Source organism: Bufo gargarizans, chromosome 4 (genome assembly GCF_014858855.1).
Source record: "Bufo gargarizans isolate SCDJY-AF-19 chromosome 4, ASM1485885v1, whole genome shotgun sequence".
Taxonomy (NCBI): domain Eukaryota; kingdom Metazoa; phylum Chordata; class Amphibia; order Anura; family Bufonidae; genus Bufo; species Bufo gargarizans.
Window position 1 is genome coordinate 520,569,409 of NC_058083.1, and position 72,089 is coordinate 520,641,497.

General features: G+C 47.0%; 1 protein-coding gene across 1 annotated transcript; it reads right to left on the reverse strand.

Annotated features, from left to right (window-relative positions):
• Window positions 1-25,203: 25,203 nt before the first annotated feature.
• DEGS1 (delta 4-desaturase, sphingolipid 1) lies at window positions 25,204-48,624 on the reverse strand. Its single transcript, XM_044289940.1, has 3 exons — window positions 48,435-48,624; window positions 31,311-32,053; window positions 25,204-26,605 (listed from the first exon to the last, which is right to left on the reverse strand). Exons 1-3 carry the CDS (start codon window positions 48,514-48,516, stop codon window positions 26,459-26,461), a joined length of 972 nt encoding a protein of 323 aa, XP_044145875.1. The 5' UTR covers window positions 48,517-48,624; the 3' UTR covers window positions 25,204-26,458.
• Window positions 48,625-72,089: the final 23,465 nt, after the last annotated feature.

Here is a 72,089-nt window from a genome sequence, read left to right on the forward strand (position 1 = left end):
TCAAGCCACACCCACACACAGACCCACCCATATATCGCGCCCATACTTCTTACATCCAGTGACATCTCCTTTGATGTAGATGTTCTCTTTCTTCATCTTCTCCATTCAGACCAGACCACCATGATGATTTCTTTCAGCCATCTCTCATCTCTGCACAGTTTGACAGACAGACATCTTAGTTTCCTACTTTTCCTCCCACCTTCTCAACATCCCATTAGGCACCCCCAATACTGAGATGCTGTGCCCCCCCCCCAAAACTATACTGTAGAAACAGATAAACCCCCTGAAAATACTAGTTACCCACAGATAGCGCCCCCTTCAATAATTATTGAAACACAATGCCCTAAAAAATAACTGCACCCAGCAAATATTGTCCATGACACTAACCATAATGTGTAACCATAATGTCCCCCAAAAATAACTGTGCTAAGATGATACTGTGCCAGGGTGCCCCCACAGTAATAGTGCTCCCCCAAATCCCAGTAATAGTAATAATTCTGTGCCAGAGTGAACTTAGTAGTAATAGTGCTCCTACAGTGCCCCAACAGTAATTGTGTCCCAGAAGTAATAATGCTCCCATAGTCCCCCAGTTGTGATAAAGCCCCCTTATATTGTGTGCCAGTACAAAAAATGCTCTGTTGTGTGGCAGTAAAAAACAAACAAACAAAAAACTCCTCTTAGTGCCCCCAGTCAATGTCCCCAGAGTGTCCTCATGTGATCCAATGATCCGTACTGTGTGCCCCTACAAAAAACACATAGTGCCCCCAGTTAAGCTAAGGTGCCCATAGAGCCCCTATAATTTGTGCCAGTATAAAATACTCCTATATAGTGCCCCCAGAAGATGCCCCCATAGTGCTCCTCCCCATCCTGTATAGTGCCCCCAGAAGATGCCCCCATAGTGCTCCTCCCCATCCTGTATAGTGCCCCCATAGTGCTCCTCCCCGTTCTATATAGTGCCCCCAGAAGATGCCCCCATAGTGCTCCTCCCCGTTCTATATAGTGCCCCCAGAAGATGCCCCCATAGTGCTCCTCCCCATCCTATATAGTGCCCCCATAGTGCTCCTCCCCGTTCTATATAGTGCCCCCATAGTGCCCTTTATAATGTGGCAGTAAAAAATGCCCCTATAGACTGCCCCACATAGATGCCCCATAATGCTTCTCTCCCCCCTTCCCCATAGTGGCACCAAAATGGGTGCTAGGATTAAATGCCCCTATATAATGCCCCCATAGTGCTTCTTCCCCCCCCCCCTCCATAGTGCTCCCCCCATAATGTGCCAAGTATATAGGGGTCCCACCCCCCTTCTTGCTATATTGTACTAAAAATAATTTAAACAATAAACACTTATACTTACCTCCATGACACTGCGATGCAATGCAGGCCTCTTCCGGCCTGTGTCCCGCTCTGTACGGCTCAGGCGGCGCGATGACGACCAGCAGTAGCTTTTGCAACTGGAGTCTTAAGATCAGCTCAACACTAGACAGTCCGAGTGCAAATACAATAAGGTGTGTGTGCATCAGGTTGCAGTCTGTCAGTGACCATCAATTGCAATGACGGCCAGTATCACAAGGTAAGGAGATGGCCGATTCTATGAATGTTGGTGGGGAGGACGCAGTTCAGATGAGGAGGCCCAGAGGAGGTGGAAGGCAACTTAATTCAAGGCGAGGGGGAGCACAGCCAAAGCTCCCCAAGGAGCCAGTTGCCGGTGGTGAGGCCCGCGGTGGGCCGCACCCCACCTGCCCATCCTCCCAGCCAGGCAGGCTCGGCTGCTCTCCTACAGGCTCTGCCCATCAGGCTTCCTACGAAATCCTCATGGCAGCTGCAGAGCGTCATGAGCAGGCAGAGGCTGCATAGCATCGAGAGAAAGCAGAGGCTGCAGAGCGTCGTGAGCAAGCAGAGGCTGCAGAGTGTCACGAGCAAGCAGAGGCTGCAGAGTGTCGCGAGCAAGCAGAGGCTGCAGAGCGTCGCAAGCAAGCAGAGGCTGAAGAGCGTCGCGAGCAGGCCGAGCGTGAGCATCAGCTGCAAGTGCTCCAGCTCCAATTCCAGCAGCCCTCCACAGCCCGATGTAAGTCTCCAAAGATCCGGATTCCAAAACTGCGGGTGGAGGACTTACCCCTGCTGGACAAAGATGGGGACTTGGACACTTTCTTGTTGCCGTTTGAGAAGGCCTGCCATCAGTACCAGCTGCCGGAGGACAAGTGGGTCCGATTCCTAACGCCATCTTTGGGTACCTGCCCAGCGAGACCATCCTGAGCTATGAGGACATCAATCTGGTCCGGCAGTACAACTTAAGCTCTGAAGTTTGCAGTGGGGTCCTACCCAGAGCTGGGCCGATCACATGCGGGCCCTGCTGAGATCGGTCGACCAATGGACCACGGGATTGGAGCTCACCACCGTCCAGCAGCTGAAGGAGCTCATCTCCACAGAGCAGTTCTTGTGGAATTGCCCAGAGGATCTCCAGCAGTACCTCCGTGACCGGAAGCCAAAGGGGGCCTCCGCAACAGCAGCTCTAATCGATGAATACACCAACAACAGGACTTCAGAGGCTGGAGAGGGGGTAAGACACATTCTGCCCTTGCCCCTAGGCCCAAGTGGGCACCGGCCACGGCTTAACTTTCCACGTTGGTGGGGAAACACAGACTTTGCCACCTCTTTAAACAGCCAAGACACTTCAAGGCCATGTGTCCCCAGCGCCCGAGGGACCCGTCCCAGGCATCGACCCAGAAACCGTCCACTGTGTTGTGTGTGGGAGGTCTCTTGACAATTTGGACTAGGGCACCAGTCGAGGAGTAAGGGAGGTGGGGGTATCCTCAAATATCCCTGCCAGTGTTTTGCTGGGGACGGACCTGGGTCGGCTTGTGTCTAAGTACATGGCAGCTGACACCCTGAGGTCCGATCCCCCAGAATGTGATGTCATGTCCACCCCTGTTGATTAGGGTTGCCACCTTTTCTTCAAGCCAAACCCGAACACTTTAGGACCTCGCGGCAATTTTTTGGTATGTATATTTTTTTGTAAGTATACACTATGCACATATTTTGTAATAAAATAATATTGTAGGTAATCACAAGGTATCACAATACATATGGAGTTAATTACAACTTTCCAAATTTTGTACTTAAAAAATACAATATTTGTGCTTTGACGGACTCTTTAAATAGGAAATGTTATTACCTATACAAAAAGGAAATATATTGTATGTAATGAGTAAAAAGTAAACTTTTTCTCCTTATAAGGCAAGAATTTGGTTACATACAACTGTATCTTTTAGAGTTTTATCAAATAGAAACAGAAGGCAATCAAACAAATTAGTAACAGATTTGTTTTATTTCTGAACCTTGAAATGTAACAATAAATTATACATTTTAAATAACCCAGGTTACATACTAAAATAAAATAGTTTAAAAGTTTTAAATAGTTTTAAAACTTTTTTAATTTTAAGAAACAAACTGTACCTGGTATATAACAATCCTCATTACAAAAATACTACATCCAGTAGTAATAAATTCCAAATAAAGTGCTTTTTAAATACGGTATTAAAATAACAAATGACAACCCATCCCGGGTTGATAAATAAAACCTTGGTTTTCAAAATCTTAACCAAATAAAACATTGCCTTAAAAAAATATATATTTTTTTAGTTTAAGTAAAAAATAAAGTGCCCATTAAACAATTCAAACAATAGAAATGTAACAGATTAATGCAGCAAGAGAAGTCCTGGTGGTCCTCAGTTTTAGTGTTTCCACTCCTGGATCCCTAAGTAAATTGAAAAGAAATATAAATAAATGTCTTATTATCCCCCAAAAAAAGGATATGACGAAATTATACATATGCTCTAGTAAAATAAAACGCTACACATCAAAATATAATTAAAATAAAAAACGTACACTTTATTTCTTCTTCCATAATGTCATGGCGGACTGGATCTCAGATACACAGACAACCAAATAAACAAGTATCTAGGCGAAATGCTGGGGAAAGGTCACCTCCTAGCAAATCCCTGACTTCTCTCCCTACGCTGCTAAGCCCACATTCAGACCTTGAAGGTAGGAATAATGTGTCCTCGTGCCTGGACTGCAAATACCCTAGAATCCCTGAGATGGTGAAAGGGGAGAAGGGGCAGAAGACACACAAACAGCCTAGACCGCAAATAACAAAAACCAAACTTATCTGAGCTGGAACAGAAAATCCTTCCTTCCTTGAATCCAAGGCCAAACTGAATTCTATAACCCGAACGGCCCTCTGGGAGTGAAAGCAATTTAAGCCAATGACCCCACCCAGAGCACCTAAAGGAAGGCGGATCCAGCACGATTTCAAAACAAAGCAAATGATTAGACACGTGCTGCCAATCTGACAGACCTGCGCAGACCGTCCGAACAGGGCATGACACATATGTACTTTGAATTGGACTTTGCAGCTTTCAGAAGTTGTTTGTTATTCACAACAAAGTCATACATTTCCATGCAAGACATGTCAAAGTTGAATTTTATGCAGATTTCCGCTTTGACCAAATCAGAGGACATCCGGTTTTGTTCATCACTCCAAAGGTTTTGCATAACACTCAAGACACGCTCCACAAATGCATTGCTTACCGGAATCGCCAAAACGCATTCCACTATTTTTGAAGATTGGGTGCAGAGTATTTCTCAAAGAATTTTACCCATCTTTGGTCAACAGAATGTTCTTCATCAGGATCCAATAAGTGCAGAATTTTTTGAAGAATAGTGAACTCACTGAAGAGTTCATCACCATCAACATCTATGTTAAACATCTTCTGAATTTCCCATACACTGTTGAATGTAAAAGTCTCTTTAGGTTTTAGACTAATAATGGTGATTTTTTTAAAATAGGAATCTGATCCAAAATGAAATCGCTTCTCCAGATATACTTGAGTTGTAAACTTCAAAAGCATTATTTTTGAATGCCTCCTGTGAACTTGGTGGAAGATTCTTCAGTGCCTGGTTTACTCTGAAGCCAAAAACATTCTCTGCTATCCGCGACTTGAGATTGTTAAGAACTTCATCAAGAATATGAAAGATTTCAGTCGACTGCATAGTATCACTCTCCAGTTTTAAAATGGCAGGTTGAAAAACATTCATAAAATTGTGAACAAAAAAAAGGAAACATTCATGGATTGTGAGTTCCGATTCTGGATTAAGACCACGTTCCTGAGACTTGATAAAATCCCAAATGAGACGTGGACAGTTCTCTTCTCCCTTTTTAATACAGTACATCTTCACAGCTGGCCAATTCTTCAACATCCGATCCAAAGCCGTAAATAACGATAGCCATCGTGATGGTACATGGCGTAAAAGTTTTTGATACCCCATATCAAGAAATTCAAAGCATGACTTTAGTTCTTTGACATGCTTAGCCCTGTAGGAGAACTCATTGTAAACCTTAATTATCAAGGCTTCCACGTCTAGCGTCAACCTTTTGCATCCGTGTTTTGTAGTATTATGCAACAGGTGGCAGTTGCATCCTGCAACCAAAAGGTAAGAATTTTCTGACCTTAGGTTGGTATACACGGAGTGATGGATACCATAGTTCACAGATGCATTGTCTGCACCATAAGAAATAACTTGTTCGAGATCAAGCTGAAATGAGCTCAGAACCTGACGTATATGAGCAGACATTGCATCAGATGTTTCATCGGCATCCTCATAAAAATCCAGCACTCTTCTCTGAACTCCCTTATCCACTGTGAAATAGGTCACGGAAAGTGGAAAATATTTGGAGTTGCCTTTGTTTGAAGCATCAAGCGAAATTGAAAAAGGTTTTCCACCTTGAATCTGCTTTACCACGGATTCAACTGAAGAAGAGGCTAAAACATTTTGGACAATTGCTTTGCATTTTGTTCTTCCACAATGCATTTTCCTGGCAATCTGAGAGTCTGGAAAAACTTTCGAATAAAGTTTATTCCCACAGTCCTAAAAAACAAGTAAAACAAAATATAGTAATAAAAAGGCAAGTACAGTGATACCTCGGTTCACGAACGCTTCTGTTCACGAACAACTCGGTTCACGAACAGAAAAGTTCATAAAAATATGCTCCGGTTCACGAACTCCGCCTCGGTTCACGAACAGGAGCCGCGGCCATTTTAATGCTATTTCCAGGCTGTCACATGGTCGTGACTTCCTGTAGGAAGACCGTGGAGAGAAGAAGAGACACAGAAAGAAGTACTGTGAGTACTCTGCAAACATTTTAAGTGATTTTTTGATTTTTGGTGTGCTTTTTACCACATACTGTACTGTACTGTACTACAGTACTGTACTTACTGTATTGTACAGTTCACTGGACACCCAATATGGCTCCCAAGAAGCATAGTGGAAAGAAGAAAGTGCGGAGCAGCAATGAAGGTGACAAGAACAGCAATGCAGGTGACAATGTGCAAAGTGGAAATGCAAGTGACAATGTGTATTGTAATTTGTTTCATATTTTTGTGCTTCAAAAACCCCCCAAAAAAGGTCAGCACGGATTAACCGGATTTACATTGAACCCTATGGGAAAATGTGCCTCGGTTCGCGACCAATTCGGTTTGCGACCAGAGTCAGTTCACGAATTAAGTTCGTGAACCGAGGTATCACTGTACATGCTATAGTGTAATCTAAAAATTATGTATGGATTTTAATATCTCTATATTCTGAGTGAACACCTCATAATGTATTGCTAATATTTTACTATTACAAGGGGACTAAAATGGTTTTTCTTTTCTTTTTATCAAATACCATAAATAATCAGTAAAAACACATTAGCTATACTGTTATAATAATGCAAATTATGTGAAGTAAACTAAATTACTACTACTAGGAAAAGGTTGAATTATAGCAATCATAAAATAACTCAACCAAGACAAATAGCTGTGATGATGTGTGACCCGGTGATAGATTAGGCTGATTTCAGCAGCAAGGACTTTGTCTTCTTCCTCTGTGTTGACTTTGACAAAAAACTTTTGCAGAGTATCTGATGTTTTCTGAGCATGGATAGCTTGCTTGTGACGGTCTGAATTTTGGTGAGCTTTAACAGCTTTAAAGGGCTTCTGTCACCCCACTAAACTGATATTTTATTTTTTTTTGTGTGTATTTATAATCCCTATCCTGCGATATTGCTATACCTTATGTTATTAATAATTTTCGTTTAGTAGATTTTGCAAAAAACTTACTTTTATGATATGCTAATTACCTTTCTACCAGCAAGTAGGGCGTCTACTTGCTGGTAGCAGCCGCAGAAAGCCGCCCCCTCCTCTTGTTGATTGACAGGGCCAGCCGCGATCTCCTCCTCCGGCCAGGGCCCGTCAGCATTTCAAAAATCGCGCGCCTGTGTTGATTTGGCGCAGGCGCTCTGAGATAAGGAGGCTCGCCTCCTCAGCACTCCCTCAATGCGCCTGCGCCGAGGACGTCTTCTCTTTCGGTGACGTCATCGGCGGAGTGCTGAGGAGGCGAGCCTCCTTATCTCAGAGCGCCTGCGCCAAATCAACACAGGCGCGCGATTTTTGAAATGCTGACGGGCCCGGCCGGAGGAGGAGATCGCGGCTGGCCCTGTCAATCAACAAGAGGAGGGGGCGGCTTTCTGCGGCTGCTACCAGCAAGTAGACGCCCTACTTGCTGGTAGAAAGGTCACTCATTAGCATATCATAAAAGTACGTTTTTAGCAAAATCTACTGAACGAAAATTATTAATCACATAAGGTATAGCAATATCGCAGGATAGGGATTATAAGTACACACAAAAAAAACAAAACAGTTTAGTGGGGTGACAGAAGCCCTTAAAGTCCATCATATGTCACCTTGAATGTAATGCGACACACACGGCATCTTCCCAATGTATTATCACCTTGTTCTTTTACAAGCCATGTTTTAAAGTCAGTATGTTCAAGCCACTCATCCCGAAACTTGCAAAGCCGCCTAGCTTTTTTACTAGTACAGGGCTGTTGCTCATCCTCTGAAGACATGATATAATTACTGGCGATAAAATACATGACTTTTTAAATGTTGTATTATAACTTGGAGTGTATGTCTGAACCATTTACAATCTGCCAGATTTGTAGAATCCACTTGAGCCAGCGTCTCCAAGTGGGATGCGGGTTTATTATTATTAGAATATATACAGGTCCTTCAAAAAAAATTAGCATATTGTGATAAAGTTCATTATTTTCTGTAATGTACTGATAAACATTAGACTTTCATATATTTTAGATTCATTACACACAACTGAAGTAGTTCAAGCCTTTTATTGTTTTAATATTGATGATTTTGGCCACAGCTCATGAAAACCCCAAATTCCTATCTCAAAAAATTAGCATATTTCATCCGACCAATAAAAGAAAAGTGTTTTTAATACAAAAAAAGTCAACCTTCAAATAATTATGTTCAGTTCTGCCCTCAATACTTGGTCGAGAATCCTTTTGCAGAAATGACTGCTTCAATGCGGCGTGGCATGGAGGCAATCAGCCTGTGGCACTGCTGAGGTGTTATGGAGGCCCAGGATGCTTCAATGCGGCGTGGCATGGAGGCAATCAGCCTGTGACACTGCTGAGGTGTTATGGAGGCCCAGGAGGCTTCAATGCGGCGTGGCATGGAGGCAATCAGCCTGTGGCACTGCTGAGGTGTTATGGAGGCCCAGGATGCTTCAATGCGGCGTGGCATGGAGGCAATCAGCCTGTGGCACTGCTGAGGTGTTATGGAGGCCCAGGATGCTTCAATGCGGCGTGGCATGGAGGCAATCAGCCTGTGGCACTGCTGAGGTGTTATGGAGGCCCAGGATGCTTCAATGCGGCGTGGCATGGAGGCAATCAGCCTGTGCACTGCTGAGGTGTTATGGAGGCCCAGGATGCTTCAATGCGGCGTGGCATGGAGGCAATCAGCCTGTGGCACTGCTGAGGTGTTATGGAGGCCCGGGATGCTTCAATGCGGCGTGGCATGGAGGCAATCAGCCTGTGGCACTGCTGAGGTGTTATGGAGGCCCAGGATGCTTCCATAGCGGCCTTAAGCTCATCCAGAGTGTTGGGTCTTGCGTCTCTCAACTTTCTCTTCCCAATATCCCACAGATTCTCTATGGGGTTCAGGTCAGGACAGTTGGCAGGCCAATTGAGCCCAGTAATACCATGGTCAGTAAACCATTTACCAGTGGTGTTGGCGCTGTGAGCAGGTGCCAAGTCGTGCTGAAAAATGACATCTTCATCTCCATAAAGCTTTTCAGCAGATGGAAGCATGAAGTGCTCCAAAATCTCCTGATAGCGGCTGCATTGACCCTGCCCTTGATAAAACACAGTGGACCAACACCAGCAGCTGACATGGCACCCCAGACCATCACTGACTGTGGGGACTTGACACTGGACTTCAGGCATTTTGGCATTTCCCTCTCCCCAGTCTTCCTCCAGACTCTGGAACCTTGATTTCCGAATGACATGCAACAGTCCAGTGCTGCTTCTCTGTAGCCCAGGTCGGGCGCTTCTGCCGCTGTTTCTGGGGAATGCGGCACCTGTAGCCCATTTCCTGCACACGCCTGTACACGGGGGCTCTGGATGTTTCTACTCCAGACTCAGTCCACTGCTTCCGCAGGTCCCCCAAGGTCTGGAATCGGTCCTTCTCCACAATCTTCCTCAGGGTCCGGTCACCTCTTCTCGTTGTGCAGCGTTTTCTGCCGCACCTTTTCCTTCCCACAGACTTCCCACTGAGGTGCCTTGATACAGCACTCTGGGAACAGCCTATTCCTTCAGACATGTCTTTCTGTGTCTTACCCTCTTGCTTGAGGGTGTCAATGATGGCCTTCTGGACAGCAGTCAGGTCGGCAGTCTTACCCATGATTGCCGTTTGGAGTAATGAACCAGGCTGGGAGTTTTTAAAAGCCTCAGGAATCTTTTGCAGGTGTTTAGAGTTAATTAGTTGATTCAGATGATTAGGTTAATAGCTCGTTTAGAGAACCTTTTCATGATATGCTAATTTTTTTAGATAGGAATTTGGGGTTTTCATGAGCTGTGGCCAAAATCATCAATATTAAAACAATAAAAGGCTTGAACTACTTCAGTTGTGTGTAATGAATCTAAACTATATGAAAGTCTAATGTTTATCAGTACATTACAGAAAATAATGAACTTTATCACAATATGCAAATTTTTTTTGAAGGACCTGTATATATACACATACACTATATTACCAAAAGTATTGGGACGCCGGACTTTACATGCACGTGAACTTTAATGACATCCCAGTCTTACGCCGGTTCAGTATTGGGTTGGCTCTACCCTTTGCCGTTATAACAGCTTCAAATGACGGTACCACGATTGTGGGATTGGAACACCAGAGGCCGCTGTCAGTTACGACTCACGCAGCTGGGCGTTTCCAGACATAATTGTCGGGATCCGCTGCGGTGTCTCAGTAAACCGTAGGCTGTAGCTCGTGGTATAATGAGACTAGGGTGACGGGAGGACGCTAGTTTGTGTCCTCCCGTTACCCTAAGGAGAACCAAAAATACCTTAACCCCATAGTTCTCCTTTAGCTGTCGGCATTAAGCAAAAAAAATTCCCATTATTGGCCGATATGTTTTGGCTGACGATATATCTGTGCATTGTAGCCGATACCATTTTTTTGGTATAGAATACGAGTACCGGTATTTTTTTTGCTGATACCGAGTACCGATACTGGTGCTTTTGTACCATAACTATCAGGAAGGCGGGTGGCGGATCAAAACCCATCGCCTGGCTTCCTGATTCCCCGTGAAGACGGCGTTCAAGTGAAAGAACACCGGCTTCAGAGGCAACCTAGCTTCCTGACCAAGCAAGAAGAGGGGCGGCGAGTCATGATTGTGGTGGGCTAGGAAGCCGGATTCACTTTTTTGTAGGCAACGTAGCTTCCTGACCAATCAGGAGGCCGGGACGCGTCATGACATACTGCCCAGCTTGCTGATTGTTTGGAAAGCAAGGCTGCCTAACAGCAAGTGAAGCATGCCTCCTAGCCAATCAGGAAGCCAGGAGGCGGATGATAACCTACCTTCTGGAAGTCGGCTGTAGGCTCCCTTGGCGCTGCCAGTCAGAGGGACATCTCCCTCCAACCAGAAGTTCCAATATTGATGAAGGTATTGCCCAAATACTCTGTATCGGCAGCAATATTAGTAGGGGTATCGGTACATCTATAGTGCAAATCCATTTTATTGATAGTTGTCATTGAAATGACAAACGCATTTCTGGGCCTGATGAAGGGGACACTGCACGGCCCCAAAAGCACTTGTCGATTGGACGACAACTAGCAATAAAATGGATTTTGCGCTAACATGAAATTTGGATGTCTGTATTGGACGATATGTATTATTGCACATATAAGATGCCCCCCACAAAACATGGTTACCAGTGGCATTTTTTTATGGGGGCATATTTTATGTGCAATACTAACAAGTGCCTTGCTCGGGGCGGGCAAGGCACTTGTTAGTATTGCACATAAAATATGCCTCCATAAAAAAATGCCACAGGTAACCATGTTTTGTGGGGGGCATCTTATAAGTGCAATAATACATATCGTCCAATACAGACATCCAAATTTCATGTTAGCGCAAAATCCATTTTATTGATAGTTGTCGTCCAATCAATTAATAATTTTTTATTAAAGGGTTTCTGACATCAGAAAAAACGTTATGTTATGTAGCTGACTGACATAATAGCGATGGGCTAATGTCAGCAGTACATAACAGTGTGTTTTATAACTCCCTGCCGTGCCACTGCTCTCTTAAAATAAAGACGTATAATATGCTAATAAGCCTCTAGGTGCTATGAGGGTGTCGCTGCAGCACCTAGAGGCTCCGTCTATTCACCCTTTGGCAGTGGCACGCCCATGTCCAGTTGATTGACGTCTGAGTTCTCCTCTTCGTCCCGTAAATCCCGCACCTGCCCCGAATACTAAGGAAGGCTTGTACCCGGGCACAGGATTACAAACCCAGACGAGTGGCAACCCTACTGTTGATACTGTTAATGTACCTAACATGCCTGTTGATGGGGATGTGGGGGTGGGGGATGTAATGTGTGCCTCTCCCCTCAGTGGGGAGGGGGTCATTCAAGCCAGCTGTGCTGAGGCCCCAGGGTGTGGCCATCAAGCTGGAACCTGTTGTCCTCTGGTGTGGTGACTGAGGGGACAAGCAGGGGGCAGACAGCTGTGGAGGAGAAAGATGCAAATGAGGTCAGGGCTGTCCAAGGAGAAGTAGGTCTCCCAGGTAACGCCTCAATGCAGGATTCCTCCACAACCGGGATGTCAGAGGGCTAGGTTAGTCTATCTGGACTGGCGACTTGGTCGGAAGCCAAGGGGAATATTACTAGCGGTGGCAATGGCCATAGCTGCTGTCACGCGCAGTGGGAGTGCTGGGGCCCTAGGGGCCCCATCAGGGGTCTGATGGCTTTCTCCCTTTCGACCAAGTGGCTGCCGAGTCAGATGGAGGCCAGGAGACAAGTCCCGGGAACCTGACAGGGGACATGGCAGTCTCGTCTATTCTGGCCACATCCGGTCAAGGGTTTCAGGTGGCGTTAGTGGCTAGTGCCAGCTTGAAAGCTCTCACGGAGCAGGTGGCATGGCCTCCCTTGGACTCAGACCTCCAGAGGGCAGTCTGGGACCAAGGACGGTTGTACCGGGAAACGGTCCAGCAGGGCTCACCGGAGGCGTGGCCTAGGGATTTACAATTTGTGGTACCCTATCCGTTCAGGGCGGAGTTTTTATGGGTTGCGCATGAAATTCCGATGGCCAGTTACCCAGGGGCCGCTAAGTCAGAGGCCTGGACGGGAGACGTAGCCACCCCTGGGGTGTAGGTCATCGAGTGTGTCATGCGCTTCCAGGAAAAGGCGCAGGCCTTGTCGCGGTTAGTGCACGACAGTATGGGGCAGGCCCAGACCGACCAGAAGTGGGGGTACGACCAGAACGCTTGTGAGAGGACCCACCAGGTGGGTCAGCAAGCGTGGATACTGTTTCCCGTACTTCAGGACAAGCTTCAGGCGGCCTGGGGAGGCCCGTACCTCGAGCATCAGCGGCTTAATGCCAGGATGTACCTGGTCACCCTGGACCACGCCAGAGGAATGCAGAAGGCCTTCCCTGTAAAACTGATGCAGGGGCATCATGAGTGGGAGGAAGGTGCCCACCCGGAATGCTGCTGGGAAATGTTCACCAAAATGCCCGGAAGGACGGAGTATATCCCTGCCACTTCTAAGCGGATGGTCAAGCTGCTTAAGGGACCCAAAGGGTATGCGGCCGCGTACCTGGAGGTCATTGCCGTCTTCGGTCCTACATGGGAGGATCCCTGAGAGCATCTGGCACAGATGCTCGGGCAGATCTGCCAGGCAGGCTTGACCCTTACGCCAGGAAAGTGCCAGCTGAGCATAAGCAAGGGGCCCCTGGCAGGTGGGGAAGCTTTGGAACCGGAGCACGGGAAAGGGGATGCCAGCACATCCTGGGTCACCCCCCAGGACAAGAACCAGTTTATGTCCTTCCTGGGTACCGCCGGCTACTATAGGGGGTTCGCGCCCCACTATAGTGGGTTCGCGCCCCACTATAGTAGCCTAGCGAGGCCATGAAGGACCGCACCAGGAAGAAGCTGCACTCCGCAGTCGATTAGACAAACGACTGCGAGGCAGCCTTCCAGGCGCTGAAGGACGCCCTTTCCAGCTTCCCGGTACCCCAGGCAGCCGACTTCACGTGGCTGTTTATAGTACCGCCTGACGCCAGTAATTGCGGCTTCGGTGTCATGCTCAGTCAGGGTGACTCCATTGGCCAGGAGCGAATGGGAGGTGGGTAAGCAGAAGCCTTGTGCACCAGCCGTACCACTTTGCCACTCGCCACCAGAGAGGGTGCGGATGGGCGCACGGGGAAACACAGGAATGTGCTGCGCCCTCTAAAAGGCCGAATGCACACGGCCATGTTCCGCGGCCGAGAGCGGTGTGTGGTATGCCGGGCTGGATTCCTGTTCAGAGCAGGAGAGCACGGCGTCATTGGTTGCTATGACGCCATGCGCTTCATGTCGCAGCTGCACTACAGTAATACCATCGTATAGTGTATTACTGTAGTGCAGCAGCGACATGAAGCGCACGGCGTCATAGCAACCAATGACGCCGTGCTCCTGCTCTGAACAGGAATCCAGCCCGACATATCACGGACCGCTCTCGGCCGCGGAACACAGCTGTGTGTATTCGGCCAAAGGGGGAGGTGTGAGGAATATGGATTAATATTTACTGTCAGCCATGTTCCCACACCAACCATCTGCTGAAAGGTAGCAGAGGTATTGAGGGGGGGCCCTGCTTCAAAGCCAGCCAGATGGAGGGGGCCTCTAGCAGTCCACCTTTGTTTACAATTTCTCACCTCCATTCGGCCAGCCAGGTACCCAGCTAATGGAACAGGAAAAAACTCTCTGCAGGGGTCTAGGCCAGTCCCCAGTTCAGTCAGAATTATCAGACATATTGGAGCCGGCATGTCAAATATAAGAACTGGATTTTTCTTACATTTTACATGTATTGAAGAATCTATGCGCTTTTCCCCCCTGGTATCAGCACATCCTCCCCATTCGACCCAGGTACTTTTAATTAGCAGGAGTCTGCGTAAGGGTATAAATTCCTACCTCTCAGTTGGAGTTACTGAGAGTATGTACATGGCTGCAGTACTGCATGGCGGCCATTGTTGCTTTGGTGCTGTGCTGGTGGGGCCCAGTGTCAGGGTGGCTTTGCCAGACAGTGGGGCGCTGTTTGAATGCTGGGTCGGTGGTCGCCGTGCAGCGCTATGCCAAATTTAGAATAGGGTCCCATTCAAAGAGGCAACCTTGTCGCGGTGAGTGGGCCTATGCTTTTTGATCAAATTGTATACTAATGTCTCATGTACAGCATGCAGCATAAGGGTAGGCATACGATAAGTTGCACTGAGAAGCGATGTTAATTATGCTGAGAAGCAGTTAAATAAAAGCATAGTATTGAGGATGTGCGATACTGTTTTTTTCTTATACTTTACTTATATTCAAGCAGGCAGTTCATAAGGAATTATGAATCACCCGTCCATCACAGGCATAAACCCAATACATATTTGTGTCCCTGTGGCCACGATGAACAGGCCTGTGGTCGTAGTTTGGTGGTGGGAGGCCAGGGAGGGGATATATATATCTCCCCACAGAAACCAAATAACGGTACCATGCTTGGACTCTACAGGTAGCCGGAACCCAGGCGGATCCATTGGCCCCAGAACTACCTCCCTGCGACATTCTGGTCTAGAGCCATGAGCTCTAATCGGTTTTGTGGCTCATGTGCTGCCAGCCCAGCAGAGGGGGTGGGGGGTGGACCCCTTCCAGAGGCCAGGAGGGGAGGGGCCAGCTACAGGTTAAAAGGCTTGTGCCAGCAAACTGGCATGTCTTTTCTCTGAAGGAGGGTCACATAGTGCCATGTGTTTAGAGGGACCTGGAACCTGCTGACATCGCTCCCCTCCACGTGACTACAGCAAAGGACTCATCACAACCCAAAAGGACTCATCCATCTGGTAAACTGACTTTTGTTCTGTTTGATCCTGTTTTACCACGCCATCTGTATTTGTTTTAAAACTCTTTTTATTTTATTTTTCAGCAAATGAGACAAAACTAAAGACCGTTTGACACAAGGAATGCATATCCATTCAAATAGGAGATGGAAAAGAGATGACATAGTGAGCATCAGAATCAAATATATGACGTTATAGTCAAGCAAGTGCGGATGCGGTGCGATTCTCACGCACGGTTGCTAGGTGACGATCGGGATGGAGACCCGATCATTATTATTTCCCCTTATAACATGGTTATAATGGAAAATAATAGCATTCTGAATACAGAAAGCATAGAACAATAGGGCTGGAGGGGTTAAACAAAATAAAAAAATAATTTAACTCACCTTAATCCACTTGTTCACGCAGCCCGGCATCTCTTCTGTCTTCTTTTGTGAAGAATAGGACCTTTGATGACGTCACATGATCCATCACCATATTCCTCACAGAACAAGACAGAAGAGATGCCGGCTGCGCGAACAAGTGGATTAAGGTGAGTTAAATTATTGTTTTATTCTTTTTAACCCCTCCAGCACTATTGTACTATGCATTCTGTATTCAGAATGCTATTATTTTCCCTTATAACCATGTTATAAGGCGAAATAACACAATCTACGCTACAACTAACCCAAACCTGAACTTCTGTGAAGAAGTTCGGGTCTGGGTACCACAGTCAGTTTTTTTTATCACGCGCGTGCAAAACACATTGCACCCGCACTATAAAAACTGAACATCGGAACGCAATCTGACTGCAATTGCGTACCTACTCGCGCAGGTTTGCCGCAATACACCGGGATGCATCCGGACGCGCTCGTCTGCAAGGGGCCTTAGATGCTGAATACAATAGTTAATATGAAATGGAGAACAGTTCGCCATCAATGGATGTTTATAAAGGTCTACCGCTGAGGGAATATCATTATCCGGGCATATGGCTAACAACGGGGAGACACACTATTTCACTTTTTCAGGGAGAGTCTGCAAAAAAAAATCTGCAGATGCTTAAAAAAGTTATACTTTACTATACAGTTAGACTTCGCCCACATACATAATGTATATTTGGTAATCGAATTATGAGTTCTGATAGTTTTAGAGGTTTGGGAGTTGTCCATAAATAGGAATGTGCGTAATGGGATGGTCGACGTGTCTTGTTCTACGATTAGATCCAATCGATCGGAGTGTGGCCTTAACCACTCTAAACACCTGAGACTCATCACTGCTGTGTGGTAGTGGTGTAAGTCCGGGATTCCTAAACCACCATTAGTGGGATGCTGAATTACTTGTTTGTAGGGTAGACGCGCTTCTCTTCCCACCCCAAAGAAATCTCAATAGAATGATTATCGGAAGAGTCTGAATATAGTACAGGGTAGTAGGCAGAAGGATAGTTTTAATTAAAGTCCTACGTCCAAACCATGAGACATGCGGGACGGCCCATGAGTTAATAGTATCTTCCAGGCGTTTTCGGGAGGGGTAAAAAAATTTCATGATATAAGCGGGAGAAATCCAGGGTAAGTTTTATCCCTAAAAATGTAACATGGTTCGCCATCTGTATTTGTAACCTCAGACCACTGTATATATTGTGTTATGTCTAGTGCGCCCTTAAGGCAATTAAATATATAATTTAATCTTGTGCTGTCTTGTATCTCGATCACGAATCCCCCACGTCCGTGTTTCGGCCTAGTTATAGGCTACCGCGGGTTGGTTTCTCACCCTATATAACCCCGTAGCGGACCGGGCTTATATCAAACGAGAAGCTGGTGGCAGTCTTCCCGAGCTGAAAACGCGCTGTTTCACTGGGGCAGTGACCAGGCTCCCTCAGCTTGTTGCCTCTCTGTGCCCGTGTGGACAGGAGGTGTCTGTGTAAACTGTATCAAGCTGACCGTACCTGCTCCTCCAGGAGGGTGTAACGTCACGCCTTGGTAACCAGTGACCATACCGTATATCTCGTGAGCTCAACGTAGTTGACATCCGGCGTCAGGCGGGGTACGGTATTCGTCACATATTGACTCACCTTTTATTAGTTATAATTGCTCCAAAGACAAAATGAGCCATCATTAGGAGAAATAAAATGTCCGCCGTCCTATTGGTGCACACTAAACCTGTCCTAATCACACAGGAGGACAAGTCACTGAGGTAAAGAGCTGCCTCGTCCTCCTCTCTGCTTTGCTTGTTAGGGATTATGATCCTGAATACAGCTGATAAGATCTTCAGCTGAATCTATATAAGAATGGAGTCCATGAGGAGACATGAAGTACAGAGAGGAGGTGGGGATGTGACTAATGAGCAGCAGCTCTTGTATGCAGTCTACATTACCACAGTCAGTCCTGTCCGTCCTCTCTGTACTTCATGTCTCCTCATGGACTCCATTCCTACAGAGATTCATTCAGCTGAAAATCTTATCTGTATTCAGGGTCATAATCCCTGACAAGTAGAGCAGAGAGGAGGATGAGGCAGATGTTTACCTCAGTGTTGTGAAGTAACTTGTCCTGCTGTGTGATTAGGACAGATTTTGTGTGCACTAATAGGACGGAGGCCATTTTATTTCTCCTAATCATTGCTCCCTAGACAAAACAAGCCATTATAACTAATAAAAGGTATGTGGGAATATATTTATAATGAAGTAATATTTAAGAATTTTCATTTTCTTAATTCTCGAAGAACCCCTTTAATGGCAGTTTCAAATATATATACACATATATATATACACACACACACACACACAAAATTAGATCAGCTACTCCAAACAATATGCAAAAGTGGTTCAGGTAAAAGGAAGCATGGCGAAACGTACGCCGGGGTTGTTTGCTCTTCGTCTGTATGCCTAACTCATCTAGTGTTTACTTGCGTATTGATTATTATTTTTATTTTTTTTCTGCTGTGTTTGGTAGATATACTTTGATGGAGTAAAACATCGGGATCTGGTCAAACAGGGGCACGGTTAATTATTATGTGTAAGGTATTGCACTTTAGATTTATGAATTTCTGGGACTTGGCCATAGCAGGGGTTATATTTAGGATTTGGTATCCAGTGTAGTGGGAGATATAATTATACCCGGATGACTTACCGCCTATACATAATACTACCCCACTCATGTATGTAAAGGGATCTAGTTGATGGGACAGTGCAGACCTTGAGTCTGGTGGGGCCACCATCATTCATAGCGTTTATCTGTACTGCTATTTATTGTATGTCTAATTGATACTATGTAATAAAGAATGTATTTGGTTTACATGCGTGGTCTTGTATGTTTGGTGCGGTATACATTGTTCCCACACATTATTACTTGTAAGGAGCAGCAGACAGACGGCCACAAAGACACAGGCAAACAAAAAACATGAAGAAATGTAAACTGCAGCATTTGCCTGTGCCTTTGTGGCCGTCAGTGTGCTCCTCGCTGTTTGCTTATACATATAGACACACCGGCTCAGCACACAGACTTTCTACGTGTACACCTTCAGAACAAACGCTGCGCACACACATCACTACTGAAAGCCAATACACAGGGTATTGTTAGGAAAATCCAATCCTCTATGAATGACCCCCAGGCTTCTAAAAAGGACGATCATTTCCATGATACCCCATTCATCATTTGTGAGGGTCGCCTGGCACCAGGTTTGCTAGGTTTAGTGCAGGGATGGCCAACCTGAGGCTCTCCAGCTGTTGCAAAACTACAACTCCCAGCATGCCCACAGTTATTAGCCTACAGCATGGCATGGTGGGAGTTGTAGTTTTGCAACAGCTGGAGAGCCTCAGGTTGGCCATCCCTGGTTTAGTGTATAGATAATCTGCCAAAACGAAGCCTAGCACACAGATACGGAAACCAATCAAAGCTCAGTGTACACAACGGTATCAAACTCCAGCTCACTGCATCAATAGGGCAAATCCACTGCACACAAGCTGTAGAAGAACCAAAAGAACCGAGATTACTACATGGATACAGGACCCGAGCCGAGATTACTACATGGATACAGGACCCGAGCCGAGATTACTACATGGATACAGGACCCGAGCCGAGATTACTACATGTAGATACAGGACCCGAGCCGAGATTACTACATGTAGATACAGGACCCGAGCCGAGATTACTACATGTAGATACAGGACCCGAGCCGAGATTACTACATGTAGATACAGGACCCGAGCCGAGATTACTACATGTAGATACAGGACCCGAGCCGAGATTACTACATGTAGATACAGGACCAGAACCGAGATTACTACATGTAGATACAGGACCAGAACCGAGATTACTACATGTAGATACAGGACCAGAACCGAGATTACTACATGTAGATACAGGACCAGAACCGAGATTACTACATGTAGATACAGGACCAGAACCGAGATTACTACATGTAGATACAGGACCAGAACCGAGATTACTACATAGATACAGGACCAGAACCGAGATTACTACATAGATACAGGACCAGAACCGAGATTACTACATAGATACAGGACCAGAACCGAGATTACTACATAGATACAGGACCAGAACCGAGATTACTACATAGATACAGGACCAGAACCGAGATTACCACATAGATACAGGACCAGAGCAGAGATTACCACATAGATACAGGACCAGAGCAGAGATTACCACATAGATACAGGACCAGAGCAGAGATTACCACATAGATACAGGACCAGAGCAGAGATTACCACATAGATACAGGACCAGAGCAGAGATTACCACATAGATACAGGACCAGAGCCGAGATTACCACATAGATACAGGACCAGAACCGAGATTACTACATAGATACAGGACCAGAACCGAGATTACTACATAGATACAGGACCAGAACCGAGATTACCATGTAGATACAGGACCAGAACCGAGATTACCATGTAGATACAGGACCAGAGCCGAGATTACTACATAGATACAGGACCAGAACCGAGATTACTACATAGATACGGGACCAGAACCGAGATTACTACATAGATACGGGACCAGAACCGAGATTACTACATAGATACGGGACCAGAACCGAGATTACTACATAGATACAGGACCAGAATCAGGACTACTACATAGATACAGGACCGGAACAGAGATTACTACATAGATACAGGACCAGAACCGAGATTACTACATAGATACAGGACCAGAACAGAGATTACTACATAGATACAGGACCAGAACCGAGATTACTACATAGATACAGGACCAGAATCAGGACTACTACATAGATACAGGACCGGAACAGAGATTACTACATATACAGGACCAGAACCGAGATTACTACATAGATACAGGACCAGAACCGAGATTACTACATAGATACAGGACCGGAACAGAGATTACTACATAGATACAGGACCGGAACAAAGTAATGTCCTTTCGGCTGCAGCTTTCTCCCCATCACAGCTCGGGGGGCATGTCCCTTCTGTTGCAACTCTCTACCGGTAATTGTCACATCTTCTAACAGTAGATACAGCTGGTGGCAACTGAAGGATGGAACTAAGCATGTGCAACCACCTCAGTAGGTGGACCTGTATATTGCTATACTGATTAAACACCAGTGGGAGCCATTATTATGACTTGGAGAATATCTCATGGGTGGAACATTTTGCAACTGCAAGTAAATTACAAAGAGCTCATTTTCCATACTGAATTATATTCAGACATAATGGCGGCACAAAAATGTGTGCATATCATATAATGGTGGTGTAAGTGATATAAACGGCTTACACTACAAGTTCTCTGGAAAGGGCTTTTCAGCAATGACTAATATTACAGCCGGTGTCATGTAACGCGTGGTTTCGGAGCCGCCGGTCTTCTGCTGTATCCGTATACAGGCCGGAGATAACATGATCTGATATTCTTCTATGTAATACTAGAACTTTCTTTACTTTTGCCCACGCCGCAGCTCTAGGAGATTTAAATGTAGGACTAGTTATCTTGGTGGGGGTTTAAGCTAGCATCTTATACATACCCCCTAAAAAGTGGATATCATCATGTAGAATTTTACCTGGATTGTAAGTAGGGAGGAGCGAAGTCCGAAGCCGATTCGCCTAAAACTTAGCTCTAATACTGTTACGGAGCAGGAACTCGGTACAGTATTAGAATGTATCGGCTTCGATGAGCTGAAGTTATTGCTTCGCAAACCGAACCAGAGTTCGGGAAATGTTTTTTTTACAGTACAAATTAATTTATGAAGTTATTGCACGAAGTCTCACGAGACTTCGCGAAGTAATAACTTCGGCTCATCGGAGCCAATACATTCTAATACTGTATGGAGCTCCTGCTCCGTAACAGTATTAGAACTAAGTTTTAGGCGAATCGACTTCGGATGCTTCATCCGAAGTCGATTCGCTCATCCCTAATTGTAAGCTTGTTGGAACAGCAGATGTGTGTAGATGCGCGGCCTGACCTGATTTTGCTGGGACGTCTTGAACGTTTTCCCACTGGGCTTCAGATTGTTCGGAAACTGTCTTAAACCCTTCTCAGATTGATGAGCAGCAAAAAGTGCTACTCTAAGGTCCCTTTCACACGAGCGAGTTTTCCGCGCGGGTGCAATGCGCGACGTGAACGCATAGCACCCGCACTGAATCCTGACCCATTCATTTCAATGGGGCTGTGTACATGAGCGTTGTTTTTCACGCATCAGTTCTGCGTTGCGCGAAAATCGCAGCATGTTCTATATTCTGCGTTTTTCACGCAGCCCTGGCCCCATAGAAGTGAATGGGGCTGCGTGAAAAACGCATTGCATCCGCAAGCAAGTGCGGGTGCGATGCGTTTTTCACTGATGGTTGCTAAGAGATGTTGTTTGTAAACATTCAGTTTTTTTATCACGCGCGTGAAAAACGCATCAAAACGCATTGCACCCGCGCGGAAAAAACTGAAGAACTAAACGCAATCGCAGACAAAACTGACTTAACTTGCTTGCAAAATAGTGTGAGTTTCACTGAACGCACCCGGACCCAATCCGTCACGCTCGTGTGAAACCAGCCTAACATCACTGCTGATCAGTTTCCTTTCTGGCATTCTTAAAACATGTCCGAATGCTCCAGACCAGCAAACTGCCGAAACTCCTGCTTTTATAGAGTTGCTGATAATTAATCAAGGGCATTTGATTAAAAGGGTTCTCCGGGCTTTTAATATTGATGACCTATATTCAGGATAGGTAATCAATATCAGATGGGCGGGTGTCTGACACCCGACACCCCGCTCTGTGCGGACGGCGCGCGCACAGTGTGCACGTGCCGTCAGGGCCGGCGTCAGCAATCGGCACCCACTGCGCTGAGAACATGGTGCGCGCTGCCCACTTTGTCTCCTTGTAGTCTACTTCTTCCTGCATGGTTGGACCATTTTAGTCCCTGGACAACCATGCAATCTCCAGGGAAAGCTGCGTGGAGTTGACACAAGATGACGTGGCACATCGCCACTTTCTTCCAGCCTTGGATTCACTGTTGCGCGCAAATGTAAAAAAAAAAAACAAAAGACAGCGCAAAAAAATATTTTATACATTTTAATAGGTCAACAAATATATTTTAATACTGACAAAGTTACAAAAAGCAGCTTTAACAAGCGAGTCCTGGACACGGTTTAGGTTAAAAAAAAAAAGTTGCAGAAAACAAAACCCAGTGTGAACTGGTCCCCAGGACCCATCCAGATCCCCTATTACCCATGAACCCGAGGGGCAGCGACGGTCTGCTCATCACCTCGAGCTATGCCCAATCACCTCGCAGCTGATGGACCCACCCTTGCACCATATATCTGCCCACGGGTCCTTCTCGCTGTGGCTCTCGTTTAATAGGTCATCTACTGGGGACTTGTCCTAAGACTGATGGTGTGCGTCTCGAAAGACCAGGACAAAAAGGTAAATTATCTTCTAGGGAAGGGGTAGGCAACCACCGGCACTACAGCTGTTGTGAAACTACAACTCCCAGCATGCATACTTGCTCTGCTCTTCTAAGAACTCATATAGAAATGAATGGAGCATGCTGGGAATTGTAGTTTCACAACAGCTGGAGTGTCGAAGGTTGCTGACCTCTGTTCTAGGGGAACTGTAAAATAGCGGAGAAATACAGTTGACGAGACTGGACACAGGACACGGTCAGGATGAAGGCCACCATTCTGCCAAGGTCTATGCAAATTCAGCTCAATGTCTAGCAGCTGGTGGCAAAGCCAAAAGAAAGAGGCTATGAAACTACAAAACCTAACAAATGCCTGAAGACACTCCTGGTCCAGGACATGGTCGCCTCCTGCTTGCTCAGTGTATGCAGAACATTATAACAGAGGGGTTGTCTAGGATTAGAAAAACACATCTGCTTTCTCCTAGAAACAGCACCACCCCTGTCCACAGGTTGTTTGCGGTATTGCGCCTTATCCCCATTCATTTCAACAGAATACCATATGCAACCCATGGATAGGTGTGGAGCTCCGTTTCGGGAATAAAGTAGCCATGTTTTTCTAGTACTTGACAACCCCTTTAAATACATGAATCTGAACCAATCTGCAACTCTGAAGGCCAGCCAATGACAATGTCTAGAGCAGTGGTATTCCACCGGATGTGACTACGACTCCTAGCATGCCCCGACAGCCGGCTGGTGTGGTAGTTTTGCCACAGCTGGCGACAGCTAGTCTAGGGGAAGGCTTATAAGAGGGCGTTCCGCACCGCACGGGATAATCTCTGCCTCTCACTCCTTTCCCACGGATATAGGACACGTCGCTCTATTATGTGAAATCTTCTCTCTGGAGGCGAGTGATCCGAGATCAGCGGCGGCGATGCAGACAGGATCCTTTGGCCGACCACTTGTACGGCTTACGTAACATCAGCTGAGCCCGGGACAGGAGCAATGTCAACTGTCGGGGGGCGGAAAGTGAAAAGTGCCATTGTTATCTACAGAGCTGACCGGGCGAAGGGAGGGGGAGGGGTAGCCGCTTATCTGGCACAGAGCCGCAGTCACAAGTTACTCGTGACCAAGGAGATATGGAGACGGGGGGAAACGAAAGTGACCTGCACCATGGGATTATACCAGGGATCAGCAACCTTCGGCACTCCAGCTGTTGTGAAACTACAACTCCCAGCATGCTCCTTTCAATTTTGTGGGAGTTCAGAGAACAGCCAAGCAAGTGAACATGATGGGAGAAGTAGTTTCACAACACATGGAGTGCTGGAGGTTGCCGGCCCCTGGTTTATACAGGGCAGGGCTAATTTGGTATTTTTTTCTTAAAGGGGTGGCTCATCTCACGCATAGTTGCTATATCGCTAGAGACCGCCATTCCAGAGGTGGGACCTGCACCCAAGTCTAGAACAGGGACCCCCCACAGAGAACATGGGTGCTGAAAATAGCAGAGCGCTGCTCAGGTACTTCTAGAACTCAGAGATGAATTGCAAGGTGGCTCTGGATCTGCAGTACCAGGCACGCTCACGTGTCATTTAAGGGGGTTCCAAAATTAGAAAAAACATGGCTGCTTTTTTTTCCCCAGAAAGAGCACCACACCTGTCCAAACAGCTATGGTTTTCTTAATTCCGAATGTCACCATTTTAGGATTTCTTCTTAAAAGGAGTTTCCCGGGATTTTTTTTATTTTTATGCTTTACACCAGGGATGTCAAACTCGTGGCCCTCCAGCTGTTGCAAAACTACAACTCCCATCATGCCTGGGCATACTACAGCTATCAGGGAATGATGGGAGTTGTAGTTTTGCAACATCTGGAGGGCCATGAGTTTGACATCCATGTTTTACACTGATGACCAGGATTCTGATCAGTGGGGGCCCGACAACCGGGACCCCCACCGAACAGCTGTTTTGAGAAGGCACTGGCTGTCCGTTAAGTGCTGCAGCCTTCTCAGCACAGCGCCTGGTCAGCACGGAGAAGGCCGCGGCACTCACAGGAGCGCCTTCTCAAAACAGCTGATCGGTGGGGATACCGCGTGTCCACCCCACCGATCAGATACTGGTGACCTATCTAGAGGATAGTTCAGCAGTAAAAAAAAAAAAAAAATCCTGGAAAACACCTTTAACCCCTTGTTGCAGGAATCGAGGACTTGGTAAAGTCTAGTTTTGATCTTCCCAGGAATGCATATTTATTTTTCTCTCCTTCTGTCGACGCGTTTCGAGGCTCAAAGTCCTACACAATCCTTTCTTCTCGTGTCGGGAGTACAGCCGTCCACTCTCAATTTCTGCACAGTCAGCTCTAGCTGTCAGCGAGCCTGGCGCCCTATCCAACGTCATTGGGTCCCAGCCATAGTCCAGGTCCTATCCAACGTCATTGGGTCCCAGCCAGAGTCCAGGTCCTGCTGATAAGATATCCTCTACTGGCAAAGTGAAGGCCTCCCGTCAAGGGCACAATAAAGTAATAAAAAGGAAAGGGGAGGGCAGTGGAAAAGATTTTCTGTCTCTTAAAGGTTTTTTTTTTTTTTTTTTTGGGACACCAGAAATCAGCTCTAGACTTGGGACATTTGGACCTCGTAGCGGGAGGGATGAAAAGAGTGACCCCTACAGACACACCCAGTGTATTACACAGGCAGCCTATGAGGACCGCCCAGACGTAAAGTAACAGGGGAACCTAGGGGATACACTTGGCGACCTGAAATGATACGACACACCTGCGGTTATAGCAGGAGCCTCCATCACGGCGACTTTTCCGGAAAACACATTGTCGTGAATCAGATGCAACACAATTTCCGAAGCCCCTGAAGACCGTTTAGCGTACAATATGGCCACCTCGGTGATGTCATGGGCCATCCTCCATATTGGTTGCTATGGGTAACGGCTACTCTATAACCCCTTGACTACCCACGCCTAAATTACAAAAAAAAATAATATATCTATCTAGCTTTTATATTAGAAGCATTTGGAGTGTAAAAATGGAGTCTGAGAGGGTCCTGGTGCAATTATATTTTCGGGGCTCCTTGTACTGCAGACTCCATATTCCCAAAACTAAAGCGTATGGGACCCCTGAGGGCCAGAAGGAAGGGTCCTAGAGGAATCATTCCTGTTTTATCTCGCCTTTTAGTTCCCGCTTGACCCGGGAGTAGGGGCAGAGTGTGTCGTCCATTATAAAGTCATAGAGCACCTTCACCCAGGAGGTGTACTGCGGCAGGGGGTCGTAGTACTCCGCGGCGATCTTCCGCACCTGAAAAGAAAAAAAGAAAAACTGAAGAATGAAGTAAAATGTCAGAGCTCAGCTGCTTTCTAATGCACTGTGCGTTTCAAAACATTACCGTTCCCCGGATCTCTGCTAGCCGTCAGTGAATACAAACCTCTATTTATTGTACATCCTGTACTTCTAGCAGACAGACTAGACATTTGGCCCTGTAGTGGACGGAGCTCGGGGCCGCACAAATTCTCATAGAGGCAAACAATGAACATGCACTGTCAGCAAGCAGAGATCCTAAAACCCTTGAGCAAGCAGATTATAAAACCGACTTTTTTTAATCATACAACAAATATGCTTTAGTTGACAAAACCAAAAAATAAAACATGGGTGGAACCTGGTCCTTGTAATGCTTTCCTGATGCAAAGCCTTGCAAGTCTGAACTGAGCCTTTAGGTGGAAGCAGCGACTATCTAGGAGCAAATTCAGAACCTGGCCAGCCCAGGAGAAAAGAAGTTTCTATCAAATATCCAGGATAAGAAAAGCATGGCTGCTTTCTTTCACAAACAGCGCCACCGCTGTCCACAGGTTGTGTGCGGTATTGCAACTCGGCCACAATGACTTCTATGGGGCCGAGCGCGATACCAAACACAGCCGCTATACAATGTACGGCGCTGTGCTTGGTGAGCTGAGAGAAGGTGAGCAGAGTGGCGGGCGGCCTGGGTGTCGGACGCCCAATCAGATACCGATTACCTAGCCCGAGGATAGTCAGTATCAAAATCACGGAAAAAGGGGGTGCTGAGCCGGGCCGCTGGATGGGATGGACGCGTGATCCTGCAGCTCCTGCACCTCAGGGCTGCCAAATAAGTGACTCAAAAAGTGCCATAACATGGTTAAAAATACAGAGGAACGTGCCGGGCACCCCCAAAACGGTTCCTAGCCAGATGGACTTACAGAAATGTTGGAAGAAACAAAGTGCTCTGGTATCGGGGGACTCATCCAAGATGGCGGCGGTAGCTGAAAGTGCGGGAGAGCAGGCGGCTGTCTGATAGAGAAAAGCGTGGCGGAGAGCGACTATGGCGAGTCACTGCTGGAGGTTCTGAGGTCCAAGAATATACAGTCAGTATTCATGGCTTTTTCCCTTTGGTTTAGCAGTCTGGCACAATGGTCGGAGATTAACCGTTTACTCTCCGCCCGACCTGGAGAAATAATGGGCTGCGTTGGAAATCCCGCCGTTGCAACTACAGTCCTGGATGCCCTTGCTTTTTGACCGAGAACTACCTCCACTCCCGAAAGTGGACGAATGGAAAACTACCACCAGAAAACAAGAGCCAAAAGGAGAAAAGAGGAAACCTTCAAGGCAGCAGCGTCCATTACCCGACTCTCGGGAATGCCCGGAATTTATTACCACGGTTCTAAGGAGGGACTCTCAGAATCTCGTGCTAACGTGCAGGTTTGGGGTCAACGACCCATCTACTTATGTGCAATAGCTTTTCTTCCCATTTCCGGGCTCTTTTCATCGCTTTCTTCTCGCATTATTGTGTTCCAGGAGTCGCAGTTATTAAGCATTGTATTTTGGGTAGTTTAAGATGTGACGGCTCTGAAGCGGTCGCAGATGAGAGGTTTGAACCCTAGCCCCCTCCTCCCCCCTTCCCAGATGATATAGATAGTCACTTGATTGAACAAGAGACTGAACACCTATCTGAGTAGGACACTAGGAGCACCACCCCCTACCTACCTACCTTCTCAGTTACTCGCAAAGGCAACATCGCTACTTTTCAGGTCCTGCATCTTTGAAGTCCGGCTTACTCTGCCCCCTCCCATCCTGCCCCCTCCCAATTCTTTTTATCCCCCTTCATTTGCTTCTGACCGGCTATATCTTTTCAGGTGGCGCTGAGGTGTACCCCCCGTTCTATCTCTGCTCGGTTAGAGGAGCGCAGTGGGTGTAGACAGAGGACACGTACAGTGTTCTTCGCACATCTACAAAGTACAAAACTCAGATCCGACAGTATATTCTAACACAGGTGTTCCCATGGTGATGGGGACGCTTTAAGTTAGAATATACAACGAACTGTGTACATGACTGCGCCCTGCTGCCTGGCAGCACCCGATCTCTTACAGGGGGCCGTGATCCGCACAATTAATCCCTCGGGTGCTGCCAGGCAGCAGGGGCCAGACCCCCCCCCTCCTTCCCCAGTATTAAAAGCATTGGTGGCGCCGCACAGACCTGTCCCTTACCAGTAGGAGGAGCGCCGGCCACCGACAGCGCATGTAAGTATAAGCTAAGTAACCATGGCAGTAGCGTCCTGGCTGCCATGGTAACCGATCGGAGCCCCAGCGATTAAACTGGGACTCCGATCAGTAATGCCGCTCCGCTGCCACCAACGATGGGTTTGTTAGCCTGTGGCCACTGCCACCAATGCTTTTAAATACTGGGGAGGGAGGAGGGGGCCGCACTGCCACCAATGCTTTTAATACTGGCGAGGGAGGGAGGCCCGCACTGGCCACTATTGCTTTTAATACTGTGTAAGGAGGGAGGGGGGGGGGGGGGAACCACACTGGCCACCAATGCTTTTAATACTGTGTAAGGAGGGAGGGAGGGGCCGCACTGGCCACCAATGCTTTTAATACTGGGGAGGGAGGGAGGGAGGGAGGGGGGCCGCACTGGCCACCAATGCTTTTAATACTGATCCCTGTAAGAGATCGGGTGCTGCCAGGCAGCAGGGGGGGAAGTCATGTACACAGTTCTTAGTATATTCTAACTTAAAACGTCTCCATCACCATGGGAACGCCTCTGTGTTAGACTATACTGTCAGATCTGAGTTTTTACGATCTAACTCAAATCCGATGGTATATTCTAACATAGAGGCGTTCCCATGGTGATGGGGACGCTTCAAGTTAAAATATACCTTTGGATTGGAGAAAACTCTGATGGTATATTAATAGGGACTCCTGACTTTACATTGAAAGTCAAGGGGGGACGGATCCGTTTGCAATTGCACCAATATTGTGTCAATGTAAACGGATCCGTCCCTATTGACTTACATTGTAAGTCAGGACGGATCCGTTCGGCTCTGCACCGCCAGGCGGACACCAAAACGCTGCAAGCAGCATTTTGGTGTCAGCCTCCGGAGCAGAATGGAGGCGAAACGGAGCCAAACGATGCATTCTGAATGGATCCACATCCATTCAGAATGCATTGGGGCTAAACTGATCCGTTTGGGGCCGCATGTGAGAGCCTTGAAACGGATCTCACAGGCGGACCCTAAAACGCCAGTGTGAAAGTAGCCTAAGCGTCTCCCCCACATCTGTCGGTTTTCCTTTCCTCTTCTCTCCCTTTACGTCACACTCGCACAGTACTCATTGTGACTGATACCATAAGAAATCTCACTATTCTTTAGGGTTACCAAATGGATCATATCAAACTGCCGTGAGATACCTATGGCAGAGATCAAGATCACAACCTTAAACATAAAAGGCTTAAATCCGCCTAATAAAAGACATCACACCATCTTTTTACTATGTAAGCTGAAAACCAGTATTGTGCTTCTGCAAGAAACCCATTTAAAAAAAGATAGATTACCAAAACTCCCCACTTACTACTTTAACCAATGGTTCCATAGTTCCCGCACATCAATCGCTTTACACAAATCTATTACTGTCCAGGTCTTCCAACAGTTTACAGATGCTGAGGGTAGTGATCTTTAAGGGGTCTGTGGTGTCCGAGAAATACACATTCGCAAATAAAGAGACTTTCCCTAAAGAGACTTTCCCACTCGCGTTTGGTGCAGATTCGTCATGGACGGATCCGTTCAGATAATACAACCATCTGCATCCGTTCCGAACGGATCCGTTTGTATTATCTTTAGCATAGCCAAGACGGATCTGTCTTGAACACTATTGAAAGTCAATGGGGGACGGATCAGTTTTCTATTGTGCCGGATTGTGTCATAGAAAAGGGATCCGTCCTGGCACACAATGTAAGTCAATGGGGACGGATCCGTTTTCTATGACACAATCTGGCACAATAGAAAACTGATCCGTCCCCCATTGACTTTCAATAGTGTTCAAGACAGATCCGTCTTGTCTACGCTAAAGATAATACAAACGGATCCGTTCGGAAAGGATGCAGATGTTTGTATTATCTGAACGGATCCGTCCATGACGAATCCACACCAAACGAGAGTGTGAAAGTTTGGCTCAGTTTCGGCAGACTGGCAGCAAAACGCTGCAAGCAGCCTCCAGAGCGGAATGGAGACGGAACGGAGGCAAACTGATGCATTCTGAGCGGATCATTTTCCATTCAGAATGTATTAGGGCAAAACTGATCCGTTTTGGACCGCGTGTAAGAGCCCTGAACGGATCTCAGAAACGGAAAGCCAAAACGCCAGTGTAAAAGTAGCCTAATAGGAAACAGATTCCATGTTCACTACAGGTCCTGGAAGACCTAAAGATGTTCGCTGAAGGTCAGATCTGAGGTGGGGATTTAAATTTAGTATTGAATCCCCTGCTGGATGTCATATTTGCTGCTGCTGCATGTCATTTTTTTTGCGGTGCGGATAGACCACGGACCCATTCAAGTTGAATGGGTCCAGCCCGCTGCACGGATGTTGCTCGTGCATTGGAGACCGCAACCGCATTTTAACATTAACATTTGTAGAAAGACCAAAAACCTGCGGCTTACGCACAACATTTCTGGCTGCATTACATCTATGGAGATAAAGAGTGGGAAAGGAGATGCTTACCAGAGGCAGGTTCTTGCCTGGAACACTTGGGAAGTCATGGTGCTCGTTGTGGTAGCCAACATTAAAGGTCAGGTAGTTTAACGGCCCATAGTAGGAGTAGGTCTCGTGTCCCTTTAAGAACATGTAATGTTCAGCGATGAAGTGCCCAGATATAGGATGGAGTCCGAGTCCCAGAATAGATCCAACCAGCATGTAAACCATGGTCTTCACACCCAAGAAATAGTAAACCATGGCGTCGAAGGAAAACTGCACCACCAGGTTGATTAATTCCAGACGAGAGATGGGCTTGGGGTTGATACAGATGGGCCGAATGGTGTAGAAGAGCGGCTGCAGGATGATCCAAACAAGCTTCCTCAGAGAAGTGCAGAAAAACCAGCCCTCGAAATCGGTGGGAATATCCACGTCGATGCCGTCTCCACCCAGGTAGCGATGGTGGTCCATGTGGTACCTCTTGAAGGAGATTGAGTAAGGAAGGCCAATGGGCAGGTTGGCGAACATCCCAAAACAACGGTTCCACAAGGCCTTATTGTTTCCAAATGCGCAGTTGTGAGAAATCTCATGGATGGCCAGGGTCATAGAATGGCTGATGCAGCTTCCAAACACGTATGTCCAGAACATGAGCCACTTCCAGTCCAGGTCCTTCACCAGGTAAAAGGCCAGGAACTGAGTGAGAACCATCATACAGACGATCCATATTAGGTTAGAATCGGGTTTCATAAGCTGCTTTATCTCGGGATACTTGGCTGGTGAGAAAACGGAAAGACATATTAGAAGACAGCGAGTAGATAGGGTCTGAGTAGAACTAAATCAAACCAATTAAAAGATTGAAGATCTGTCCCATTCATCTGAAAGGGGCTCGCGCAAATCCACATGGTACCCGCCAAAAACAGCCCCATTCGGATAAATGGAACCAATTTTCGGATGCAGAAAATCTGAAGGCACCTTTAACTGGACCGTCGGACCTACAGTCTACGACTTACATCTTAATTCTACTCTTAAAACACGTTTCCTCTGGCCATGCTGAGAGTTGTAGTTTTGCTATGGCTGGAGAACCAAACCTCACTAGGGCAGAAGCTGACGGGACAACGGCAAACATTTGTAATGCACTTTTCTTACAAAGGAACTTAAATGGGATGGGTGAGCAGCCGGGACGACTCCCTGGGAAGTCGGTGGCAGCCATATAGGTGCTCGACCCAAACACCCAAAGCACACTGGGGTCAATTTCGTAGGAAGCCAATTTGTCTATTTGTATATTTTTGGAGTGTGGGAGGAAACTCATGCTGTTTGCAGGGAGCAGGGAGAACATACAAAGTCCATGCAGATGCTGGCTCTGGTCCACCGTGATGTAGAGGCAAAGGACTGCTCTACGTGAAAACATGCTCCTCTGATCACTTATAGTAGTCCTATAAGCAGGTGAACAAGGTGAACAAACGGCCAGGACAATCCCATCCAACTTATGGCATTACAGGAGCGGAATCCTGCATACCATTCCAATGGAGAAGATATAAAACATCGCCACTGCCACGTCAGACTCATTTCTGCAGAGCGGAGACACGTGCCGCACTAGGCTATAAAGACAAACTCAGCAGAAGATTGCAGAGCTCGGCTGCACGCTGACACTCTTTGCACAATGGTTATCAGGTTACTAAATAAACCAATTTCCCGTCATGTTCTATTAAAGGGGTTGTCACGGAAATGAAAGTACCAACAGGAGAACAAAAACTCATCTGGTAACTCTTTTGCCGATTCCCTGCAGCGTGACGCAACAAATATCCATGTGACCACCGCAGCCGATCACTGGCCACGACTGTCTGCAGCGGTCACATGGATGTGGCTACTCCAACCTGTCCAGAAAGGCATGCACTGAACATAATGAGGCAAACAATAATTCAGGACAGTAAAGGTTCAGAATAAGGCCCCTTTCACACGGGCGAGTATTCCGCGCGGATGCGATGAGTGAAGTGAACGCATTGCACCCGCACTGAATCCTGACCCATTCATTTCTATGGGGCTGTGCACATGAGCGGTGATTTTCACGCATCACTTGTGCGTTTCGTGAAAATCGCAGCATGCTCCTCTTTGTGCGTTTATCACGCAACACAGGCCCCATAGAAGTGAATGGGGCTGCGTGAAAATCGCAAGCAAGTGCGGATGCGGTGCGATTTTCACACACGGTTGCTAGGAGACGATCAGGACGGAGACCCGATCATTATTATTTTCCCTTATAACATGGTTATAAGGGAAAATAATAGCATTCTGAATACAGAATGCATAGTACAAGAGCACTGGAGGGGTTAAAAAAAATATATATTTAACTCACCTTAGTCCACTTGCTCGCGTAGCCGGCATCTCCTTCTGTCTTCATCTTAGTTTTGTGTAGCAACAAGGACCTTTGGTGATGTCAGTCATCACATGATCTTTTACCATGGTGATGGATCATGTGATGACCGGAGTGACGTCACCACAGGTCCTGTTCCTGCACAAAGCTAAGATGAAGACAGAAGGAGATGCCGGCTACGCGAGCAAGTGGACTAAGGTGAGTTAAATTATTTTTTATTTTTTTTAACCCCTCCAGCGCTATTTTACTATGCATTCTGTATTCAGAATGCTATTATTTTCCCTTATAACCATGTTATAAGGGAAAATAATACAATCTACAGAACACCGATCCCAAGCCCGAACTTCTATGAAGAAGTTTGGGTACCAAACACGCGCGATTTTTCTCACGCGAGTGCAAAACGCATTACAATGTTTAGCACTCGCGCGGGAAAATCGCGGGTGTTCCCGCAACGCACCCGCACATTTTTTTGGGAGAGATAAGTATGGTAACTGATAGACCACTGCGTCTCGCTATCTTATAACAAGGTCAATGGAACAGGGCTACAGGACGGGCAATGTTGCAGCAATATTTAAAGGGGTTCTCCAGGCTTTTAATATGAAGGACCTATCCTCAGGATAGGTCATCAATATCAGATTGGCAAGGGTCTGACGCCATATAAGTACAAGAGAAGGTGGGGTACCTCAATGATCTGGACCGGGAGGGTTGGGGCAGTTGGGGATCCACAAGGATCTGGAACAGGGGGTAGGATAATGGGGGACCCACAAGAAACTAGACCAGGGGGCAGTGGGGGACCCACAAGGATCTGTGTTAGGATAATTCTCCTTATTAATAATCTTGTGGACATGAGGACATGATTGGCAGTCAAGAGTCAGTTTTTGCTGTGTTAGATACTTAAAACCCAGCTTGATGGTCAAATATTACAGAAAGACCTCGATAACCGGCAGCCGGGGCAAGAACGTGGCAGATGAACTGTAATGTTGATAAGTAGTTCAAATAAGGGTGTATAAAATGAGATAAAAACCCTCAGGCCAATGTAATGTCACCCCTTTATAAATCCCTTGTGAGGCCACATCTTGAATATGGGAGTCAGCTTTGGGCTCCACATGCTATAAAGCAGGGATGCCCAACCTACGGCCCTCCAGCTGTTGTAAAACTCCCACAATGCATTGCTGTAGGCTGTCTGGGCATGCTGGGAGTTGTAGTTTTGCAACAGCTGGAGGGCCACAGGCCAAGCATCCCTGCTATAAAGGATATAGGAGAGCTGGAAAGAGGTCAGAGACGGGCAACCAGATTATTGCATGGGATGCAAGGTCTCAGTTATGACAGACGCCTTAGAGGTGATCTCATTAAAGCCTCATTCACACGTCCGTGTCCATGCTCAAAGTCCATGAGCAGGTGGTCAGCGATGCATCCGTGAAGGATCCGTGTTGGGTCTGTGTGTCCGTGTTTCACTGACACTGGACAGCTGAAAAATAATTTTTCAAAACATCTCTTCTTCACAGACCCATAGACTATAATGGACGTGATGGATCCGTGAACACGGACAAAATAGAGCATGCGTTCGTGCTTTAAACACCGACCCACGGACCGTGCCAAAACACAGACGTGTGAATGAGGCTTTACACGTGTGGTCAGTACAAAGAACTGGGGCACAATTTATTCATTCCAAGGACTTTACACAGGACCAGAGAACGTTCATTACACGTGGAGGAAAAGGAGATTGAGACCTCAGTACAGGAAAGGGTTCTTTACAGTTAGAGCAGTCACACTGAGGAATGTCCTACACCAGGAGGTGGTAACGGCAGACACTGTCCGCATTAATAATGCAAGAGGCTCATCTAATAAAGTTGCACTGAGGTTATAATTAATCTAATAATTATGAGCACAACTGACCTGAGTAATGTGGAACCTGCTGGACGCTTACGTAGAGCACCAGGAGCCCTTCAATATCCTGGCCCCTGATCCACGTCCTAACGCCTCCTCCCCTGCAGAGGTCACTTCCCATATCGGTGACCACTTCTTCTAAACATGCTTACATTTGTGGTCACCCGTCTTGCCATTGGGCTCCGTCTACACAAGTCTATGAGAACATGGACGCGGTGGTAAGTGAAGCTTTTGCATCCCGTTCCATGCTGGATGTCCATCCACCAGTCTCCACCTACCGCGGCCTCTCAACGTGACGGAAATAACCGCTCAGTCAATCCCTGGCCGTGGTGGTGACCTGCATCAGGGGAACAGCGAGGATCACTTAATGTATACCAAAAAAAGTAAGCTGAACCCAGACATACCCCCATTTTAACCCAGGCAGCCCCCTGATATTAGCATCGGAGCATTTCATGCTCCAATGTTCTCCCTTGCTCTGCGCGATCCAGGGCTTCCACCGAGCAGAGTTCCGAGTGACGTCACCGGGCTCACTGCTGGAAGCCTCTGCCTGCCTAGCAGCCCTTATAGAGAGCCCGGTACATCACTGGATCTCCAAAAAAATGCCTTTGCTGCAAAGGAAAGCTTCAGAGCATGAAATCCTCCAAAGCTCATATTAGGGGGGCTGCCAGGGTGAAAATGTGGGCATGTCCAGGTTCAACTCTAAACCTGAACAACCCCTTTAACTGTCGTACAGGCTGGGGCATATCCCGCTATAATCTCAGATCTCAGGGATAGGACGGGGAGTAAACGGTGGCAGAGTTTGTGCTTTAATTACATACATGTAGAGGTCCCTTTACTCAGACCCGAGGCGCGCCCCCCCCCCCCCCCCCCCACCCACACCCTCTATTAGGGGCAGTCCTGGCCTGCACCATCTTTACTGAAGACTGTCATTTCCTCGCTATTTCAGACCAAATGCAAATCCCAGCAGCACAAAAGCTCGATTATAAGACGCGACCACAGGGTACGCCGCACGTCACTGACAACCTACAGTACAGACCAAAAGTTTGGACACACCTTCTCATTCAAAGAGTTTTCTTTATTTTCATGACTATGAAAATTGTAGATTCACACTGAAGGCATCAAAACTATGAATTAACACATGTGGAATTATATACATAACAAAAAAGTGTGAAAACTGAAAATATGTCATATTCTAGGTTCTTCAAAGTAGCCACCTTTTGCTTTGATTACTGCTTTGCACACTCTTGGCATTCTCTTAATGAACTCCAAGAGGCAGTCACCTGAAATGTGACTTGGAGTTCCCAGGAGGAGTTCCCAGAGATGCTTAGCACTTGTTGGCCCTTTTGCCTTCACTCTGCGGTCCAGCTCACCCCAAACCATCTCGATTGGGTTCAGGTCCGGTGACTGTGGAGGCCAGGTCATCTGGCGCTGCACCCCATCACTCTCCTTCATGGTGAAATAGCCCTTACACAGCCTGGAGGTGTGTTTGGGGTCATTGTCCTGTTGAAAAATAAATGATGGTCCAACTAAACGCAAACCGGATGGGATAGCATGCCGCTGCAAGATGCTGTGGTAGCCATGCTGGTTCAGTATGCCTTCAATTTTGAATAAATCCCCAACAGTGTCACCAGCAAAGCACCCCCACACCATCACACCTCCTCCTCCATGCTTCACGGTGGGAACCAGGCATGTAGAGTCCATCCGTTCACCTTTTCTGCGTCGCACAAAGACGCGGTGGTTGGAACCAAAGATCTCAAATTTGGACTCATCAGACCAAAGCACAGATTTCCACTGGTCTAATGTCCATTCCTTGTGTTCTTTAGCGCAAACAAGTCTCTTCTGCTTGTTGCCTGTCCTTAGCAGTGGTTTCCTAGCAGATATTCTACCATGAAGGCCTGATTCACACAGTCTCCTCTTAACAGTTGTTCTAGAGATGTGTCTGCTACTAGAACTCTGTGTGGCATTGACCTGGTCTCTAATCTGAGCTGCTGTTAACCTGCGATTTCTGAGGCTGGTGACTCGGATGAACTTATCCTCCACAGCAGAGGTGACTCTTGGTCTTCCTTTCCTGGGGCGGTCCGCATGTGAGCCAGTTTCTTTGTAGCGCTTGATGGTTTTTGTGACTGCACTTGGGGACACTTTCAAAGTTTTCCCAATTTTTGGACTGACTGACCTTCATTTCTTAAAGTAATGATGGCCACTCGTTTTTCTTTACTTAGCTGCTTTTTTCTTGCCATAATACAAATTCTAACAGTCTATTCAGTAGGACTATCAGCTGTGTATCCACCTGACTTCTCCACAACGCAACTGATGGTCCCAACCCCATTTATAAGGCAAGAAATCCCACTTATTAAACCTGACAGGGCACACCTGTGAAGTGAAAACCATTTCAGGTGACTACCTCTTTAAGCTCATCAAGAGAATGCCAAGAGTGTGCAAAGCAGTAATTAAAGCAAAAGGTGGCTACTTTGAAGAACCTAGAATATGACATATTTTCAGTTGTTTCACACTTTTTTGTTATGTATATAATTCCACATTGTTAATTCATAGTTTTGATGCCTTCAGTGTGAATCTACAATTTTCATAGTCATGAAAATAAAGAAAACTCTTTGAATGAGAAGGTGCGTCCAAACTTTTGGTCTGTACTGTATATATAGCGGTGCACACAGTTTTATGGAGACACCCCAGAGTCTCTGGGGACGGGCAGATTAGAAATTTCATCATCCCTCACACATATAGGGAAATTATAGGAGGAATCATTAGTGTAAACATGTCTAATGCTTCATTTACCTCATTATATATTAACGTATGGCTACTGCCAAGAGTAAAGAAGACTCCAGACAGTAAACACCTGCATAGGGCAGTGGTGCTGGTATGGAAGAAGGCCGCACCGGCAGCACCACACGGCACAGAAGGAGGCCGCATAAGTACCAACGCACCCCCTGAGCAATAGAGTGGAGGTTGAGACCACCCTATAACTAGATTGAGCGCATGCGTCAGGAGCCTTCACATATGCCAGACATTAAATAGTTCAAAAGTAAGTGTGCAGGGGGGCGAAGCCTGATCGCACATGGAGGAAGAAGTGCTCCTCCGCAGCAGTCCCTGCAAATAGCCTAAAAAAAAAAACTTTCTCTGGCGGAAAAATGGTCAAATACATCCACAAATTACTGCAGAAGAAAACCCCTAGCTCTCAAGTCCGGCAACTGTATAAGTGAGCGTGGCGAGTCGGATATAGCCACCACGTCTAAAACCTTCTTTAAGACAACTATCATTCAAGCCCTTCGCCCAGTCCTCTCAGATTTATCAGATCAAAACGGAAATCAAACAGGTGGAGGCTAGAAAACACGTGCGCAGCCATCATCACTCATTCAGCAGCCATGGAATGGCGCTCCTTAGACCATCTAGCTTATATTAACAAAGCACTGACCCTAATAGAGGATCAAGAAAATAGAAGCAGAAGACGTAATATACTCAAAGGGTGTGCCTGAAGAAAAATAAAAAATCGCCCTTGAGATCTTTGGAGGTCTGCTGGGGGAAGCTGAAGCTCAAGGAGTAACTATTGAACGAATTCATTGAAACCTAACCACCACCTAATGAACCTCCGAGTTAAGTGATCTGTGGCCTCCTCTTGTATGTTGGCACGGCGAGGATCCAGCCCCAATAACGTACGCCGACGTGGAGTTGTCGTTTTACCAAGATGTGGCCCCCTCTATACTAGCTGAAAGGAGGATCCTCAGACCCCTACTCGAACAACTTCGCCAGAAAAATATAACATACTCCTGGTTGTACCCTTTCGGTCTCTCCATCATGCAAAATAGAAGGCGCATACGCAGTCATACGCCCGAGGACCTTGCCGACTCGTGGTCTCAGTTGGACATAACACCTATTAAGATACCATCATGGATGCCGGCTGAAGCAGACGCCACCTTACCAGCACCACCACACCAGGAACCATGGCAGCAAGCTACCAAGAACAAGCGCAAACGCCCAGGCTCACGCGGGACCCAGAACACCTTTGATCCAGCCTGAAAAGGAACTCTATGTTTTCTTATGATTTCAGGTACCATAGTGCTACCAAGATCTAACTGAGGTCTAGAGAGGTTCCTCTCTCCCTTGCGTTTACTATGTTATAATCACTTGTTTTGCGCTGATAGACGAATGAGTTAACACTACCCGCACGGGTTACTGGATGCACCGCAGATAAACTTACAAGTTCAGAAGGTCGGCCCTTTTTCACAGGGCTCATGCAGGTTCTCACACACTTGCCTAGTCATGTTGTTTTATCCTATGTTCCTCTCTTTTGTTCTTTATTTTTTCCCTCTTCCTTGTCCTTTTTACTCGCCCTTCTTTGAAGATAGAAATTATGCCTCACCTTGGTGAGGCACATGCGGCATGTCCACATAGGACTAGTGTTTATTACCTGACGAACCAGTCGACCTCCTCCTATTCAGAGTCTAGACTAGAAGGTTGACTCCAAACCTTGCCTACTAACTTTTTTTTTAAGACACCACCAGGTTTTGTTTTACGTATGACTTCTTTTTGGGCGAAGGGAGGCATATGGGCGAAATCGCCTGACAGAACTCTTCTAGCTCCCAGGTTCTTATTATATGTATTTGGTTTTTCCTCTGTAATGCAATATGGTATGGTATGACGTTTTGCTGATTAGTAGGCTGTTTTGCATTTACTGTCTTTGCTCTCACTTCCACCCCATCTCGAGAAAACTCGAGCACATACATTCCCACACTAAGCAGTTAACATATATATTTGCTCATCAGACTCACTTTCTCCCCCCCCCCCCACCCCAAACCCTACTTACATACCCCCTTAGTGCTTTCCGCACTGTGAACCTTCCCTCTCGCCACCCTCTCTTCATACATCCCACCATCTTTCCCTAGATGGACTGCAAAATAACCACTCCTAACATAAAAGTCTTGAATTCTCCCAATAAAAGAAGCCACATTCTAGTATTACTTTGTAAACTGAAATCTCACATAATCTTTCTACAAGAAACCCATGTCAAAACTAATCCTGAAACTTCCTAGATCCCTTTCATGCACTGGTTTCATAGTACTGGTACCTCTTCTGCTTCCAGAGGGGTGGCAATTGCCATTCACAATTCCATCCCTTTCAAATTGAAACAACAACAACACGATGACGCAGAAGGGAGACTATTACTGGTCAAGGGTGAAATAGGATCACAGATGTACACACTGGCGAACTTCTATGTTCCCAACTCCGGTCAAGTTGCATGGCTAATCAAAGCATTAGACGTCCTACAGTTGTTTGCAGAGACGTTCTGGGAACAGAGGTAAATACTGTCCTAGACCCACACCTTGACTCTTCCACGTCCAAATCTCCCATTTCTGCAAGGGTCCTCAGCAAACTCATGGACAAACTCCATGATTTGAAGTTGGCTGACGTATAGAGGCTCTGCAACCCATCCATGAGAGATTATACTTTTCATTCTATTCCCCATAATTCCTTTCAACGCCTGGACTACATATTTGCCTCAGAGTGCCCCATCTCACTTTTCCGTTCATGGAGATAAAGCAGGAAAGTCGATGTCCTCTCTAATCAAGAAAACAAGGAGCTCTAGCTCTATCAGATCCCCATTCTCTAAATTATTTTGGAAAGGACGTAGAACCAGGTTACCGTACGCCCTGCTTATAAAAATGCAGGATAATGGAGGTCTGGGTGGCTGAAGACAGGCAGGCACCCTTAGTCGATCTGACCCGCTGCTGAAAGGTACTTGCAAAGTCTGGCTCTCAATGAAGGATGCCCTGACACCCTTTCCCTCTCCATTACTTCCTTCAAGTACACTTCTCATAGCTATCACTACCAACATGGACTCGCCATATTCTGACTTCTGGGAGAAACGCAAAAATATCCCCATCTCAGACCTCTTCTATGCAAACAAGTTGCTATCAGAAGAACAGCTACAAGATCTCACACAATATATGCCTATTAACCCACTCCATTTAGCACAGTTTTAGGAGAGTAGCGGAAAGATTTCTACAAGCTTACTCCCCTGGCAGACAACTCACTCTGGCCTCTACCAATGCCACGGAAAGTGGGACAACTGTATTCTCTACTTATCACCCCGAGGACTCGTTCTAAACTCACCTTCATTTCCTCCTGGGAGAGAGAGCTGAACAAAACTCTAAAAGATGAAGAGATTTGAACTAGGGATCGACAGATACAGATTTTTTTTTTTAGAGCCGATACCGGAATTTTATATCTCATAATATATATTATATTAGTTGGTAGTCACTGAGGTGGTGGAAATTAGCATTTGGCACTAGTCAATTTATAATTTACATTTATAATATACTAGAGCCAAATGCCAATTTCCACACCATCCCCCCCTCCTCACTGACTTTATTAACCCCCATCAGACCTCAGATCAGCCCTTTATTAACCCCCATCAGACCTCAGATCAGCCCTTTATTAACCCCCATCAGACCTCAGATCAGCCCTTTATTAACCCCCATCAGACCTCAGATCAGCCCTTTATTAACCCCTATCAGACCTCAGATCAGCCCTTTATTAACCCCCATCAGACCTCAGATCAGCCCTTTATTAACCCCCATCAGACCTCAGATCAGCCCTTTATTAACCCCCATCAGACCTCAGATCAGCCCTTTATTAACCCCCATCAGACCTCAGATCAGCCCTTTATTAACCCCCATCAGACCTCAGATCAGCCCTTTATTAACCCCCATCAGACCTCAGATCAGCCCTTTATTAACCCCTATCAGACCTCAGATCAGCCCTTTATTAACCCCTATCAGACCTCAGATCAGCCCTTTATTAACCCCTATCAGACCTCAGATCAGCCCTTTATTAACCCCTATCAGACCTCAGATCAGCCCTTTATTAACCCCTATCAGACCTCAGATCAGCCCTTTATTAACCCCTATCAGACCTCAGATCAGCCCTTTATTAACCCCTATCAGACTTCAGATGAATAAAAAAAAAAAAATTAAAACTCCTCACCTCTCCTGCGCCACTTCATCTCCGGGTCCGGCGTCTCACTCCCCTGTGTTTCCCAGTCCGCGCTGCACTGTCACCTTACAGCGTGCAACCTCAGGTCATAGTGTGCGCACTACGTCCCGACGCTGTACGGGGTCATGACAGTGTAGCGCGGGCCCCATCAAAGAAGACCAGGAAAGGTGAGTATTGGAAGTGCTTGCTGTGCTTTTTCCCTGCTCCCAGCACCTGATGCATACTCGTGTGCGCGATTCCATAATGGAAGCACTCACTAGTATTCGCTTTAAACACATTATTGGTATATTGGCAAGGTTAGATGCAGATACCGATAATGTACAAAATCCTGAATATCGGCCGATAATATCGGTACTTCCGATAATCGGTCGATCCCTAATTCAAACAATTCTACACACCTCTCATGGCTTTTCCTCTTGCATGAGACTACAGGAGAACCATTATAAATTGTTAACCCGGTGGTACCAAAACCCAGGAATTTCTCTATGCACTATCAAGGCTATCACCATCAAGGAACTGCTGGAGATGTGAAACCCACGTTGGCTCCCTCTCCCATATCTGGTATGAATTCCCACTTATTTCTAGCTACTGGAATCAGGTGGAGGGGACTATTCGTAAAGTTTGCTCGACCTCTCTCTCCCTCTCGTTTGACCAAAACGCCCTAGCAAGGGCAAGCTCTCCTAACTTACCTTCTAAGAGTAATCTAACCATCCATCTGCTGGCAGCAGCTAAAGCCCTCATTCCTCTTGACTGGTTCAGTAAAGATCCACCATCTCATCAAGAATGGATCTTAAAAGTTAACAAAATTTGCCAGTTGGAAGAACTTACTAGTATGGCCAGCAGAACCGGGGAGAAATTTCTCAAACTCTGGTCTCCACGGCCAAAGTACCAGATGCAAAGCCCATAAGTTACGATACCCACACATCTGCCCACTTGGCACTTTGGGGTCTGACGAATCCCCCCTTACCCCGATGTTTTCATCTCTAAACAATCTGGATATATTGTATGAGAATATGGTTTGTTTTTTGTCTAGTCATCGGTACATGTTAAGTAATCAGTACACCCGCCTTTTGGCAAAATTGTTTTACTATTGTATTACATAATAAACTGTGATGTTATTGTATTTCGTTTCAAAATTGAAAATAAAGAATAAACAAACAATGGAGAAATAATATGCCGCTAAAATAATAAAAAAAGTAAGTGTGCAGGGGGCACAGGCTGCACATTGAGGAACCCTCTTCGTCTACATTAACTTATTTGATTTTATAAAACAAGTTTTCTCAGCCTGAGTCATGTTTTCATTATTTCCTTAGAATTGCCCCAGGAGGAACATCCTAAAATCTTGTCCTGTTGGGGTGTGGACCGGGAGCGGAAGGCCAGAGCAGTGTTATTACTGCACGCCTTTACATGCAGGTGCCTAAGCAGCTTTATAATATGGCGGACCAAAGTCTGATTACAGACCAGGAACTCCAGCTATCTGCACTCCACAGATGTGCTCTCCATACAGCATCTCACAAAAGGGAGTCCAACTCGTGAAAATGGCCAAACTGTGCCCAATTAGCCATTTTCCCTCCCGATGTCAAGTGACTCGTTAGTGTGACAAGGTCTCAGGTGTGAATGGGGATCAGGTGTTATCACTCTCACACTCTCATACAGGTCACTGGAGGTTCAACATAAGTTTAAAAAAAAAAGAATTGTTGCTCTACATAAAAGATGGCCGAGGCTATAAGAAGATTGCCAGCGGCCTGAAACTGGGCTGCAGCGCGGTGGCCGAGACCATATGGCGGTTTAACAAGACGGGTTTCATCAGAACAGGCCTCGCCATGGTCGACCAAAGAAGTTGAGTGCACGAGCTCAGCGTCATATCCAGAGGTGGTACGAGTGCTGCCAGCATTGCTGCAGAGGTTACACAGGGGTGGCGGGTCCGCCTGTCAGTGCTCAGCGTCATATCCAGAGGTGGTATGAGTGCTGCCCGCATTGCTGCAGAGGTTACACAGGGGTGGCGGGTCCGCCTGTCAGTGCTCAGCGTCATATCCAGAGGTGGTATGAGTGCTGCCCGCATTGCTGCAGAGGTTACAGGGGTGGGGGGGTCAGCCTGTCAGTGCTCAGCGCCCATATTCAGAGGTGGTACGAGTGCTGCCAGCATTGCTGCAGAGGTTACGGGGCGAGGGGTCAGCCTGTCAGTGCTCAGACCATACGCCGCACACTGCATCTAATTGGTCTGCAGAAGGAGCCTCTTCTAAAGATGATGCACAAGAAAGACGCAAACAGTTTGCTGAAGACAAGCAGACTGAGGACATGGATTCCTGGAACCGCGTCCTGGGGTCTGATGAGACCAAGATAAACTTATTTGGTTCAGATGGTGTCAAGTGTGTGTGGCGGCAACCAGGTGAGGAGCACAGAGCGCTGCCAGCTGTGGGGGGGGGGGGGGGGGGGTGGCTACAGGTCATTTAGGGAACCATGAATGCCACCATGTACTGTGATATACTGAAGCAGAGCATGATCCCCTCCCTTCGGAAACTGGGCCGCAGTTTGATAAAGACGCCAAACATACTCAAAGCCCCCCCTCCCCAAGCTGCCTCAGGAGTTTGAATAAGTTCAGGGGGTATATTCCGGATCCGGCCTTAAGCTAAACGTCGTTTTGGCGCATTGCCGGATCCGACGTTTAGCTTTTTCTGAATGGTTACCATGGCTGCCGGGCCGCTAAAGTCCTGGCAGCCATGGTAAAGTGTAGTGGGGAGCGGGGGAGCAGCATACTTACAGTCCGTGCGGCTCCCGGGGCGCTCCAGAGTGACGTCAGAGCACCCCATGCGCATGGATCACGTGATCGCATGGCACGTCATCCATGCGCATGGGGCGCTCTGACGTCACTCTGGAGCGCCCTGGGAGCCGCGCGGACTGTAAGTATACCGCTCCCCCGCTCCCCACTACTACTATGGCAACCAGGACTTTAATAGCGTCCTGGCTGCCATAGTAACACTGAAAGCATTTTGAAGACGGATCCGTCTTCAAAATGCTTTCAGTACACTTGCGTTTTTCCGGATCCGGCATGTTATTCCGGCAAGTGGAGTACACGCCGGATCCGGACAACGCAAGTGTGAAAGAGGCCTTAAAAATGCCTAATCAGTCGAAAAAATGCATTGAAATGCCGGATCCGTCTTTCCAGTGTCATCCGGCAAAACGGATCCGGCATTTATTTATTTCACCATTTTTTTTAGTCTGCGCATGCGCAGACCGGAAGGACGGATCCGGCATTCTGGATCCGGCACGAATACATTCCTATGGGAAAAAATGCCGGCATTCAGGCAAGTCTTCAGTTTTTTTCGTGCTGCGGTTTTCTCCTTTGCCTGATCAGTCAAAACGACTGAACTGAAGACATCCTGATCTCTGATGCATCCTGAACAGATTGCTCTCCATTCAGAATGCATGGGGATATGCCTGATCAGTTATTTTCCAGTATAGAGCCCCTGTGACGGAACTCTATGCCGGAAAAGAACAAAGCAAGTGTGAAAGTGCCCTAAAGGGGTTGTCCGAGTTAATTTTTTTTGTTCCTTGCACTTACTGCATCTGTAGATGCTCCTTTCTCAGATTTCACCGAGGGTCACATGACCTGTGATGTCAGCTTCTCTCCCTGCTCTGATCTGATGAGACAGGCCACGCCCCCCTGCACTGCCTTCTGCCATCTCCCTGGATTCTTAACCCCTTCAGCTGCACAGACTTGGGGCTGAAGGCTTTACTGAGTAGCTGCAGAGATTGTTGTTGTTGCAGGTAAACAAAAGGGCCAGACAAGAACCAGGGAAATTAGGAAATATATTTTTTTTTGCCTAAAATTTGCTTAGCTTAGTTATATATTGCTGACCATCACATCGGACAACCCCTTTAACAAAAAGTAAGTCGACGACATCTTTACTGTTCTGCTTGGACCGCAGTCTCAGGTAAGTGAGCCTGTAACCAGACCTGAGCCACTTACCTTACATAAAACCTGATACTATTTATTAGTGAGAGCACTTACTGTCTTGAAGAGAGACACTTGAGAACTAACCTCTCCAGTCACGAGGAATGTCAGGTATACGAAGGGAGAAACTTTCACAATGATGTGAATGAGGAAGAAGAAAGTCTGCACCGACGGGAAGGAAGAGGAGCCGGCGGGGGGGGGGGGGGGCGGCTGCAAGAGACAATGACCTCGTGTCTTCTGCAGCTGAACGCAACCCACTGTTCTTCGTTAGCAGCCATTCTAAGCTTGGGGCGACTGCAGTTCCACACACACACACACGTGTCCAGGTCATACGATACAGCAGCACAGCCCCATTCACTGAGCTGCAATACCTGTTTGGCGCTGTTTTTCGAATCCTGGACAGCCCCTATCACCGCCTGTATTCTGTAAGGGAACGGCTGCAGCACCGCCATAGGAGACATGAAGCATTACACCTTGGGCATTGACAATAGTGGTCTGTCTGCGCCATAAAAGGCCATGCTGGGTCCTCCAGGGTAGGAGACGCTCTTTGCAGCTTCAAAGTTATGAAGGAGAGGGGCTTGGAGGGGGGGTCACCCACGCTCCTGAACGTTAAACCTGCCTAGTTATGCAGTAATAATCCTCCGCGGGAGAAATGCTTTACTCAGCAATAATCCTGCCACCTGTGAAGAATGCGAGCGCCAGACACGCCAGCGCAGACATGTAGTGTCACATACAAGCCCTTGCGTGTCACTGCCAGGAAGTCATTCTTCTCCAGCTGCAGATATCGTTGCCTGAGGCAAGAAGATAATCTGAGCCAAGCTCCGCACTCCTTCCAAGAGCTGGCGCCGCCGCACAGAGGCAGCATGGTTACCATATGGCGGCATCGAGAGAATGCGAGACCTCCGAGTGCACGGGTTAACACGTGTGTACACTCCACGGGGGCGTGGACCTTAAGACCGGGTCGACCAGAGCTGTCCTACCGTAATTCTACCCGGCTGCCCCCTCTATAAACGCACGCCATGAAAGGCTTTTCTCGCCCCCATTCAAAAAGACGGCTCCTTAAAGGGGCTCTCCGATTACGGATACGGTGTGAAAACGGACACGTTGCTTCTGAATTTACAATAAACTGATACATGGTCTTATTGTCTAGTGCACGTCATAAGGGGCGGAGCATGACACTGGGATTCTCTTTGAGCAGGGATGCTCAACCTGCGGCCCCCCAGCTGTTCCCAAACTACAACTCCCAGCATGCCCAAACAGCCTACAGCAGGGCATTGTGGGAGTTGTCATTTTACAACAGCTGGAGGGCCGCAGGTTGAGCATGCCTGTCTTTGAGGATCTGAGACCCCCCCCCCCCGTGTCATGCCCCGCCCCCTGAACTAGGCACTATCAGTTATGTCCAGAGACTTCCTTTAAAAAGAGGGGTCCAAGTGGGGATCCCCCATCTATCTCTCATACACCTTGAAGACCCTGATTATAGGGGGTCCTCCAGCTTCCTGAAGGAGCGCCATTCTTCACTGTTCCCCAAAATAGGGGGGGGGGGGTCTTAATCAGAGGACCCCCCCAAACACACATGGGAGGTCTGGGGAAGGACAGCACATGAGGGTTTAATGCAGCCAGGATTGTCCAAAACTACCACCCATAAGTCACGGCTGTTGCAAGACTACTACTCCCAACCCTCAGGGAATGCTGAGAGTTGCAGCTGGAAAGACACAGGTTTGAATGGCTCATAAAAGTGCAAGAACTACAAGGGCCAAAAGCAACCAATCAGAATGCAGATCTTAAGCCCCCCTAGGAAATTAAAGCCAGCCTCTGATTGGCTGCTAGAGGAAACCGCTGTATTTTCGTCCCGCAGCTCCCAGTCCCCACCAGATGTGGGCGGAAGGCAGCCGCTGCCCGGCAGACACGATACAAGTGCCCAGGACATGTCTCCACTCACCCAGGATCTCCTTCCGGCGTTCAGCGTGCGGCTGGTCGGTGTACACCCACTCGAAGTCCTCCCGGGCCACCGTATTCCCCATGGCTGCGGTGTGAGCGCTGTACTGAGCCGTGGACACTGCGCACTGGCTGCTCCGCTACACCGAACTCACCAGAGCCCAGGCCGGCCACGCCCACACCGGACACAGCGCCACGCCCTGCAGGGTGACGTTGGCCAGACATTAGGCGGAGTTATATTAAACCACGCCCAGATAGTGTGCTTTTGTCGTAACTGCGAATGAAAGAGGAAGGAAGGTTTATACCAAATACATGACAACGTGGGGGGCGCTATAGATAAGGGGGCGCACCATCCCCTGTATAGGGGGGAAGCGAAGAGCAAGCGCGGGTTTATCCAATCAGCGTGGAGGGACAAAAGCCACGCCTAATACCTTATAAGGGCATGATGAGGGCAGCGTGGACCTTTACCACGCGTCTGACATAACGGTCCAGGGTGTGGTCGGTTGTTGTGTGAGTGACGCCGCCTGCAGGAGACGTGTGAACGGCGACCATACACAGTATGATGAAAAAGACTGCAACTTGATAATATGGGATGGGTTTGAATCCATTACAGGTTTTAATATTTCCTGCTTGCTGTCAGTAATCAGAAGCTTTCTTTTTGTTGGAAAAAGGGGGCTGAACGTGAGGCTCAGTTCATGTTATATAATTTAAGGCGCATAAAAACGGCTCAGACATTACACAGTGATGTCACAGTACAGGGGTAATAAACACAGTGATGTCACAGTACAGGGGTAATAAACACAGTGATGTCACAGTACAGGGGTAATAAACACAGTGATGTCACAGTACAGGGGTAATAAACACAGGGATGTCACAGTACAGGGGTAATAAACACAGGGATGTCACAGTACAGAGATAATAAACACAGTGATGTCACAGTACAAAGATAATAAACACAGTGATGTCACAGTACAGAGATAATACACACAGTGATGTCACAGTACAGGGATAATAAACACAGTGATGTCACAGTACAGGGGTAATAAACACAGTGATGTCACAGTACAGGGGTAATAAACACAGTGATGTCACAGTACAGAGATAATAAACACAGTGATGTCACAGTACAGGGGTAATAAACACAGTGATGTCACAGTACAGGGATAATAAACACAGTGATGTCACAGTACAGGGGTAATAAACACAGTGATGTCACAGTACAGGGGTAATAAACACAGTGATGTCACAGTACAGGGATAACAAACACAGTGATGTCACAGTACAGGGGTAATAAACACAGTGATGTCACAGTACAGAGATAATAAACAGTGATGTCACAGTACAGGGATAATAAACACAGTGATGTCACAGTACAGGGGTAATAAACACAGTGATGTCACAGTACAAGGATAATAAACACAGTGATGTCACAGTACAGGGATAATAAACACAGTGATGTCACAGTACAGGGGTAATAAACACAGTGATGTCACAGTACAGGGGTAATAAACACAGTGATGTCACAGTACAGGGGTAATAAACACAGTGATGTCACAGTACAGGATAATAAACACAGTGATGTCACAGTACAGGGATAATAAACACAGTGATGTCACAGTACAGGGGTAATAAACACAGTGATGTCACAGTACAGGGATAATAAACACAGTGATGTCACAGTACAGGGTAATAAACACAGTGATGTCACAGTACAGGGGATAATAAACACATGATGTCACAGTACAGAGATAATAAACCCAGTGATGTCACAGTACAGGTATAATAAACACAGTGATGTCACAGTACAGAGATAATAAACACAGTGATGTCCAGTACAGGGGATAATAAACACAGGATGTCAGTACAGAAGGGTAATAAACACGGTGATGTCACAGTACAGGGGTAAATAAACACAGTGATGTCACAGTAACAGGGGTAATAAACACAGTGATGTCACAGTACAGAGATAATGAAACACAGTGATGTCACAGTACAGGGATATAAAACACAGTGATGTCACAGTACAGGGGTAATAAACCAGTGATGTCACAGTACAAGAGATATAAACACAGTGATGTCACAGGTACAAAGATAATAAACACAGTGATGTCACAATACAGAGATATTAAACAGTGATGTCACAGTACAAAGATAAACACAGTGATGTCACAGTACAGAGATAATAAACACAGTGATGTCACAGTACAGAGATAATAACACAGTGATGTCACAGTACAGAGATTAATAAACACAGTGATGTCACAGTACAGGGATAATAAACACAGTGATGTCACAGTACAGAGGTAATAACACAGTGATGTCACAGTACAGGGGATAATAAACACAGTGATGTCACAGTACAGAGGGTAATAAACACAGTGATGTCCACAGTACAGAGATAATAAACACAGTGATGTCACAGTACAAAGGGGATAAATAAACACAGTGATGTACACAGACGAGGATATAAACACAGTGATGTCACAGTACAAGATATAACACAGTGATGTCACAGTACAGAGATAATAAACACAGTGATGTCACAGTACAGGAGATAATAACACAGTGATGTCACAGTACAGGGGTAATAAACACAGTGATGTCACAGTACAGAGATAATAAACACAGTTATGTCACAGTACAGAGATAATAAACACAGTGATGTCACAAGTACAGAGATATTAACACAGTGATGTCACAGTACAAGATATAAACACAGTGATGTCACAGTACAGGAGATAATAAACACAGTGATGTCACAGTACAGAGATAATAAACACAGTGATGTCCACAGTACAGAGATAATAAACACAGTGATGTCACAGTACAGGGATAATAAACACAGTGATGTCACTCAAGATAAACAACACAGTATTCACAGTACAGGTAATAAACACAGTGATGTCACAGTACAGGGATAATAAACACAGTGATGTCACAGTACAGGGATAATAAACACAGTGATGTCACAGTACCGAGATAATAAACACAGTGATGTCACAGTACAGGGATAATAAACACAGTGATGTCACAGTACAGGGATAATAAACACAGTGATGTCACAGTACAGAGATAATAAACACAGTGATGTCACAGTACAAGATAATAAACACAGTGATGTCACAGTACAGAGATAATAAACACAGTGATGTCACAGTACAGAGATAATAAACACAGTGATGTCACAGTACAGAGATAATAAACACAGTGATGTCACAGTACAGAGATAATAAACACAGTGATGTCACAGTACAGGGATAATAATAACACAGTGATGTCACAGTACAGAGATAATAAACACAGTGATGTCACAGTACAGAGATAATAAACACAGTGATGTCACAGTACAGAGATAATAAACACAGTGATGTCACAGTACAGGATAATAAACACAGTGATGTCACAGTACAGGGATAATAAACACAGTGATGTCACAGTACAGGGATAATAAACACAGTGATGTCACAGTACAGAGGATAATAAACACAGTGATGTCACAGTACAGGGATAATAAACACAGTGATGTCACAGTACAGGGATAATAAACACAGTGATGTCACAGTACAGAGGATAATAAACACAGTGATGTCACAGTACAGGGATAATAAACACAGTGATGTCACAGTACAGAGGATAATAAACACAGTGATGTCACAGTACAGGGATAATAAACACAGTGATGTCACAGTACAGGGATAATAAACACAGTGATGTCACAGTACAGAGATAATAAACACAGTGATGTCACAGTACAGAGGATAATAAACACAGTGATGTCACAGTACAGAGATAATAAACACAGTGATGTCACAGTACAGGGATAATAAACACAGTGATGTCACAGTACAGAGATAATAAACACAGTGATGTCACAGTACAGAGATTAATAAACACAGTGATGTCACAGTACAGGGATAATAAACACAGTGATGTCACAGTACAGGGATAATAAACACAGTGATGTCACAGTACAGGAGATAATAAACACAGTGATGTCACAGTACAGAGATAATAAACACAGTGAGTCACCAGTACAGGGATAATAAACACAGTGATGTCACAGTACAGGGATAAATAAACACAGTGATGTCACAGTACAGGATAATAACTACAGTGATGTCACAGGTACAGAGATAATAAACACAGTGATGTCACAGTACAGAGATAATAAACACAGTGAGTCACAGTCAGGGATAATAAACACAGTGATGTCACAGTACAGAGATAATAAAACACAGTGATGTCACAGTACAGGGCTAATAAACACAGTGATGTCACAGTACAGAGGATAATAACAGCGGATTGTCACAGTACAGAGATAATAAACACAGTGATGGTCACAGGACAGAGATAATACACACAGTGATGTCACAGTACAGAGATAATAAACACAGTGATGTCACAGTACGAGATAATAACACAGTGATGTCACAAGTACAGAGATAATAACACAGTGATGTCACAGTACGAGATAATAAACACAGTGATGTCACAGTACAGGATAATAAACACAGTGATGTCACAGTACAGAGATAATAAACACAGTGATGTCACAGTACAGGGATAATAAACACAGTGATGTCACAGTACAGGATAATAAACACAATGATGTCACAGTACAGGGATAATAAACACAGTGATGTCACAGTACAGGGATAAGAAACACAGTTGATGTCACAGTACAGGGATAATAAACCACAGTGATGTCACAGTACAGATGGATAATAAACACAGTGATGTCACAGTACAGAGATAATAAACCCACAGTGATGTCACAGGACAGAGATAATACACACAGTGATGTCACAGGACAGAGATAATACACACAGTGATGTCACAGTACAGAGATAATAAACACAGGGATGTCACAGTACAGGGATAATAAACACAGTGATGTCACAATATAGAGATAATAAACACAGTGATGTCACAGTACAGGATAATAAACACAGTGATGTCACAGTACAGGGATAATAAACACAGTGATGTCACAGGACAGAGATAATGCCGTCCGTGTGCGGACCGGAATGGGCGACCTATTATAGAAATGCCTGTTCTTGTCTGCGATTGTGGTCAAGAATACGGCGTGCTCGGTGTTTTCCCGGTGTGCTGTCTGCATCTGTTGGGGCCCCATTGAAATGAATGGGTTCACACCCGTTCAACAAAATTGCGGAATGGATGCGGACTCGTTCATATGGTCATGTGAATGAGCCCTAAGATTCATAAACACTATTATTATACTGATTAGCCTCAGTTTGCACCAAAAATAACTGATTTGTTTGTTTTTGAGCATCAGTTCTGATCAGTATTAGTTTTGCATGCAGGACTTTTTCTCCCATCAAAAATAACTGATGCCCAAAATACTAGATATGTTTTTTTGTTTTGTTCCTCTAATGGTGCAGAAGAACGGTGATGTGAACTCCCCCTTAATAATTTTGGCGCATTGTACCCCAGCAACAAGAACAAAGGAGAAAACACTATTCATGATGTCACACACAGATGTAGTGATGTCACGAGGCAGTAATAGTACAAAATGTAATGCTGCAGAGCATCAATTACTCCCACCCTCACCGTCCCGGGCCCTATTTGCTGTTTTGAGCCTCAGGATTTCTGATGGTGGTCCTGCCATATCGTGCCCACAGTATTACCACAGGACTCCACCCTGTCCATGGTCTCCCAAAGTGGGCGTTCCCTCTGCGACAATGTCAGATACAGAAGTTTTTTTTCATGAAATTATATTTTTTTTGTCATGTTCCACTGATGAGAATTTCCTCTGGTTCTTATAAACTATGAACGCGGCGGCAGCAGCAGCAGCGGGTTATTACAGGCCCCAGCCCCGTTTCCTCAGGAAGAGTCGGAGGATTTTGGGCCTCGCTCCTCCTGCTGATACAAGTAAATAAACAACGAGGCCTCGCACAAAAAGACAGAGGCCGCCTCCGATCAGATACGGCCCCGGGCGGAAAGTCATTAAACCAATTGTTCTCTTGCGGTTTAGATAAATTTAATATGTGGTAAAGTTTTGTCCGCAGCGTTCTGTAGAAGGAAAGGGTTAATGTGGTGACAGCCACGGGGAAGATGTCACAGAAAACAGCTCCTACTAGAAGTCCTGAATGCATTGCTAGCAGTCTGCAGTAAGGGTACAGAGGGGAGGCAACCAGTTGGGGGGGGGGGGGGGGGTCCTTGTACAGTCACACTGTATCCAGTCAGTGGTGTCATTGTCAGACTATGCAGGGCCACCCCCCCCCCCCCCCCCCCAACTGGTTAAAGCTACTCTGTACCCTTACTGCAGACTGCTAGCAATTCATTCAGAACTTCTAGTAGGAATAATAAAGGAACAGCAAAAACATAGAGCGATAAGAATAGACACGGAAAAAACGGATCTGGCGCCCATTGGTAATTGAGGCCAGCGTGTTCATTTTCAATATAATACAACCTGATCTGTTTTGAACGGATTATTCAATATCGAATATTCAAACTGATGCGTGTTCTTCCGGTTCTGATATCCTCTGCCGGATTTCAAAATCGGTAAACACAGATGTAAAAGTAGGTGTGACCGCTCCTCTTGTAAAGGGCATCTGTCAGCAGTTTTGTACCTAGGATACTGGCTGACCTGTTACATGTGCGCTTGGCGGCTAAAGGCATCCGTGTTGGTCCCATGTTCCTATGTGCCCGTATTGCTGAGAAAAATGATGTTTTAATATATGCAAATGAGCCTCTAGGAGCAACGGGGGCGTTACTGTTACACTTAGAGGCTCTGCTCTCTCTGCAGCTGCCACACCCTCTGCATTTTAATTGGTAGGTATGATGAGGTTTTCACTGCCTGGCCCTGTCAATCAAAGTGCAGAGGTTGCTGCAGTTTTAGAAAGAGCAGAGCCTCTAGGTGTAACGGTAACGCCCCCGTTGCTCCTAGAGACTTATTTGCATATATTAAAACATCATTTTCCTCAGCAATGCGGGCACATAGGAACATGGGACCAACACGGATGTCTTCAGCTGCCAAGCGCACATGTAAGGCTACTTTCACACTCACGTTTGTATCTGCACAGACGGATCCGCACCAATAAAGCAAACGCTTGTATCCGTTAATAACGGATCCGTTTGCATTATTCATAAAAAAAAAAAATAATTAATTCAAAACGGATCCGTCTTGACTTACATTGAAAGTCAATGGGGGACGGATCAGTTTTCAATTGCACCATATTGTGAAAAAACGGATCCGTGCCCATTGACTTACATTGTAAGTCAGGGCGGATCCGTTTGGCTCTGCATAGTCAGACGGTCACCAAAACGCTGCAAACTGCGTTTTAGTGACCATCTAAAAAACGTAACGGAGACCAAACGCAGCCAAATTGATGCATTCTGAACGGATCCTTATCCATTCAGAATGCATTGGGGCTGAACTGATCCGATTTGGGCTGCTTGTGAGAGCCCTGAAACGGATCTCTCAAACGGACCCAAAAACGCCAGTCTGAAAGTAGCCTAACAGGTCAGCCAGTGTCATCGGTATAAAACTGCTGACAGATGCCCTTTAGTCAGTCTCCTTCATACGGGTGTTGTTGCTCTAAATAGTGGAGCCTGAAGAAGCCGCATTTCTTATTTGTTGTGTAAATGGAGGCGCTTGCGCTGGTGCAAACTGGTTTTTTCATTTCCCCCATTTACTGTAGAGACTTAGCACACAAAGTAATGATGGCCTCCTGATCCTGTCGTGCTGAAGAGCGGCCACAATGTGACTTTGAACATGTAAGTTCTTGAAGTTGCTCTGCCGAGAAAGAAAACTGCATAGTGGGAAATGATTATAAAGCTGCGTCGTTTCAGACATTACTAACATAATGGACCTCCCTCAGAACCGACAACTCGATGGACCCAAAACAGCATGAGAGTGGATTTATCAAAACTGGTGTAAAGTAGAACTGGCTCTGTTGCCCATAGCAACCAATCAGATTCCACCTTTCATTTTCCAAAGGAGCTCTGAGAAATGAAAGGAGGAATCTGATTGGCTGCTATGGGAAACAGAGCCAGTTCTACTTTACACCAGTTTTGATAAATCTCCCCCCTCTCCCAGTTGTCTTTAGTGAGGGCAGATCATGTCAAACATATTGGGGGTCATGTACTAAAGAGCACCGTTTCACACGCCGGCTTTATTAAAAAATAACTTTTTGGAGGAAAATCCAATCACGGCGCGTGATTCTTAATCAATTTGTCACATATTTTGCTGATATGAATTCTGCTCCAGCTGGGAGCGGGAGTAGATTTGTGTTGTAATGCGCTGCAGTTTTTTGGCGCACACACGTTAAATGAGTCGGGCCGCGGAGCCAGCCTCCTCCTGCCGCTAACTGGGAAAACATTTTTTTTACTTTCCTACAGCAGACAACGTTTAGGTTGGCAAAATCAGGGCATTTAAAACCCCTCCCCCCTAGGAACGCCCCAACTCAGCTCTGAAACGCCCACGTGTGGGTGGGGTTACGGTTCGCCGGGCGCCCCACCCATTTTCAGCAACTTTAAGAACTCATAATAACTTACCGTATTCTTTTGCTCTATGATGCACTTTTCTCCCCAAAAAGTGAGGGGGGGGGAGAAAGTAAATGCATGAAAGCAGCAAGGAGGTAAGTATATGAGTTTATTGTTTTCATTTACATTATGCTGTTGCCCAGTATGGGGAAGAGGGGAGAGGAGCACTATGGGGGCATCTACTGGGAGCCCTATATACTGGCACACATTATGGGGGGACACTATGGAGAAGTGGGGGAGCACTATAGGGGCATGTACTTTGGGCCCTATATGCTGGGACACATGGGGGGCACTGTGGAGAAGTGGGAGAGGGGAGCACTATAGAGGGATCTACTGGGGTGCGTTATATACTGGCACACATCATGAGGGCAGTATGGAGAAGTGGGTGGAGCACTATGGGGGTATCTACTGGGGGCCCTGTATACTGGCACACCTTATGGGGGGCACTATGGAGACACGGGGGGCACTATAGGGGCATGTACTTTGGGCCCTATATGCTGGGACACATGGGGGGCACTGTGGAGAAGTGGGAGAGGGGAGCACTATAGAGGCATCTACTGGGGTGCGTTATATACTGGCACACATCATGAGGGCAGTATGGAGAAGTGGGGGGGAGCACTATGGGGGTATCTACTGGGGGCCCTGTATACTGGCACACATTATGGGGGCACTATGGAGATGGGGGGGCACTATAGGGGCATCTACTGGGGGGCATTATATACTGTCACACATGGGGGACACCTACTGGGGGCATTATATACTGTCACACATGGGCACATCTATTAGGGGGCATTATATACTGGGACACATGGCGGGCACTGGGGAGATTGGGGGAGAGGAGCATTATTGGGGCATCTCCTGGGGAGAATTATATATTGTCACATACTGTATAGGGGGCACTATGGAGAGGGGGGAGCACTATGGGGCATCTACTGGGGGGCATTATATACTGTCACATATGGGAGCACTATGGAGAAGTGGGGGAGAGGAGCACTGTGGGGGCTTCTACTGGGGGCCCCTATATAATGGAGTTATATACTCTCACTGGGGAAAACTATGGAGAAGTGAGAGAGAGGGGCATCTACTGGGGGACCTATATATTTAAATTATGTACTAGTAAGCTTGGGGGACACTAAAGAGAAGGGGGGATACCTATGGGGGCATCTACTGGGGGTCATTATATATGGGTATTTTATACTGGCACAAACTATATGTGCACTATGGGGGAGGGTATCAGCACTATAGGGGCATTTTATACTGGCACACAGTATGGGGGTACTATGGGTAGGGGGGGAGATTCATTATGGGGCATTCTATAGGGGCATTTTATACTGGCATATTATTTCAGGCACCATGGGGATGAGGTGAGGTGCACTATGGGGGCACTATATAAGAGCATTTTATACTGGCGCAAATTAAAGGGGCATTATGGGGACCTTAGCTCAACTGGGGGCACTAAGAAAAAAGCGATTCGATACATATGCAAATTACCCTGAGATGAGTCCTGTCCCTGACTCATCTCACATACAGGACTCATCTCAGGTTAATTTGCATATGTATCAAATAGTTGTTTTTTTTACACAATAAAAGCACACAGAGCTATGGCGACTGGGTATTGCAGATGTGCTAGCGGCCATCTAGCAACCCATGGCCTCAGCTCTATACACAAAATCCCGGTGACAGGTTCCCTTTAAGGTATTGGGTGCCAAGATTTTTTGAAAGGAGCACTATCTGTGTGGTATTAGTATTTTAGGGGGAGCGCAGCAGGCACAGTATAGGGTGTGGCAGGATAGGGTGTTCAGAAGGTGGGAGGAAGATGTCTGCTTATCAAACTCTGAGAAGAGATGGCTAAAAGAAATCATCATGGCGGTGTAGTCTGAAAGGAGAAGATGAGGACAGAGAACATCTACATAAAAAGCAGACGTCACTGGATGTACGAGGTATGTGGTGCTGTATTAGGCTACCTTCACATCTGCGTTAGTAATTCCAGCAGAGAGCAGCCTGCCGGAATTCACCGGATCCGACACTGCTGGATGCAGACTTCCATAATGAAAGTGCTCATTAGTATTAAGTCTGATGAGGATTGGGGGTCTGATCTGAAGTCTGATGAAGATTGGGGGGTCTGATCTGAAGTCTGATGAAGATTGGGGGTCTGATCTGAAGTCTGATGAAGATTGGGGGTCTGATCTGAAGTCTGATGAAGATTGGGGGTCTGATCTGAGGTTTGATGAAGATTGGGGGTCTGATCTGAGGTTTGATGAAGATTGGGGGTCTGATCTGAGGTCTGATGAAGATTGGAGGTCTGATCTGAAGTCTGATGAGGATTGGGGTCCTGATCTGAGCTCTGATGTAGATTGGGGGTCTGATCTGAGGTCTGATGGAGATTGGGGGTCTGATCTGATCTGAGGTCTGATGGAGATTGGGGGCAGGGCCGGTGCAAGGATTTTTGCACACACAAGCTAAGCTGCATTTTGGCGCCCCCCCCCCCCCCCCACAACTCGGTGGGGGTGATGTAAAAAGGAGGGCGTGATGTGACATGGAGGGGGATGAGAAATGTGACATGGAGGGGGTTGAAATGTGACATGGAGGAGGTAGAAATGTGACATGGAGGGGGGAGAAATGTGACGTGGAGGGGGGAGAATTGTGACATGGAGGGGGAGAAATGTGACATAGGGGGGTGATGTGACATGGAGGGGGGAAAATGTGATATTACTCCCCGTCCATGTCACATTTCTCCCCCTCCATGTCACATCACTCCCTGCTTTTTACATCACCCCCTTTGTGTCACATTTCTTCCTCCCATGTCACATATTTTCCCCCATGTCACATTTCAACCCCCTCCATGTCACATTTCCCCCCCCCATGTCATATCACCCCCCCTCCATGGCATATTTCCCCCCTACCATGTCACCTCTATTAATGTTGTGTAAAAAATTGTGTGAAAGACTTTGAGGACCTTTACCACTCAGCCAATCAGTGGCCACAGCTGTGTCACGTATCAGACCAGTGATTGGCTCAGCGGGAAATCACTGCCCTGACACGTGACACAGCTGCGGCCACTGATTGGCTGAGTGGTAAAGGTCCTCAAAGTCTTTCACACAATTTTTTACACAACATTAATGGGGGGGGGGGGGGGGGGGTGACATGGTAGGGGTCTGGTCTGCCTTATTATAGCACCGGGCCTGATTGGGGGTCTGATCTGATCTGATGGAGATTGGGGGTCTGATCTGAGGTTTGATCTGCGAGTCTGATGAAAATTGGTGGTCTAATCTGAGGTCTGATGAGGATTGGGGGTCTGATCTGACATCTGCTGAAAAATATATTTTTTCTTATTTTCTTCCTCCAAATCCTATGTGCATCCTCTGGTGCGGCGTGTCTTATAAAGTGAAAAATACGGTACTTACCAACGCTGTAGTTGGTAAATTCATGTAAGGCCTGCCCAGGGAATACCTGCTTATATAAGTGATGTACCTGCCATTTCAATTTTCACTTAAAGGGTTACTCCACACATAATCTACAAATTAATCCTATAGGCCTAATTTTGAGAAAGCTCGTTGGAAGAAAGAGTGAAACGTTTTCAAGAAATCTACAGTAGGTCCAGTTGCCTTGATTTATTATTTACAGATAAGGCTGGATAAGGTTCGCTCCAGTGGTTATTGTATACATGTGTTTGTGAGCTGGCTATGTTCTCATCTTCCTGAATGTCATCACATCCTGCATCCTTGTTACATGAAGTAAGTGGTCGGGTGATGGGCGGCCCCTTCTATTGTTACACCTTTTGTGAGTAAATAAAAGAAACAGACTGGGCAGGAGGAGGAGGAGGAGGAGAAGGAGGAGGAGGAGGAGGAGGAGGAGGAGGAGAGCTCTGCAGAACTGAAAATAGTAACACCTGTGTCTGACTCTGACTGCGGTTGAGAGATTTGCCTGTCCTTAGGGCTCTTTCACACCTGCGTTCTTTTCTTCCGGCATAGAGTTCCGTCGTCGGGGCTCTATGCCGGAAGAATCCTGATTAGTTTTATCCTAATGCATTCTGAATGGAGAGAAATCCGTTCAGGATGCATCAGGATGTCTTCAGTTCCGGACCGGAACGTTTTTTGGCCGGAGAAAATACCGCAGCATGCTGCGCTTTTTGCTCCGGCCAAAAATCCTGAACACTTGCCGCAAGGCCGGATCCGGAATTAATGCCCATTGAAAGGCATTGATCCGGATCCGGCCTTAAGCTAAACGTCGTTTCGGCGCATTGCCGGATCCGACGTTTAGCTTTTTCTGAATGGTTACCATGGCTGCCGGGACTCTAAAGTCCTGGCAGCCATGGTAAAGTGTAGTGGGGAGCGGGGGAGCAGCATACTTACTGTACGTGCGGCTCCCGGGACGCTCCAGAGTGACGTCAGGGCGCCCCACACGCATGGATGACGTGATCGCATGGCACGTCATCCATGCGCATGGGGCGCTCTGACGTCACTCTGGAGCGCCCCGGAAGCCGCGCGGACTGTAAGTATGCCGCTCCCCCGCTCCCCGCTCCTTCTATGGCAACCAGGACTTTAATAGCGTCCTGGCTGCCATAGTAACACTGAACGCATTTTGAAGATGGATCCGTCTTCAAATGCTTTCAGTTCACTTGCGTTTTTCCGGATCCGGCGTGTAATTCCGGCAAATGGAGTACACGCCGGATCCGGACAACTCAAGTGTGAAAGAGCCTTACACAAAGTCTGATGAGAGCGGATTTCAACTATTAATATTTCTACAACAGTAAATACTGAAACGGGAGGCATACGGAGTACCTTCCTTTTTTTTTTTGCGGGTCCATTGAAATGAATGGTTCCGTATATGGAACGCAAAAAACATAACGGAAACAGAAAAAAAACATTCGTGTGCAAGAGGCCTTATCAGTGATTGTGAGCCAAAGCCAGAAGTAGAGGCTACACAGAGATAAGGTATAAGGGAAAGATCTGCTCCTGTTCTGTGTTTAGGCTCAAAATCACTGATCAGACTCTGACTGTGTGAATGAGGCCTTACTCAAAGTCATGGAGCTGCACATACTACCACAGTTTCATTCACCTGCATGGTGCCGTTACAGAGATCCCCTGAAGTCTCTACTAGGCCACAACTGAAGCCTGCGCTGCCATAACTACAGAGTGGTGCTGCCCTGTCCCCCTCAGAGTCAGTGCAGAAAATCTACACATATAACATCCTCTAACATTACCATGAGTACTCCTGTGTGGTGTAGTATAGAGGATCTGTCAGCTCTGCTGTGTGGTGTAGTATAGAGGTTCTGTCAGCTCCCCTGTGTGGTGTAGTATAGAGGATCTGTCAGCTCTCCTGTGTGGTGTAGTATAGAGGATCTGTCAGCTCTCCTCTGTGGTGTAGTATAGAGGATCTGTCGGCTCTCCTGTGTGGTGTAGTATAGAAGATCTGTCAGCTCTCCTGTGTGGTGTAGTATAGAGGATATGTCGGCTCTCCTGTGTGGTGTAGTATAGAGGATCTGTCGGCTCTCCTGTGTGGTGTAGTATAGAGGATCTGTCAGCTCTGCTGTGTGGTGTAGTATAGAGGATCTGTCAGCTCTCCTGTGTGGTGTAGTATAGAGGATCTGTCAGCTCTCCTGTGCGGTGTAGTATAGAGGGTCTGTCAGCTCTCCTGTGCGGTGTAGTATAGAGGATCTGTCAGCTCTCCTGTGTGGTGTAGTATAGAGGATCTGTCGGCTCTCCTGTGTGGTGTAGTATAGAGGATCTGTCAGCTCTGCTGTGCGGTGTAGTATAGAGGATCTGTCAGCTCTCCTGTGCGGTGTAGTATAGAGGATCTGTCAGCTCTGCTGTGTGGTGTAGTATAGAGGATCTGTCAGCTCTGCTGTGTGGTGTAGTATAGAGGATCTGTCAGCTCTCCTGTGTTGTGTAGTATAGAGGATCTGTCAGCTCTCCTGTGCGGTGTAGTATAGAGGATCTGTCAGCTCTCCTGTGCGGTGTAGTATAGAGGATCTGTCAGCTCTCCTGTGTTGTGTAGTATAGAGGATCTGTCGGCTCTGCTGTGTGTTGTAGTATAGAGGATCTGTCGGCTCTCCTGTGTGGTGTAGTATAGAGGATCTGTCAGCTCTCCTGTGTGGTGTAGTATAGAGGATCTCTCAGCTCTCCTGTGTGGTGTAGTATAGAGGATCTGTCGGCTCTCCTGTGCGGTGTAGTATAGAGGATCTGTCAGCTCTCCTGTGTGGTGTAGTATAGAGGATCTGTCAGCTCTCCTGTGTGGTGTAGTATAGAGGATCTGTCAGCTCTCCTGTGTGGTGTAGTATAGAGGATCTGTCAGCTCTGCTGTGCGGTGTAGTATAGAGGATCTGTCAGCTCTCCTGTGTGGTGTATTATAGAGGATCTGTCAGCTCTGCTGTGCGGTGTAGTATAGAGGATCTGTCAGCTCTGCTGTGCGGTGTAGTACAGAGGATCTGTCAGCTCTCCTGTGTGGTGTAGTATAGAGGATCTGTCAGCTCTGCTGTGTGGTGTAGCATAGAGGATCTGTCAGCTCTGCTGTGCGGTGTAGTATAGAGGATCTGTCGGCTCTCCTGTGCGGTGTAGTATAGAGGATCTGTCAGCTCTCCTGTGTGGTGTAGTATAGAGGATCTGTCAGCTCTGCTGTGCGGTGTAGTATAGAGGATCTGTCGGCTCTCCTGTGCGGTGTAGTATAGAGGATCTGTCGGCTCTCCTGTGCGGTGTAGTATAGAGGATCTGTCGGCTCTCCTGTGCGGTGTAGTATAGAGGATCTGTCAGCTCTCCTGTGTGGTGTAGTATAGAGGATCTGTCAGCTCTGCTGTGTGGTGTAGTATAGAGGATCTGTTGGCTCTCCTGTGCGGTGTAGTATAGAGGATCTGTCGGCTCTCCTGTGCGGTGTAGTATAGAGGATCTGTCGGCTCTGCTGTGTGGTGTAGTATAGAGGATCTGTCAGCACTCCTGTGTGGTGTAGTATAGAGGATCTGTCGGCTCTGCTGTGTGGTGTAGTATAGAGGATCTGTCAGCTCTGCTGTGCGGTGTAGTATAGAGGATCTGTCAGCTCTCCTGTGTGGTGTAGTATAGAGGATCTGTCGGCTCTGCTGTGTGGTGTAGTATAGAGGATCTGTCGGCTCTGCTGTGTGGTGTAGTATAGAGGATCTGTCGGCTCTGCTGTGCGGTGTAGTATAGAGGATCTGTCGGCTCTGCTGTGCGGTGTAGTATAGAGGATCTGTCGGCTCTCCTGTGCGGTGTAGTATAGAGGATCTGTCGGCTCTGCTGTGTGGTGTAGTATAGAGGATGATGGCTCTGCTGTGCGGTGTAGTACAGAGGCTCTGTCAGCTGTCGGGAAGCTACAACTCCCAGCATGGTCTGTTCCCTTTAGCAGTCATAGCTGGTCAGCTCCCTCCCGCTTGCTGCTGGTGATTTCCTCTTCTCTCCAGAACTGAACTGTTAGAGGTGAGTGGGAAGGAGAAGCAAACATCACACCTGTTCTGGGTGGCAGAACCCTGCACAATATATTGTAGACATCTCAAGAATTGACTACATAGTTTTTGCATGTTTGTGTATGAATCTTTTTGATGTCACCGAGCTGACGCGACGCTGAGGACATCACTGATCTGCTTTATTTATCTGCATGTACAGATTTATCGGTTTTGTTGGCGCTGCTCTTTGGATGCGGCTGGGGGAGGACTGGCTCTTTTTAAATGATATAGGAAATGTCGCACTAGATTGAGATATGGATCCAATAGAGGTGCAACCCACTAGCAGACAACTAGCATCTTTTTAAATGATATTTTAATATAATTCAGCATGAAAAACAGCTATTTTTGTAATTTACTTTCTGACAAAAAAAATGGTCCAGTTGTGATATATATTTTTTTACTTCATAAGGGTCCATTCACATGTCCGTAGTGTATTGCGGATCTGCCATAGTGTGCTCTCCACACCCATTCCTGCCTCATTGAGAATTAATAGGTCCGCACCCGTTCCGGATATTGCAGAACGGATGCAGACCCATTCCACGGACGTGTGAATGGACCCTTTAAACACCAGGGGGTGCCATTTTAACTGTACAGTTATGTGCATGTCCACCTACTGAGGTGGTTACATATGCTCAGTTCCATCCTTTAACTGCCACCAGCCAGAGCAACTGTGCTGTTATAGGGAGAGCGCTTCAGCAGACAGGACACACTGCATGAGCTGTGATAGGGAGTGAGCTGCAGCAGAGAGGACAGCCCCATGAGCTGTGATAGGGAGTGAGTTGCAGCAGAGAGGACAGCCCCCATGAGCTGTGATAGGGAGTGAGCTGCAGCAAAGAGCACAGCCCCCATGAGCTGTGATAGGGAGTGAGCTGCAGCAGAGAGCACAGCCCCCATGAGCTGTGATAGGGAGTGAGCTGCAGCAGAGAGCACAGCCCCCATGAGCTGTGATAGGGAGTGAGCTGCAGCAGAGAGGACAGCCCCATGAGCTGTGATAGGGAGTGAGCTGCAGCAGAGAGCACAGCCCCATGAGCTGTGATAGGGAGTGAGCTGCAGCAGAGAGGTCAGCCCCCATGAGCTGTGATAGGGAGTGAGCTGCAGCAGAGAGCACAGCCCCCATGAGCTGTGATAGGGAGTGAGCTGCAGCAGAGAGCACAGCCCCCATGAGCTGTGATAGGGAGTGAGCTGCAGCAGAGAGGACAGCCCCATGAGCTGTGATAGAGAGTGAGCTGCAGCAGAGAGGACAGCCCCATGAGCTGTGATAGGGAGTGAGCTGCAGCAGAGAGGACAGCCCCCATGAGCTGTGATAGGGAGTGAGCTGCAGCAGAGAGCACAGCCCCCATGAGCTGTGATAGGGAGTGAGCTGCAGCAGAGAGGACAGCCCCCATGAGCTGTGATAGGGAGTGAGCTGCAGCAGAGAGGACAGCCCCCATGAGCTGTGATAGGGAGTGAGTTGCAGCAGAGAGGACAGCCCCCATGAGCTGTGATAGGGAGTGAGCTGCAGCAGAGGCACAGCCCCCATGAGCTGTGATAGGGAGTGAGCTGCAGCAGAGAGGACAGCCCCATGAGCTGTGATAGGGAGTGAGCTGCAGCAGAGAGGACAGCCCCCATGAGCTGTGATAGGGAGTGAGCTGCAGCAGAGAGCACAGCCCCCATGAGCTGTGATAGGGAGTGAGCTGCAGCAGAGAGGACAGCCCCCATGAGCTGTGATAGGGAGTGAGCTGCAGCAGAGAGGACAGCCCCCATGAGCTGTGATAGGGAGTGAGCTGCAGCAGAGAGGCACAGCCCCCATGAGCTGTGATAGGGAGTGAGCTGCAGCAGAGAGGACAGCCCCCATGAGCTGTGATAGGGAGTGAGCTGCAGCAGAGAGGACAGCCCCATGAGCTGTGATAGGGAGTGAGCTGCAGCAGAGAGGACAGCCCCCATGAGCTGTGATAGGGAGTGAGGTGCAGCAGAGAGCACAGCCCCCATGAGCTGTGATAGGGAGTGAGCTGCAGCAGAGAGGACAGCCCCCATGAGCTGTTATAGGGAGTGAGCTGCAGCAGAGAGCACAGCCCCATGAGCTGTGATAGGGAGTGAGCTGCAGCAGAGAGGACAGCCCCCATGAGCTGTGATAGGGAGTGAGCTGCAGCAGAGAGGACAGCCCCCATGAGCTGTGATAGGGAGTGAGCTGCAGCAGAGAGGACAGCCCCCATGAGCTGTGATAGGGAGTGAGCTGCAGCAGAGAGCACAGCCCCCATGAGCTGTGATAGGGAGTGAGCTGCAGCAGAGAGGACAGCCCCCATGAGCTGTGATAGGGAGTGAGCTGCAGCAGAGAGGACAGCCCCCATGAGCTGTGATAGGGAGTGAGCTGCAGCAGAGAGGACAGCCCCCATGAGCTGTGATAGGGAGTGAGCTGCAGCAGAGAGGACAGCCCCATGAGCTGTGATAGGGAGTGAGCTGCAGCAGAGAGCACAGCCCCCATGAGCTGTGATAGGGAGTGAGCTGCAGCAGAGAGGTCAGCCCCCATGAGCTGTGATAGGAAGTGAGCTGCAGCAGAGAGGACAGCCCCCATGAGCTGTGATAGGGAGTGAGCTGCAGCAGAGAGGACAGCCCCCATGAGCTGTGATAGGGAGTGAGCTGCAGCAGAGAGGACAGCCCCATGAGCTGTGATAGGGAGTGAGCTGCAGCAGAGAGCACAGCCCCCATGAGCTGTGATAGGGAGTGAGCTGCAGCAGAGAGGTCAGCCCCCATGAGCTGTGATAGGAAGTGAGCTGCAGCAGAGAGGACAGCCCCCATGAGCTGTGATAGGGAGTGAGCTGCAGCAGAGAGGACAGCTCCCATGAGCTGTGATAGGGAGTGAGCTGCAGCAGAGAGCACAGCCCCCATGAGCTGTGATAGGGAGTGAGCTGCAGCAGAGAGGACAGCCCCCATGAGCTGTGATAGGGAGTGAGCTGCAGCAGAGAGGACAGCCCCGATGAGCTGTGATAGGGAGTGAGCTGCAGCAGAGAGGACAGCCCCCATGAGCTGTGATAGGGAGTGAGCTGCAGCAGAGAGCACAGCCCCCATGAGCTGTGATAGGGAGTGAGCTGCAGCAGAGAGGACAGCCCCCATGAGCTGTGATAGGAAGTGAGCTGCAGCAGAGAGGACAGCCCCGATGGGCTGCGATAGGGAGTGGTCTGCAGCAGAGAGGACAGCCCCGATGGGCTGTGATAGGGAGTGGTCTGCAGCAGAGAGGACAGCCCCGATGAGCTGTGATAGGGAGTGAGCTGCAGCAGAGAGGACAGCCCCGATGGGCTGTGATAGGGAGTGGGCTGCGGCAGAGATGACAGCCCCCATGGGCTGTGATAGGGACAGAGTTGCAGAAAAAGGGATACACTCCCTGAGAAAGGACATGCCTCCTGAGCTTCCAGTCTGAAGAGAATTTAGCAGAGCAATTGGATAATCAATGACAAGATCTCTGGACCCATGTGAGATACAGTTGTAGTTCTAGCTTTAGTTAGAAAGAGGTTGTCATGTAGTTTTTAATGTCTAATTTTTATTTTTTATATTAATCATGGGATCTCCCCTTAGTACATCTCCTAAAGCCTCATTCACACCTCAGCGTTCCATGATGTGATGTACGTGTTCTCCACAGACAGCACACGTACCCATTCATTTTAATGTGTATATTCACACATCAGTTTTTTACCACGGTCCGTGGGTCAGTGTTTTTAGCACAGATACATGCTCTAATTTGTCTGTGTGTAAGGATCCATCACCTCCCATTATAGTCTATGGATCCGGGAAAACCAAGGAGGCAACACTGATGCCATCCCTGTTTCACGGATCATTATTAGGAATAGATGCTTTGAAAATTATTTCTCAGCTGTGCAGTGTCAATGAAACATGGATGACACACGGATCCATCATGGACATCTTCACAGAGAAATCACTGATCTCCTTTTCGTGTGAATGAGACTTAAAGGGGTCGTCTCACTTCAGCAAACGGCATTTATCATGTAGAGAAAGTTAATACAAGGCACTTACTAATGTATTGTTATTATCCATATTGCTTCCTTTGCCGGCTGGATTCATTTTCCCATCACATTATACACTGCACGTTTCCATGGTTACAGCCACCCTACAGTCCATCAGTGGTGGTCGTGCTTGCACACTATAGGAAAAAGCACCAGCCTATGTGCGCTTCCACAATCCAGGCCATCAGAGAGGCCAGCGCTTTTTCCTATAATGTGCATGCCACGGCTGTGTCATGGTCTGGTGGTAGTGGACCGTGACACTTTAGGCTACTTTCACACTGGCGTTTTGGCTTTCCGTTTGGGAGATCCGTTCAGGGCTCTCACAAGAGGTCCAAAACAGATCAGTTTTGCCCTAATGCATTCTGAATGGAAAAGGATCCGCTCAGAATACATCAGTTCCGTCTCCATTCCGCTTTGGAGGCGGACACCAAAACGCTGCTTGCAGCATCTGACAAAACAGAGCCAAATGGATCCGTCCTGGCAGGCAATGTAAGTCAATGGGGACAGATCAGTTTTCTATGACACAATCTGGCACAATAGAAAACAGATCCGTCCTCCATTGATCCGTCTTGGCTATGTCAAAGATAATACAAACGGATCAGTTCGTTTGTATTATCTGAACGGATCCGGCTGTCCAGATCAGCACCAAACGAGAGTGTGAAAGTAGCCTTAGCAGTGCATGCTTGTTGCCGGTGGCAACGTGTAGTCTTTAGCATGTTTACACACTTCCCCTTTAAGGTTGTTGTCCCTTCCCATTCTTCCCTTTCTAGTGTGCGCAAGGTGGAGCTGGGTGTGGGCTCTTATAGTACTTGGGCTTGGAGCCTGAGGTTAGTGGGACTTCAGCTTCTTGTGGAGCTGGAGTTATGCTGCCATCCTGGACCTTACCATCTGTCCAGTTTGAGGGCCACCTTGTTGGACATAGATTGTCATCCCTTATGTATCCTCCATGTTCCCTACCTTACCTGTGTTGATGTTTGGTGTGGATTTATGTTCAGGGTGTGGTGTACGTCTTGTTGTAGTTTCATGTCTGGCCTTTTGGTGTTGTTCATCCAGCATGCAAGGCGTTTCCCTGTGTGTTGTGCCTCCGGTGAGGGGGCTCCTGGGTTCCTCAGAGGGGGAACCGCGTTGACCACCTGCCTATGGAAGTGGGCTCCAGGGTTTCCCAGAGGGGAACAACTAGTGAGTAGCAGTTGTTGTTTTTTCCAGTTGTTGTGGCAGGTAAGTGGTGTTGTTCCAGTGTGTGTTCTTTGTGCTGGGTGCTTGCCTGCCAATCTGGTTTATGCTATTGTCTGCTCCTTTCTTGTCGATAGGCCTGCTGGAGACTCTGGTTCATCCATATCATGGATGAACAGGTCGTCTCCTAGCCCTGACATTATTACCAGGGATCTCTAGGGTTAGTAGGGCCCGAGGTTCCGGGTATGAGCCCTCCCACCATTAGGGTTTGCTCATACAGTTAGGTCAGGGCTAGGATTTAAGGAAGTGTTAGAAGGTGACCTGCTCGCTTTTCCCAGCCTCTGGCCTAGTTGCTTGTCGGTCTTCTACACATTGTACGGTGGGGGGGGGTTTCCCTCACTCCCCACCGTAACAGTGCAAGCACGACCACCACGGATTGATTGCAGGGTGGTCATAACCATAGAAATGAGCAGCGTATAATGAGCGCGTGGATTCCAAATACGAACTCAGAATTTGCCTGACACGTCTAGATTTTAAGTTATACACGCAAAGCCTATTCAGTTATAATATTAATGCATTAGATTGGAAATATTCCAATGGACATGTCCAGACGCACTCAGGCTGATGTCAGCAGTAAGTATATAAGGCAAGCTGGACAGATTTGGATAAAGTGATCTGTTATAGTGCTATCAGTTTTGAAACTTAAGATGGATAAATGCAAATGTGCTAACGATCCTGACAATTTCTGCTACATATGTGGCAAATACACTACTTATGATCAGTGCAAGAATCTGACAAAGCGAGTGCGTCTTGCTTACAAGTATTACTTTGACTGTAAAATTGGAGATCAAGATAAAAGCTGGGCACCTCATGTTTGTTGCACTGTGTGTTACTCTGGGCTTACGCAGTGGTTGAATGGTAAAAGGAAAGGCATGGCTTTTGCAGTGCCTATGGTTTGGCGTGAGCAGAAAAATCACCATTCAGACTGTTACTTTTGCATGACTAAAATTGCCGGATATTCAAAAGAGAAACAAGTCACAAATTGTGTATCCTGACCGAGTCTGCTCTTAAACCAGTACCACACGATGTAGAGAATCCAGTGCCTGCCCCTCCAACAGCAGGAACGGCAATTCAAACAGACGGTTCTGATCCTGATGAAGAAGAAGATGTTGATTGTCACAATGTATTTCCTGATCCAGAACAACTGGAGAGTCAGCCGCACTTCCTGAGCCAATCAAATTTAGATGATCTGGTAAGAGATCTGTCATTATCTAAACAAAGAGTAAGAACTGCTAGCTTCTAGACTTTAGGAATGGAATTTGCTACAACGAGGCTCCACAACTTCACACTTTCGTCATCAACACACCAAGTTAGCTTCATACTATGCAATGGAAAGCAATGTCTGTTTCTGTACTGATGGTCTTATGATGCAGTTAGATGGTAGAAATGTTCCCGATGAATGGAGGCTATTCATAGACTCTAGCAAAACAAGTTTGAAAGCTGTCTTGTTGCACAATGGTTACGAAAAACCATCTGTTCCATTGCCTCATGCGGTTGGATTGAAAGAGACCCATGCCTCTATGGAGTTAATTTTAAAAATGATCAAATACTCAGAACATAAATGGAAAATTTGTGCTGACCTGAAAGTGGTAGCACTGCTGCTTGGCCTACAGTTAGGGTACGCAAAGCAAATGTGCTTCTTGTGCCTATGGAACAGTCGTGATGACAACAAAATGAGACAGTGGCCTCTCAGAGTCGAGCACACAGTTGGTCAGTACAAAGTACAACTGGTCGATCCCCTTCAAGTTTATCTTCCACCGCTTCACATTAAATTTGGTTTAATGAAAATTTTTATAATTGCACTTGTCCGTGATGAAAATGGTTTCCAGTATTTGAAGGAGACGTTTAGCGCACTGAAAACTGATGGCTAAAATAAAGGCCGGAATTTTGATTGGCTCCAAAATCAACAAACTAATGCATGATGGCACATTCAGAACAGAACTCAACCCTCTGGAACTTGCAGCTTGGGATGCATTTGTGCTCGTAGTGCAGAACTCGGGAACAGACGAGCTGCAAACGATGCCGAATTAGTAGACAACATGTTTACAGCACATGAACAACTTGGCCGCTGTAAGGAATTCCTCCAGAAAGAGTTTTGTTGCTCATTATTACATTTCTCCTGATAGTGGAGACTGGGGGGATCCCCACATAACACGTTGAATATGATAGATTTGCTTTTAGTTCGGCAGGAACACGTACGAAGCCTTGACTGTTAAGGTGAACTCGTAACTGCTGCCACCACCGGTAGTTTAATGTTACGGGCAAAACATGGCATAAAGGTGGTATCCCCGGTGCTTGTGTCTAGCAATGAGAATAGGAGATGGACGCGTGGATGGTTGTTTCAACAGCATTATTAGTCAGTGATAAGCCCCGCGGGCGGCGGCAGCCTCATGTTACTGGTCACACCTGTCCTGGCTGAATCCTAAACTCCTGGTTTCTTCGCGCTCGGCTGCGCTGCTTATCAGCTCTGCCT

Coding starts and splice junctions, on each gene's coding strand:
- DEGS1 (XM_044289940.1), bottom strand. CDS start 48,516: ATGGGGAATACGGTGGCCCGGGAGGACTTCGAGTGGGTGTACACCGAC. Junction 32,054..48,434: donor ACGCCGGAAGGAGATCCTGG/GTGAGTGGAGAC, acceptor TTTTCTCACCAG/CCAAGTATCCCGAGATAAAG. Junction 26,606..31,310: donor CAGGCAAGAACCTGCCTCTG/GTAAGCATCTCC, acceptor TTTTCTTTTCAG/GTGCGGAAGATCGCCGCGGA.